Raw genomic sequence first — 60,948 nt, 5'->3', positions numbered from 1 at the left:
TGTAGATGTCAGCCTGATTGACAGTCATCCTCATGTGGCATTTCACTTTACTACATTATTCAGCGTGAAAGTGACAAGCGAGTCGGTTCTTCCGTCTCTAACTTCAGCAGAACAGAGGGAATTCATTATTCAACAAAAACTTTAGATTTCTGGATTTTCATTGAGATCGAGGCTGGTGTATCATTGCAAACATGAATAAATTACTACTTTTCTTAAAACAATTCCAATTTTTTTAAACTAAATTGCTGTTGCATCAAAGAAAGGCAAAGACAAACTATATAAAATTAAAGATTAAATGATGCTTGATCTGTTATTTATGAAAAGTGGCCTGAAAAGAAGCAATTTTTTTTTTTCAAAAGTCATGTAACTGTTAAACACCTAACCTGGTTTTCTGACGGTCCCTCAGGTGGTGCAGCCCTGCAGCAGCACAGTCCCTTCAATATTCAGGCTTCCCACCAGCAGGTTGAACCAGTTCAAACATCAGTTTCTGCCCGTGTCTGTGAACGTAGATGTTGTTGGTGCCATCCATCCATCTTCTTATGCTGTTAAGGGTTTTGTGTGTGTGTGTGTGTGTGGGGGGGGGGGGGGGGCTGGAGCCTATCCCAGCAGCTTTCAGGGGTGAGGCAGGGTGTCTTCTGTGCCAATCGCGCAAAAATAGTGGCATTTTTCATAGCGCGTCAGCGTGGAGAGTTGTAAAGTTTGCTACCATTCCCACAATATGGGTTGTGCAATAGGAAGCCATTTTGTGCAACAAGTCAGCCAGGCGCATTTTGCAATTAGTTGGAATTGGTGCAGTTGCGCGATACCATTCCATTTGCGCAATGTGGGTTGTGCAACTTGTTTGTGCCAAATTTTGTAACATGCCAGCCAGGATCATTGGTGGATTTGTGCAATACGTATAAGGGTTGTAAAATATGTTGCCAGTTTTGAACTATAGCCTTGAACAATGTTACCATCAAGCTGGTGCGATCGTCTGCATGTGAGCGGTTGTGTTGAAGGGTCTGTCTCCATGGGGACGATGAAAGTAAATCTTAATTCATGTACTTTTACTCCACCGTTGCCATACTTCAGAGAGCCAGGAAGCAGAACTCGTCTTTGTCTAGCTTAGTTATTCCACTGCAGTAAGAGGAAAAGACAACACGCTGCTCTGCTCCATCCACTTGTTGATGATGAAAATCCATTACACAGTAGAAACTGCACAATCATTTCATTTAATGACCATCACAGTGAGTCTTCAATGACCCATGCTGCAATGATGACACGTTCGAACTGGCGAAAGCCGGCGTGCTATCATGAATTTATCTGCCTGATGCTCCCCCACCTGCTTCCACTTCCTCCAAGTGGTGATTTCTCTTCTAATTAACCATTAGCGCCTACGGAGTCCCTCTCGCACTCAAAAGCTGATTTGGTACAGTACAATTCAGCCACAATTAGAATTTGACACTTTGACTTTGTTGATTAAAATAACTGAATTATCATCTAGTTGTGTTTTTTTTTTTTCTTTTTAAACTGAATTAGAAAGTCTGAATTTGCTGCCACTGAGTGGAGACAATGGGTGGTCCAAGAGATGCCGACAGGATATCCTGCCTATGTAGTAGAGGTTATCTTAGTACGTCTGAATACTGCAATACAATTTGACATTCTGCAAGGCCTTTGCCTATAATAAAATAGTAAATTTAAACTATATTAAAAGTTAGCATATGCGCATTGCTTCATCAGGAACATCTCCAGACCTTGTGAACATGTTTTCTTGTTGATGCGTGTGGAATATTAATGCAGCAACCTAAAAAGCAAAAAGGGGATTTTGGGAAACCTGCACCATGAAGCGCTGTGACAGTTTATCCCAGTGTGAGAACAAATGCACAAGCCTTTTGAAATACGGAGGACGTAAAGTGCAAAAACAGACATCAGAAGTGTTTTTCCTGGGATTAAAAAAAATGTTTGTGTAAGACACGAACAAAAACCTGCAGGTACTTAACGGGGATGTATATGTTGCTATTGCACTCACAGTCTTTGATGTGACGACAAGAAGAGCAACCCGCACATCTGACGGCACTGACATTTGATTATTTATTCCACGGATAAGAAAACCCTCTCACAGCGGAGGATATCCATCTATATTCTGGGGAGGATAGTAAATTAGCATATTTCTCAAAAAGTTGACTTGTTTCTTTAATTAACAAGATTCCCTGGGAAACAGTGAACTGATCTGCTCAAAAACTACGCTACTACACCGAATCCATGGATGAACGTATCAGTGGGACTTAAATGTCAAACAAGTTCAGCCTGTGTGTGAGTGTGTGTGTGTGTGTGTGTGTGTGTGTGTTTCTTGTACGCTTGGATATGTGTGGGCTTACTGTATTTAGTCAGTAATCTGTATTCTTCTCCTTCTCCATCTTTAGGGTCCAGATGAGAAAGCAGTGTCCAGCTCTTAGCACTTAGTGGAATTGGATACACACACACACACACACTCACTCTTTGTTCCTGCCTACGGTACTTTATCCCTTCATCCACACTCCTTCTCCCTTGTCTTACTGCACCACTTCAATCTCTCTTCACTTTCCTCTACACAATTCTGTTTTTCCTCTCCTCCCTTCTATACATTATGTTTATGAACACCTTTTTTTTTTTTTTTTAAACCATGGATCTTTTAATCCCTGTGATGGTGGCTGCTGATTCACTTGGGGCGATGCTCCAAAAGCCTGTTGCGTAAGTGCGCATTCTTGTTACGGACATTTACACATTACATTTTGGGAAATGTGTGAATGGTAAATCTGCACAGGTCCCTCTCTCTTTTGTGGTATACAAATGTGTCCACAGGGTGTGTGTGTGTGTGTGTGTGTGAGGGCCTTCAACTGGCAGCTTCTCCTGTGGTGCTATCGTATCTCAAATTTGGCCTATAAACCCGTGAGAAAGACGAGACATTTTCTTTTTATCCCGTGCTTCTTTTTATGATGAATATGAATACAATGTAGCTGTACTTAGTGCTATTTAACAAAGATCAGTATATTATATTTAATATCAGAATAGTTTGCGTGATACCTGGTAAATGTCTATGCCAGTAGTGGCACGACTAGCTGCATTTTCATAAAATAAGTAGTGCAAACTGCTGTCAGAAGATGGCGCCAGAAGGCAGAAAACGCTCAAATTCAACAGGTTGTCTCATTGTTACGGCCGCAGCTGTTTACCGATGAAAAGTTGAGAGCAGACTCGGGGAATGACTGCCTCTCTGGGGACAAAGCAAAGTTTGAGAGTAGCTAGGAAGAACACACTGGCTGGTCAGTCACGCGAGTTATTGACCTGCTTCGTCGGACTTTATTTCAATCCGGCTTTTCGTCGCCTGCCTTGCTCATTTACCCTTTTTTTTTTTTTAAGACGAGGCAAAACAACTTCAAGTGAAGATAAAAAAAACTTGTTTTTGCACATTACGCTGTTTCCATAAGTAGTAAAAAGGTCAAAATGTGCATTGCAGTTCTGGAAACATGGCTACTGTGAGCCTGCTTTACTCCAAGCTTCTTCAACGGTCCCTTTCACAGAAGAACTCTGGCTGCAGCCACTTAATCTTGTTGACAGACATCAGATCGATATGACATGTTTTACTTTCCATAATTTATGCACTTTAAGACAAGCATTACCATTAAGGTGACCCCTCATTTACCAAGATGGCCATCTGGGGTTTAATCATTTTCCAACACTCATACCGAACCAGAGTCCAGCTCAGACTAGACTGGCTGTCATGGGGGTTCTCCTCACTCCCCTCAACTCTGCTCCTTCATCACTCCTTCCTGTTTTCTTTCCTTAATCAGTTCCAGTCAGTTGGCAGACCTCAACTCCTGAGACTGCAGCAGACTGAAAGAAGAGAGTTGGGAAATCAGAAACAACTGTTACATAGAGACATTTCCCACTGACACTGGTCGACCTTGTTCCATCTGTTCTCACCAAATAATTATTTGTTCTTTACCCCCAATGAACCAAAACCGATGACGGGTGCAGCCCCAAGCCTGGTTGCATTGCATCACCTGCGTATAAGCCAACGAAATTAATTTCTCGTTTGTATTTTTTTAACTGGGATCCACATGTACACTACAGGGGAACGTGATTCAGCTTCACTCTTTTTTCATACCACTGCAGCCCTGCTTGGGACGAAGGTGGAGAGACGGCTCTTCAAAGTATGAGATCCGTTAGACATTGATCAACGCCTAGAGCGGTAACTCAACGGTTCTGCCCCAAAACCAGTGAGAACGCTGGCCAGTTAGACAGAACCAAGGTTCACAAAATCAGGAAGGGCAATGGTTCAAGAACCTGCACCAATTAAATGTAATCGATGGGCCAGTGACCAAGCTGAGAATGTGATTATGGTGACAGTATTCAACAAGCAGTCACACCAACAACTTCTCGATTTAGGATTCATGGAGTTTCTATACAGGATGAATCGTAATCGAATCTTAAAGGACAATACTGGCGCAAAACGAACCTAAGTCGTGATTGTATATTATCCATTCATCCATCCATTTTCTACCACTTATCCTGTTAAGGGTCGCAGCTGGAGCCTATCCCAGCAGCCTTCAGGTGAGAGGCGGGGTTCACCCTGGACGGGTCACCAGTCCATGGCAGGGCCAACACATAGAGAGACAACCATTGGCTCTCACAGCCACGCCTACGGTCAATTTAGAGTCTGGATTAACCTGGTCCCTCTTGATGTCTTTGGACTGTGGAGGAAGCTGGAGTACCAGAGAGAACCCACACAGGAACAGGGAGAACATGCACTCACACAGAAAGACCCCGTGCTGCAACTGGGACTCAAACCTGGAACCTTCTTGCTGTGAGGCCTAGTATTAGTCCCAAGTCCCCTGTAGTCTGACGCTTAAAGTATGAATGTACTCAATGTAAAAAACTGGAGATGTTTAGGTTTTCTGAAATATTACCCCCCCCCCCCTTAACAAAACAGCCAGCTTTTACTGTAGCGTAGCTCAAAATAAAACCAAAAAAAAGATCTAATCTCACTGGCTCTGTCCAAAATGGTAGCCCAGTTCACCTGCTGCCAATTCCTCTAAAAAGAAAGCCATTATATCTCTTTCATCCTTACAGAAGCCAAAGTGTTAAAACAAGGTTGAGGTTTTATAGTTGTTAATGTGCCTTCTTGAGCAGCACAGCAGCACCACTTTCCAGCCAGGAAACTTAAGCTGGGCTTGAATTTATAAGTTAATGATATTAGAATCATTTTCCAAGAGGCTTTGGACTTATTTTGGTGAGTTAAATTTTTAGTGAAAATAATAAAATAATGTAGACTCCATCACCAACTCTTTTCCTTCTGGCACAGACTGACATCATTAGACCCGACGAAATAAAGAGAGTCAACATATTCAGAAAAATGTATGAAACATTCCTTTTGCAGCAAATAAAATGGTGTGTTTTTTTTTTTATTTTGATCTTTGCAGAATTGTGGGATGGGATGCAAAACTGATGAGACAAGCAGCGCTGCCTTAATGAAACATGGGCAGACACAAAAAGGACCAAACAAGCAAACAAAGCAGCTTGTGTCATTGTTTACGCCCTATGAAACGAGCGCTAATGATCGACACATTAGCTGCAGGTTGCTGGCTCAGAGCCCCCCATGTAATCCATTAATCACCGTGATCATTACCAATATGGCTTGGGAGGGATCAATGCGCTGATGCTAAAGGGTCAAATGGTTAAAAAGAGGATAAATGTAAGCCCAGGTTGCACCAGCAGCATTTATTTCCTCGAGAGCTACACGTCCACAGAGGGGCCGCAGTTACACACCGTTAACTATTTCAACAGCGCATTCATGAGAGGCTGATTCTGTCAGAGCACCGACATACAAGAACTACGGGTGAAAATTAGAGGGCGGACCAGGGAGGAGATGTCCACCCTAATGGAAAATAGCGGAATGTCGAGGAAAAACGGCAGGAATTCATCAGAGGTTAGGAAAAACCGTGAGGATCCAACTGCATTTCCACCAGCTAATAAATAATGAAGAGGGTGATTCTAGCTATTTCCCTGCCATTGATAAGATTTTCTGTATTATCACCATCTGTAGAGGGCGCTGTTTCTCACCTTGTGAAGGAATTTTGCCTGTCCCGGTACACAAACAAGCAAACGAGAAGCTCCAGATGTTGATGTTACAGCACAAGGTTTAAATCACAAAAGTGAAATGAAACATTAGTGGATTTTTTTTTTCGTAATTGCAGAAATTGAGTACATGGGAGCAAGTTAAAATCACCTGAAAATAAAATGTAACTGCAACCCTCTAAAGTTTCCAGCCTTTGCCAAAAAGCAATACCTCCAAAATGTAGCCTGTCAGCTCTGAGACTTTCCCTCTGATTTGTGTGTGAATTTCTTCTTTGTCAAGGTAATCAGTTCCTCACACAGGTGCAGATCATCAAGCGCCTGCTCACTCAACAGGTGTTCCTGATTACAGGGTCACTAACAGGTCACCCGATCCCTCACACAACGCCACAGACGTGTCAGGTCAACAGGGAGCGGGCAGGCGGCCTGTAAATTCAGCAAATTGCTGTAAGTTAATTTTCCAGCAATCATTGCGGTAACAGATCACCTCACACTGGTGACACATCGCTGTTTTCACTCAGCTGGAACACATCTTCTCTACTCAGGACAGTGTGTGCTGATGGTTGAAAATATTAACCATAAATACACAAAATTAGGGATGCACAATGCACATTATCAGCTGGGCTGGTTTTACTCAAATCTCTTTTTGCTGTTCGTGATGAGGAAAGAAGGCTGGATGCAAACAGATGAGCTTTTCTAAAGAAACTATTCATTCAAATTCACAACGTCAACACATTTTTTTTTCTTTAGTTTACACAAAGTAAATATCATAAAATTGACATCTGCAACCAGCCAAAATCAGTTGTAAAAAAAACAACAGCCCAGTGCTGTGCCTTTGTATATAAAATGTTCATAATTCTTAAGTGATTTTATATTTTAGAGTTTCCTGATCATTTCCATGTTCTACTTGTGCAGCATTTATCTCCGAGATCTTTAAAAGGCTAAATATAATGACATGGTGGAGTAATGGTGGAGTCACCAACATTATCAGATGTAGCAGGAGGACTGTGGCTCAGAGGGCTGATGGATGGATGGAGCCTCAGTGAGAGAGCGGGCATCAGCTGTGACAAGCCTTAAAAGCCTATTTTCCCTGAGCATCAGGCTCATTTTCTTATGAGGGCTGGGACACTTTTTTTTTTTTTTTAAATGTGCGATCAAATAGAGATTTTTATTCATTTATTCCTATTTTTGTTGCTGAACTTTCTCAGTCTGACCTCAGTTTTGATGTGACCTCAAGTTCACCTTTGCTGTTGTTGTTGTGGTTGTTTGTGTTTGCAGTGAGGTGAAATTTCTAGGTCTGCATGACAACCAGAATGTATAAGTCATGCGAAAAATGTGTGTGGTCGAGACTGTTAACTTTCAGTTTCGGCAACTTACGTGTTTTTATTTTATTTTTTTCACATTAATGTGCCTCGTTTTATGTTGGTGAAAACCTGTTTTGTTAGTTCCTGCTTTATTTTGAAATCACTTCCCGATGGTGTCTTTGCTTGCTTGACTTCCTGCTTTGTCTGGTTCCCTCCTTCTGTGCGTGATCACCTGGGTCCTGTCAGCTAATCGACCCTCATCAGTCCTGCTCCAGTTTCCTCTTAAGCACTCAGCTCCTAACCTGCCTCCACGTTCCCCACCTGGTCCTCTTGTATTAAATGTTTCATGTCTGAACTCAGAACTTTCAGAACTGCAGCTGAACATTATGAAGGGGATCACTCTTTGTGGGCCACCTGCTCCACCTTGATGTATGGATTTCCAGGACTGTCAGGTACATAAGCCACTATAAATTAGCTGTATGCTAATAGTTTCCAAAAAACCCATCACTGGCAGCCATTGTTTTTGCAAACGCCATAACAAGAATGTGAGGGAAACTATGTAAGTTAGCTTTGAAACCTGATGAGGTGATATAAAAGAGCATAAACTACCTCCCACAGAGAGTGTTGCACAAACAAACCCCTAAATACAAGGTGATAAAGACAGTCAAATTTTTTTTTGGGGGGGGGGGGGTGGGTAAAGTGCTGCAGGTTTTTTTTCTGTCTGCAGCAGAAGTCTATATACAGGAAGCTTGTTCATCTTCCACAGCACCAAAGGCTCAATCTGCAAACCTGGTTTATCCTCTTGACCTTTTAAAAAGAGAATTGCAGGGCTTAAACAAAGACCACTGACACCATCTGATCATTTGTTTAGCATTTTCCAAAACAACAGCGAGACAAAGGCATGTGACCCAGCCGCTAACCTCATTACCCCGACACTCGCCGAGGAGACGCAGGGAGAAGGTGAACATGCAGAATTATAGAAAACAGAACCGACAAATGGAGGGAATAAATCAGATTGGCAGAGGCACACAATTAAGGGGAGAGCATAAAATGATTCCAAATGAGGGTTAGTGGGGTGGACTGGAAGAGAGGTGGACTACAAGAGCATATGAATATTCATATCACGCTTTTTTTCTTAGTTTTAGAATCCTTTAAAATAAAACTGGATTTTCTGCTTTGCAGAAAAAAAACAAAAGAGGAAAAACAAAAAGAGAAAAACAAAAGAGAAACTAGCAGTCAAGACTCTGTCTCCCATCATGGTCATCTTAACATAACGCATGAGAAGGCGTTCACTTCACGTTAACAGTTAGTAATAGCAGGTTTTACAATGAGGCACGTGGCGCTAACATGATAGGCAGAGTTCGTAGGTTAGTTACCTGCAGTATTAACAGCACAGGACATGCTAACGTTGCCACTGCTGCTGGGTTGAGATTCACTCTGGAGCAGATCGAAAACGTGTCATTCATTCAAAGTAATCGCATGCTGTGTTCGCAAATGTTTCTGCATATTTGTAATATTTCCTCCCTTAAATGAAATATCCACTTTGCAAGTTGCCCTGTTATCCTTTTTTGTGAAATGTCGCTTGGGCGCAATGTTTCCTTCTGGCTTCACTGCTGAATGACGTCGCCATGCCGTTGTGTAGCTTGCGTAAGCAACGCAACGTGCGCAGTGATGTTATTTGTGCCAACTGGAATCGATAAGGGACTCGTTTGTAAAAGTGGCAAATGATTCCAAGTAATTGAAACCGGAGAACTGGTTCTCAACACAAACCGGTTTTTGATTCCCGTCCCTACTCGCTGTTACATGCCTCAACCAAACAGTCCGGCTGTCGAACACGTCCATTTTTGCCCGTTAATCCAGAAAACATACTGGATGTAATGCAGATGACATGGAACTCATCATTATTTTGACGTGCATGATTACAGTGAGTTGTTTTAGTGAGAAAGATGCTGTCGTCTCCTCAGACGCACTAATTACAGCAGAGGGCTGATGGAGAGATTTGCAGCTGGATTCAGAGTCAACCATCAGAGGAGTAAAGCCCATGAGCTTGTGATGGACAGTCCCCCTCACACACACCATCCACCCTGCTGTTTTCATCATTAACTTTTTCCCCGCTGGGCTTCCACCAGCGTTTTTGAACATTGTCAGTAATCCCTTAGGATCAGATATGATCAGGAAAAAAACAACAACAAACGTATCAGAAGAGAGAGCAAAGCCTCTTTTTTGTGAGGGCCGGTCTCATGAAAAAAAAAAGTCATTTTCTAACAAAAAGATGGAGTGCATTTTTGTTAGATGAAGAAATGACAGAACCGGCGCCTCCATCCACCTCCTCTACCTCCACTAAAGTGCTCCTTGTTTGGCCTGGTGCAGCACCACAAGCCCCCTGGAGAACCATAACATCCTCAGAATCAAAATCTGAAAAAAAAACTCCTTTTTTCATCCCTGAGGGAATAAGCAGGGCAAAGAGCGGCACATTAAAAGAGCAAGAGAAGACATTGCAATAAGTTGGGTGGGCAAAAGCAGCAGGTTGTGTGCAATGGCAGACCTGCTGCCAGTAACAGTATGAATAGTTGCTGTGGAGGTAATAAGGCAGAAGTGTCATATAAGTGTTGAGCCGTATAGTAAAAAATATACAATAAATATAACAAAAAAAAGACCTAGACATAGGTTTTCTTCCACAAGTTCCACAATAGCACCTTCTAGTTGGTGCTAACGCGCTGGGACTTGCATGGTCAGACGGTTCCATCACATCCAAGACATCATCAGCTGGATTTATTAAGGCCCGAGTTGGGTTCAACCCTGCAGACTTCAGTACTGTAGCCACAGCTCTGTTGAAGCAAGTATTCCTGTTTCCCTGGGTAGCAAAGATTTCATGGACTTCTTCAATGACAAAATTCCAGTAATTAGAGAGAAAATTACTCTCCTCCTGCCATCAGCTGACAACACGACACCTATAATCCCAGAAAGCTTATAGGCAGCTGTAGGACCAGACATACACTTTGATAGTTTTTCTCCCATTAAATTTCCTCCTCTAAACCATCCACCTGGAGTCTAGACCCCATCCCAACTAAGCTGCTCACAGACTCTCTACCCCTCGTTAGCGCCTCTCTCTGAGACCTGATCAATGTGTCGCTGTTATCTGGTTACGTCCCACAGTCCTTTAAAGTAGCAGTAATTAAACCCCATCTCAATAAAACAACCCTGGATCCAGAGGTTTTGGCCAACTACAGACCAACATCAAACCTTCCTTTTCTCTCCAAGGTTCTGGAGGAAGCAGTTGCTCAACAACTCTGACTTTCTCCGCAGCGACAGCCTATTAGAGGATTTCCAGTCAGGGTTCAGGATTCATCATAGCACAGAAACGGCACGAGTCAAAGTTACCAATGACCTCTTACTGTCATCAGATGAGGGACTGGTCTTACTAGATCTTAGTGCAGCTTTTGATACCATTGACCACCAGACAGAGACTGGAACATGTCACTGGCATTAAAGGAACCGCACTAAATTGGTTTAGGTCATATTTACTGGGTTCATCTCAGTTCGTACTCACTAATAAAAACCCTCTGAAACCACTGTAGTCAGTTATGGTGTTCCACAAGGGTCTGTGCTTGGACCAGTCCTCTTCACACTAGACCTGCTTCCTCTCGGTCACATGATAAGGAAACACTCAATTAATTTTCGCGGCTATGCAGACGATATGCAGCTGTACTTACCAATGTATCCACATGAAATAAATCAGCTTTACTAAACTGGACGCCTGTCTAAAGGACGTAAAGACATGGATGACCCATAATTGCCTTTTATTAAACTCTGATAAAACTGAAGTTATTGTGCTGGGACCAAGACACCTTAGAAACACCCTATCTAATGAGACAGGTACCCTGGATCGCATCACTCTGGCCCCCAGCACTACCATAAGGAACCTAGGAGTTCTCTTTGATCAGGATCTGTCCTTTAACACCACATTAAGCAAATCTCAGGACTGCTTTCTTTCATTTTCGTAACATTGCTAAGATCACTTCTAACATACAAAGTCCTCAACAATCAGGTGCCTTCATACCTGACAGAGCTCATAGTCCCTTATTACCCAGCTAGAACCCTTTGCTCCCAGGATGCAGGGTTACTTGTGGTTCCTAGAGTTTCTAAAAATAGAATGGGAGCCAGAGCCCTCAGCTATCAGGCTCCCCTCCAGTGGAACCGTCTCTCAGTTTTGTTCCGTGTGGCAGACAACCTCTCTACCTTTAAGAGCAGACTTAAGACCTTCCTTTTTGATCAGGCTTATAGTCAGGGCTGCTTTGGCTGGTCCTTAGATATGCTGCTATAGGCTTAGACTGCCGGGGGATCTCCCATGGTGCACTGGGCTTCTCTCTCCTCCTCTCTGTCCTCCTGTATGTGTTATACATAAATCATACTCGTATGCGTTACCAACTCATCTTCTTCTCCGGAGCCTTCTTCTTCGGGCTTCCTACATCCCAGATCCCGAGTGCTGCTGGAGGAGGCCCGCCCTCCTGCTCTCCTTACCCCCAACCGGTCAAAACAGAAGGCCGTCCCCGCTGAGCCTGGATCTGCTCGACGTTCCTGCCTGTTAAAAGGAAGGTTTTCGTCGCTGCTGTTGCAGGATGTGCTTGCTGATGGAGAACTGTTGGGTGTAAATTTATTGAAGGAGTGTGGTACTGGACCTGCTCTGCTAGTAAAATGTCATGAGAGAACTTTTGTTGTGATTTGGCGCCATACAAATAAAATTGACTTGACTTCCAGGATTTGTCAAAAGGACTCATGACAGTTATACCCTTACACTGAGGTATTATGAGAAAATTCCTTGAAACTGAGGTAGCTTTCTCTGGTAGGGGAGGGTTCATAATATAGAAATACACAATAAAAACCTTCATGTGTATCAGAAGGCACCTGTTGTATTTCTACCGGCGACCCACTGTGAATGTTTTGTTTCACCACAATTGCAGTTGTTTGTGTCCTGCGTTCAGTTCTTGAAAGAGTTCTGAGACATTAAATTCCCATCCTGAGACATTAAGGTTCTTGTTTAAGTGTGTTTTTCTTGGTTTCTTTACTTCTAGCAAGCCCAAACTGCAGAGATGGCCTGTCTTTGTAGTAATCTGCTCTTTGGACACAGTTCCAACGGTCATTGCCCAAACGGAAAATTAAATGCAAGCATGCCAGAAAATATTATTTTAAGACTTGGAGCCTTTTGAACTGGAATTCTTCCACGGGTTATTGGCTGTCATTGCCACAATGATGCTCTTTGTAGTCTTCAGCATTTGTAAAGTTGATCATCTGGAATGATGGAATACTACGAGTTATAATGGACGGAGGATGTGAGCATGCATGAGCGAGTCAAACAGTAACCCTCAGCAAATTCCCTCCCTAACAATGAAAAATGGATAATGCTATTATCCATTCTGCATGTATTATTCCACTTTCTGAAATGAAAATGAAATTGGCTCACCAAACGACAGTGGGTCTTGATGACACAGCAGATTTAGAGTTTACAAAGGGAAGGAAAGCAGCAGAAATGTTGACAGGATACATAAATACACACATCCAGCTGATGTGACGTGTGGCAGGCAGTACACCTGGCGCCTTATTGGGATTCTAACGCTGATATTTCTATGGTTTTACTGGGCAATTATGTCTCCCCCCCTGAAAAAAAAACACGAGCTGTAATGAAAAAAAGAAACACGTAATGGTTGAAGGAGTCCATAGGGTGAAAGTGATGGACAGGGGGGGAACCATTATTAAAGTCTGCTATTGGCTGAGGTGCATAAAAAAGATTGACTCAATGAGACAAACTACAGTACACACTCGAGGCTGCACCACTCAGTGGCACTTCAGCAGAGAATCATAAAACCACTGACGAGTGCACTGCAGACAATTTTAGCTGTGTGATACTGCACACAAATCAGGCTTCAGCAAATTAAAAAGATGGGCTTATAACTATGAATCAATACACTAATGCACACTAATCTAGCTCCCCATATTAGTTAAAATTCTAAGATTTATACATGCAGCACTGCGGGAGGATACTGACTGCAAGATTTTACAAAGGTGTATGATTCCCGCACGGGAACATATGCAACCTGGACATAATCATTTGAGTGTGTGTGTGTGTGTGTGTGTGTGTGTGTGTGTGTGTGTGTGTGTGTGTGTGTGTGAGAGCAGAGGTTCATTGACCTCTACTTGCACCAAGATGCTATCACTGCACAATCTTATTACTAATCCTACAACACCGTGGGAAAATCATTACTTTGTGGTTTTCTGTCTCGTGCGTGCTTGTTTATCCATTTGTCTTTCCATTATGAAGGTCTTGTTTTGTGTGTGTGTGTGTGTGTGTGTGTGTTTACACCCAAAACAGTTTTCTCTCATTAATACTGTGTTTGCAGATCTCACACCAGTCCCTCTGGCTAACCCTGTCATATAATCTTCCCAGGAAATGAAGCTTCGGTGTTAATGGATAACACACACACACACACACACATACACAAGCACACACACACAGGCGCATTAATGTCTTCACATACCAGATCAGAGCTGTCTAACTGCAACTTCCTTCACGCTGTGAAACTGCTTTGATATAATAACCAAACAGATGTGAAGCTTAATTTCAGCTGGCAAATGACAACAATAAGGCCAACGAGCAATTCAACACTTTTTGTGGCTTTTATGGTGAAGCAAAAACCTGTGGAATGGCAGGCAGATGTCTGCCATTGCCATCTCTCTCCCCAAATCTCCCAAGCGTAAACATTTTCAGCTTTTAGGGAAATTACAGCTTTTATTCATGCATGCTCAAAATACAGAAAGCAAATGGATGTTACACGGTTCCTATTTTGATGGTCTGAATAAAAGGGTTGTAGATTGGATCAAATCTTTAAAATCTTCTGTACAGTGTGAGTTATTGGTTTGAGCTGCAACGTCTGAATGCCAGCCAAGTTGTGTTTCACTCACTGTACACTCACACCATTTTTTCTGCCAGAATCAGACTCAGCAAATCAGCCAGATATCTATTAGGCTCCATGTTTGTTGCAAAAACCTGTTGCTGTTCTGACCCTGAATCTGTTCTGCTGCTTTGTCAGTGTATAACTCAATATGTAGGTCTTAATTATCACCTTTCTCTTCAGAATCTACAGTATGAATCGGATTTTAACAGTTGCAGGTCCATCTTCCACTGTGAGTGAAGGAGAAAGGCTGAATGAAAGCCAGCATAGACAGATAAAAGATTCAAAAGATTTTCTCTCCATGTAGTTTTCTGGCTTTTTCTAACTTCCATCATTGTCAATGGGCGTGTCTCTGCTGCTCTGATGCTGACACCATGGAGGTGTGTGTGGTCATATCTGGAGGAGGGGGCTGTTGCCTGGAGACGTGAAACTTATCTTGCCCTTGGCTTGAGTCTGTTACTTCCAGCAGCTGGACTGTGCTTCATTTACAATTCAGCTGCCATCCTAATGAACATGAGGGTGAATACATGCACCCCAGTTGGCCGTATAGTTGCTCTTTTGCATATTATTAACAGTCCACGTAGCTGTGTGCTTTTGCGAATAAAGCCGATTCAGTTGCAAGCTAAATGCATAATTGATTCAAGTGTACAGCAGTCGTGTATTCATCAGTGTGTCTTTTGTTGTTGGGGGTTTTTTTGTGCGTTGCTTTGTAGCTTGCGTCCTCGTGTACTCGTGGGAGTATGTGTTGGTGACATTGCAGTCGTTATCAAGGTTGCAAGTGTATTTTTTTTTTCCTGCCTGGGCATTCATCATGCCTGCCCTGTCTCTTCTTCCACACCCTCCCACACACACACACACACACACACACACACACACACACTCACTTTGTCCCACTTCCCATTTGCTGTGTGGCCCTGGCTTTGGACATGCCATGCTAGCAATTGTGTAGCTTCTGTGGAGCAAAAAGCATAAATTATAGTATGCAAAGCTTTGTGTAAGTAATTAGCTTCAGCAGCAACTTTTGCTTGCTTACTGAACGCAATGTCAAAACTATTCCCTCTGCCTATGATGACAGATGTTGTTGTTTTTTTCCAAAGCTTTATAATAGAGATAAGGATGACAGCAAGATCAGAGAGAAGATCATAGCAGAGATGATGAGAGGAGAGGAAAGGGCAGAAAGGACACGAGACGAGAGCAGAGAGGGAGGAGGAGAAAAATGTGGATTATTAGTAGAACCAGGAGTATTTTTCTGTCTGGACTTCAGCATTGGAGCGCTGCAATTTTTACTCCTGGTCCATTATGCTAAGAGGATTAATGCTATGACCTTGGACATTGCCCTCTAGAGCCAGTTTTCAATTTTTGCATCTACCACCATGAAATGTGCATGACATTCGATTCGGCCCGGCACTGTTGTTATATTTTTAATCTCTGTCTATTAGTTTTCTCTGTGGTTAAATTACAGCTGCTGGTGTGGCTATTCTCTCTTCTTAGGCCTCCCTCCTTATGAAGAACAAAAACCAAATCTGAAACGCTTTCCTCAAGAGACATTACCACAACAAGAATAAACTCACCACCAAGTTGTCAAGGATACAACCGGAGACACGAAACGTGACTGAACATTTGACAACTTGATAGTTTCTCCTTGTCATACATGTGTATTCTGCATGTTTTTTTTTTTTACCGCCCGCGTGTCTGTACGTTGGAGTGTTTTCCTCTCTTTGTGTCTATCTTAAGCTCTGCATGCGTCTGTTATTCGTTATTGTCACAGCCTTCATTTCCTGATGCTTCTACATTCACTATCAACCTCAACAACCGTCTGCGTCTGACAGCTCAAACATTAGCCTCTTCCCTCACACCTTCAATCTCTCCACATGGTGACATGCTACTGTAAGAAAAAAAAAAGAAATCCTGGGAATTACCGTGCGGTATCATTACAGCCGTCTACGTACATGAAAAGTGAGTTCTTCCTCTCACCTCACAGGCCTTGAAATCCACTATCTGGTGGCATTATGAGCAAAGCCAGGACACGGGCGTGACCCCCTGTGCACCCCTACATCTAGACTGCCAAAGTGACCCCTGTCTTCCTGAAGCTGTGCCCTTTATTCTTCCTGAAAATGTCAACTTTTTCACGACAGTGTAAAGTACCAGTGTTGAGTGCTGTGTATATATACTGGAATAAACAGAACAATTCCACTATAATTTTGTTGTCTAGGAAACAAGGGTTCCTTTTATTTATTTATTAATTTTGTTGCCCTCTTATGCAATTATATGAAAATGTCTTGAATGTTAGATTTAATATTGTATATTCATATTGTACCCAGTGAGGCTGTTGTTGCTTTTACAGTGTTATGACCCAGCTCGTGGGCTGCAACAAAAAGTGAAGACTGGTGCTAAAAAGTAAGGTTTTTATTGCAGTAAGAAATCCAAAGCAAGTGGATAAAACATCAGAGAGTCGCTGCCTGTGCAGGAGCCCCAGGTGGGGACTTTTGGAGACAATTAAACCCGTGCACCATCCGCAGACTCTAGCGCTGCTCCTGCAAGGCCAGCAGGGATGAAGAAGCAAAGCCTCCTACAGACAGCAGCCCCATTTTCAGAGGGAATTTTGCTGTTATTGCTCACCTTTTTATGAAAGCAGCATGATGAGTAGCTCTAATTTGCACACCCAAATTTGTCAATAAAGATTTTCGTTTTTGTAGAGGGCTGAAAAAAACGGGCCGACCTGCCCTTTACCATCACCTTCTGACAGAAGTACGCACCACTTCACCTGCTTCATTGGCTTCATCAACTACATGATGTGATTCCAATTTGCTCTATTGCGACATTTTAAAAATTCCCTTAATATTCATTTGCCATTTTATTGAACCAGGCTTGTGAGATTATCTTTGTGGCCTTATGTCACACTATAACAGGGTTCTAAGAATTTCAGCTGCAACCAGGAATCCCGAGCGCTGCATCACTGTGTGTGTCAGGTGACCACAGCGGTGATAAACAACAGCAACAGTGGTAAGCGAAAAGCAAACTCTGTGCTTTCATGTTCATGCCACTTTCCTGTGCTTTAACTCCTGTTTGTAGACATACATCGTAGCAACCGTCGCATTGGGAGAAGATCATCCTCAACTTCTGACGTGAGTCATCCTCGGCCCTCTCTCACAGTGCGACGTTTGCAGCCAGGGCGACGGATATTACTACATCAGCCTTAACAACCGTCTCTGTTGCAGACACATACTCTCACTTGTCAGAGGCAAAAAAAAAAAAAAAAAGTAAAAAAGGCTTTAACTGGGATTATGTGACCTTTCCAGCTCTGTCAGACTGGCCCGAAGTCTGCTTTTCTATCTTACTTCTATCCCAGGATTTAGGGAGTAAGAGATGACAGTTTGATGCCCCCCAACTGGTTATAAGCGTAAATCTCCTCCGGCTTTTTCCTCGACAGACGTTAAATGTAGCAAATGTAACAAGTACACAGCAAACCACTTTTTTAATACTCAGTGTTCAGCTTTGGGTCTCTAAACAAGCCCTTCGTAGCCTCTTTCCACTGACTCAGCGAGACGTGTGCCTGGAAACATCAACAGCCTCACGTATGAAGACTTTACTGGCGGTTCTTTATACGCATGATACAGAAACTTGCACACTTGGCTCTGTACACAGAGGTGGATAGTTTTGATTACTCCGATACATTTACTTGAGTAAATTTTGGCAAAGCTTGTACTTCTGTAAGCAGTTTTAAAGCAACATGCTGTTACTTTTATTAGTTGTACTGTGTTACATTTGGCAGCGCTCCAGTTGATACTTTTATTTTTAATCATTTTGCATTGCAGCGCAGAAGAGGAGAGACAGAATGACATGTCTTCATAACAACAGGACTGCGGGTCATGAATGTAGCTCCATTCCGACTCCTCATCCATTATTTAGAGAAGGCGATAGCAAGCTGGCAAAGAGTTGCAGATAAAACACAGCGGAGGAGCCGACATGCCGCTGGTGTTGCTTGTCTGACAAACATGATAAACATGAAACTTACTATATACAAGAATAAAAGAGATGTAAACATCCCTGCGTGTCCACATGCAGCCAGGAACATCTCCTACAAGTAGAAAACCTTCCACTGACTTCATACTTCTCCAAAGAGTCGCAGGTTCATGTCATCTAGGATTAATTGCTTGTCTGGCCCTTTGCTGAAATTCCTCCTGAGGACAATATTCATTAATTCTTTAAGTGCAGTTTTTGGAAGACGTTTTTAACAGTAGAATCTCCTCTGCTTGTTCCACTACCTAGCTGTACGGTCGGATAAGTTTAGTTGCATCGATCCCTTCTGTTCTTTATATGCTGTGTAATTAATTGCTCCCCAGCATATTCGCATTCTTAGCAGACATTGCCTTATTTTAGCACAACCTCCCGATGTGCCCGTTTCGCTACTTAAGCCCCTTTTTGAGTTCCTCAGGAACCTTTTCAGAGGAACCACCTTTGATTTAACTTCAGGAACAAGGATTTGTTGGTTGTTGTCAGTAGTCACAGTGTCTTAGTTCATCCAACATGTTTAATTGCAAATTGTCTGTGTTTATTGCTGCTATGCTACAGATACATCCCGGAGCAGAATTACAAGAAAGTTACGACCCACGGATCAATGATGAGGAACAGGCTGAGAAACAAGCTGTTTATGCTGAAAAAAAAAAAGAATCAGAGGGAGTCTAAAGCTTGGTCATATGTCTGAGAACTAATTAGAATCTTAACCAGACCTTGGCTGAAGCACAGAACACAAGGCAACTTTTTAGTTCCAGGACAAATAGATCCTGCGGCTAAAGTCTATGAAGGAAATAATTCAGACTTTTGATTAATGGTTCTTTGAGATTGTTGGATAGGAGAGAGTGCCTGGGCTTCGACCCCTACCGACATCCCAGGGGCCTATAAACTGATGTTACAACAAGGATGAGTAAGTTTGCCAGCCATGATGATTATAACCCCCTGCCCCCCAACCTGTTCTCTTTCTGGGTTACACCCACAGTGAATCCTACAGAACATGAGCAGAACGGCAGGCTGACTGGGACACTGAAGCATCGTGATGGAGTGATTGGACTTCCAGGTGTGTTGGTCCAACTTTGAGAAATGTGCCTGAGTACGTCCAGTACTGTCCATGGATTTTAGAAGTCCTACATTCCTGACACACAAAAAAATCAACTTCTTCCAACATGTAAAGTGACTGTTGTACATAAATGAGTGTCTTCTTGCCAGACAGAAAATACTGCCTACCCCCCCCCCCACACACACACACACCTGTATTATAAAACCTTCACAGCTACCATGCCAGCCTTTTCGTGCAAACGTGTGTGTGTATTATGCATTTGCGCGAGTGACAAATGTATTCTGTACTTGTTGGAGAATATATGAATGTTTGTCACTATAGATGTGTTGCCTCCCACTCAAACCTAATCACCATCCTTTTCTCTTGTCAGGGTTTTTCACCCTCTGCATGGTAATGAAAACGTAAGCATTACATTACTCACACACACACACGCACACAAAAGCTAAAGCTGTTGAGTTGGCTAACTTTGGCTCATCACAGTTGCTAAGGCAGAGGAGCATGCACACACTGACTATAGATTGTGTGATAGTGAGTGTGTGCGTGCGTGTGTGTGTGTGCCCGCATTTGTCACTACTGTGACATGGTATTTGAGTGTATGTGCCTTTTCCATTGGTAGGATATGCAAGATGATATCTGCTATCAGCATGGTTGTACATACACACACACACACACACACTTCCATATCGCCTAACCGTGGATGGAGTCCAGTAAATATGGGCGGTGTGCCCTTGAGCTGAAATGATGTCACTGGATACTACCATGTAGTTTGTGTGTGTGTGTGTGTGTGTGTGCGCGTGTGTGTGTGTGTGTGTGTGTGTAATGGAGGTCATAAATGGCTTGGTTTGGACGAACGCACATCTCAGGTGATCCAGTGACAAGTGAACAACCGCATCAGTTCACACCTGCCGTCAGAATGCACCTCAAGGGTCTCGAGTGATCAACCGTCCTCTTGCTAACTCGCTGGTTACGTGATGCAAAAGGTCAAATGGAGGAAATTCTGATTGCAGCCAGCTGTAAGAGGGCAAACAGCCACCGACTGTTTCAGATGAGACAACGGTGATACAGACAGTACAGAAACAGATACGCAAGGAAAGTGACTTTCAAAATAAAACAGGAATTGACAAAGGCTACAACATGAAAGACAAGAAAACAAAACTTAAAAACAAAACTAGACTCCAAAACCAAACTCAGCAGGGTCCAGGTGGGACCCCGGTCAAATCAGGGTCAAATGATTGATTCCCCCAAATAATTTCTCCTCCTGTCTGACAGATGCAGATTTGAACCTCATCCCCTCATCCCCTTTTCCTCCTGAGAGTTTTTGTAACTGATTAATTTCCTCTTTCCTGCAAATGAATATGAAAAAATCCTTGCACCAATAACAAAAACCTAGAGGAAATTAGTTCCCCTTGCTTATTTTTCTACTTGAATATAAGATTTTCACTGAAGTGACAGGTTTCCAGTGTAACACTCTCATCTTCGTACTCCACTGCTTCTTCTCGTGACTTAAGCCAATCACTTTCTGTTGCTTTCTCAATTTATCAATCTCTTTCTCTCCCTACTTTCCCTGTAGGTTTTTCCTCATTTCCTGTCACCCTCAGACTTTCGTTGCCTCTCCTGCTCCACCTTTCATCCCTCTCTCTTTATCCCATCATCACTCCCTCCCCATAGAAGGTCAACAGTGCACTGCTGGACTGTGCACTGTAAATCAGCGTGTCATATATGGCATATCTTTTAAAAAAAACTTTCTATCTTAACATTTAAAATGGCATTTTCAGTGTTATGCTTTTAAGGTTAATAAAATCTAAATGTGGCCTCTTTCATCCAAACTTTCCGGGGAGATTAAACGTCACTGTGTCAAGGCAGCGTCTTTCTGATTGGAGTTGAAGCGTTAATGAGACAATAATGATGAAGCATTTTACCATATCTCATTAATCTGCGGCTGACTGGAAGCACATACAGATGGCTTTTATGAGGCTTGTTATTTCCCTGAGGTCTCGGTCATATCGACTGGCACAGGATATGACATTCCTTTTATCATAGCATGTGTGTGTGTGTGTGTGTGTGTGTGTGAGAGAGAGACATCTGCAGTGAAGAGTAACACTAATACTTCCAGCTCTCACTAATAGATGCAACAAGCGATGTCACCTCTCTCTCTGAATCCAAGTTTATTCAAAGACACAGAGGGGCTGATGTAGTTAGAGCTTGGTTGGTTCCATGTATGACGGAGGTTCTCTGTGCGAAGAGACTCTCCTTCCACCCGACTACTTGCTCCATGTATGGGGACTGGCACCCATGGGCCAGTTACCACCGTAACACAATAGAGAATTCAGTGCAAACTGCTCATCGTATATTACCTTTGACAGGATCACGTCCTCGTACCATCACCCGTGGCTCCAAGAACTTAACCGAATCATGTGACTGCTCATCCAACATTAATGTTTGTACAGGAAGTATGATGAACCATAGCAAGGAAGGAAGCAGCAATCAGTTTCTCCGCCATTAAACAAGTAGATGATACAACGAGATATTTGCATAACCAATTAACGGGCAAAACTAATTGACAAGTTTTGTTTGGTTTCAGTTGCATTGGATAGAAAACAGTTGCAAACTCCAAACTGTCATCTGCATGTGTTTGGTGAGGTGAAAATATATAAGATAATTAGTCAGAGTAAACAACAGGTTGCTTTTAACAAGGTGCTATGAGCAAAACTGCTGCTCATTCTGCGAACAATGCAGGAGATTCTCCTGTTCCTGCATAAAAAACTGCACTTGCTTTTAGCAAGTAGAAATGTCATCACCCCCCCCCCCCCCCGTTTTAAAACACCATCTTCTCCCATGTTTTTGCACAAAACTTTTGCTTTGATCCTCAGGCAGAAAGCAGAATGCAGTTTCAGCTGGTGCGACTGAATGAGCCATTGCATGTTTTTAGATGCAAATAGTGATGAAGTAACACCTGAACTCTGAGAGGTTGGTCATCGCTGCAGTACTGTGATCAGAAGCTGCAGGTGAAGTATCAACCAGATTTCAAAAACACAGGACAAGAAGTAAACAATCCCTTAAGTGCCAGCACGTACCAAGAGAATGACGACATATAGTCGGCACAGCAGAATTTGGTGGGCACTCTCCTTCGGAGGGTGATCAAGGGTTCACATCTTCTGTAGTACACCCCAGGTGTCCAGCAGGAGACTTGCCTCTTTATCCATAGCCATCGGCTGCTTCGCTCAGCTGCCTCTGACATCGCTTTAATGGTTTGGCGCAGGCTCTTGCCTCTGATTCCCAGATCTTTCAGCGGCCTGGAGGTAAATGCGGCCACAAACTGTCTGCACCCCACTTCTACCGGTTGGACTTCGGCATTCCAGCCGCGACGTTGTGCCTCAGCAGCTAGCTCGGCATAGCTTAAGTGTTTCTGCTCGTAAGCTTCATCCACTGAGTCCTCGCAGGCGACTGTGAGTTCGATGATGAAGACTGTCTTCAGAGAAGGGGACCACAGTACCATGTCAGGTCCAAGGGTAGTGGTTGCGATGTCCAGAGGGAAAACAAGCTGCCGGCCAACATCCACTAACATCTTTCGGTCACAGGCTGCTCCAAGTTGGTTGTGGAGTTTCGACGGTGTGAGGCTGCTACTGGCAACTTTTGCCCCCTCATGGAAAAATGTGACCTGCGGGGGGGTTGAGCACTCGTGGTCGTAAGGTGTTGGTAACAGTTTTTCTGTTTTCCAGGGTGGTGGCAAGGCTTTTAAGGACTTGGTTATGACGCCAGGTGTAACAAGGTTAATTTGGACAACAGCAACCAACTTGAGTACCATAACGTTTCAGAATTCTGTCAATCAAAAGAAGGTCATGTCCCTGCCTAACTTGGTCCTTCCTGCCAAGAAAGCACAGATGTTTGCTGTATTAAATGCTGCTTCCAACAATGCTTTGAGACTGCAGGGTTTGTATGTATTCAAGGCCAGGATGTGCTGCATACTGGGAGGGGGACTCATTGCTGGGCTGTGTCTTGTTACGGCAGTGCTGGCTGTTCTCAAAGAATCCTTGTCTCTGGTTCCCCCCCTGCACGCCAGCTCTGATGTCGCTCCAGCAGAGGATCTTCCAGAGAGACCAGATTGTCCCAGAGGTTGCCCCAGGCTCACTGATGACAACTGGGCAACTCTGCCAGCCAACCGTCACCACCACCCCCCCCCCCCTCTTCCTGGCAACTAAGACACACACACACACACACACACTTACACACACTGAAAACACAGACACAGAGAAATATGACACTGCTGGGCTCGATCACATGCAGCTGAAGGTGACATTCCCCTCACAGCAGTGTGACATGTTGAAATATCTCTCTCTACATCAGTACAAGCCAGGAAACACAGCTAGATAATTAAATCACACTCTTTTATTGTTGCTGTGAGGAGTCTTTCTTTGACATGTGATATTACACCATGTATTGATCGTTTTTCTGTAGCGATGCAGATGATGAGGCCCACTGACCCCCACATCCCCAACGTTTCCTCAATGACGCTGTCATTTGTGTTTCAAACTGAAATTCCTTGATGGTGGTTTGTGAGGGTGAAGTCCAAACGGCCAACAGAAACCAGCAAGGTATTTCAATAATCTGAAATAAATCTTCAGTTCAAAGGAGTTGTTTTTGTGAAGTAGCACTGATTCTGGTTTTGGGGAGGGCATGGTCTGCGTCCAGGGTCCGGGTTGGCCTGCAGGCTGAATCCTATCCTCTCTCTTTTCTCTCGTGTCACTGCTTGTGGACCATGAGCTGTTGTCCGATTGTTGTTTACAGGCTGACTTGCATGCAGTGTGTGATGGCTGACTCGAGTGCAGGACAAGGAAGCGGTGACAAGCAAGTCATCTTCTTTACCACGGCAACGTGGTGGCTATGAGATCGGCATTGCTGATTATTTCGGTTTGGAATTCTTCACCCTGCTGCTTTGCCACAGCCAAGCTAGTTAGGTAGCCACATGCTAACAATGACAAGCTTTGATTCAGATTATACAATAAGGCAGGTCTGCTTGGTTGATTTGGTGTCTTATAAAATATTACCCAAATAGAACATGTTTTCTCTTGGATGATGATTAACAAGGCCACCAATGCAGCATCCTGGACTCGGCATCGACCGTGACGGTTATGATTGGCTTACAGGAATACAAACAAGCCAGGGGGCTTTTTTTCCCCCCTGGGAATACAGTGGGTTGAGCCAGATGTTTCTGGTGTGCTGGCACATGCAGTGCAATGGAAGGTTGTCCGGCTACAAGACCAACAAGCAGGTAGATGGTGAACGGACAAAGAAACAATCTCTAGCTCTGGCAAGATGGACTCAAATTTTGGCTGCAGTATAAATACCACTTGGTCTCATCTGGTGACAAACTCAGCCAGGCAGCAATTGAGGTGGCAGGACTGGAGATCACCTGCAGCTGCGCAGGTAGAGATGAGAAACATACACACTCTCTCTCTCACACACACACACACACACACACACACACACACACACAAACAAGGCACAAGAAACACAGCAGCGCTCGGGGAGTAAACAAAGGCATAATCCAAATGCCCTGAGATCTACGCCATGACTTTTGCTTCAGAAAGCTCTTTGAAGAATACAGTGTTATGACTTTGATCATGTAGTACATATGCAGTGGAGCATTCCAACATACAGTCATCGGGGGGTTCTGGAACGTTGAGGACTGTTGTCTTTGTGTGCGTGTCAGCCAGTGTGACATCATTACAGCTGCAGAGATTTCAAATAGCATATAGCATACTGTAGCATTTCTCCCTGTAAGTTCTATGCAGCACAGAGTAAACTGAGGTCAGAGGTCATATCTTTGTCAAACCTTAAACTGGATGTACACAATGAGAGCAGTTTCTCTTTACTGTCTTTAACGTCTCGCCTCCGGTGTGGCTGCAGGCTTTGATGTCAGCTGGAAGCAAAGTGACATCACAAGAACACTGAAACAGAAACGTCCTCATGCAGCCGTCTGATCTCACAGTGGGATGCAGACTTTTAAAACCTGCAAAGCATCAAAACTAAATCTTGGCATGAACAGGGATTAAAACTCCGTTTAAAAGCACACCAACGTAAAATGAATCTGCAGTTACAGCTCGTGAGGGCAAACTGTCCAAACTGGGACACGGGCGTGACCGCAGCAGTGGCAATGACATCCATAATACAAGGAAAATGTCATCATGTCTTATTTCAACTCACTATAATAAAAAAGTCAATTCTGCTCTGACGCCAGGCAGCTGCTCTATGGTCACTGACCTTATTTGTGATCTTTGGAGCGTCGGAGGAATATTGTGAAGGTGCTGCGCCTCTGACCCTCCAGCGCGTCACTGATGGCATCAGCAGAGGAACTGATGTCTGATCCACTTTCTCTTGTCTCAGTTCAACTGAAAAGAGAACAAATGCAGCGGAACATTTAAGTCTTTAGAGTCATGGGAGTAAGTTTAGCTAATTTACGTGACACTTTATTGACCTTTTAACGGTAACAACTTCAGAAAACATGTTCCAGAGCGAACAGCTTCGATCATGTCAACAACGGAACTAAATCACATGAGATTTGGTTCAATATGCATGTGAACCATCAGTTATGTTGGGCCACTAGTATCTGCTGCACACACACACACACACACACACACGGACGGACACGGCTCATTAATGCTGATACAAACTTTGGGTTTTGTGAATATCCTGATGGTCCTGGTGGTATTTAGATAAAGATCCAAGAGAGAGTGAAACCCTTGGGATGTTCTAACGGTTGGGAAATCTCTTTGTTGCTCTTGCCGTTTGTCTGCAGCTCCAGACTTTCTGACGCTGACTCATCCCACAGATGAAGGGAGTCAGACAATGCTGAAGAATGGAAACATGCTCTTCCAGTACATACAAACACATCGCAGAATAACCTTGCTTTTAGTGCGAAGAACTAGAACTGACCAACCTCGCTGTCCGCCTCTGTAGCTCCAGATGAAGTGTTTGTATGAACATTTAATTAACCGGTGTGTTGCTGCAGAGTTGTCATGTAATTCTGTTAATACGGAGCTTCATGGCTGCTCTAAAAACGGCCAAAGTTGCCGCTGCAGGGCTCAGATCGCCTGACTTCCTCGGTGCTCATCCTGCTTGGAGTGAGCAGAAAATATTTTTATGAAGTGAACTGCTAAGAGCTCAAAGAAAACAGACACGTATGATGGGAAAGACGTGAGGTTATTTAATCTCATGTTAATTCTGAGGTCTTTCATGAGCACGCAAGAGGACTGCTGGTCTCACCACAGCAGGAGAAGATGAACCGAATTAACGGTGGCAATTCAGCCAGCAACAAAGAATTTGACTCAGGATATTGGAAAGTTCTGCAAACTGCCAGTTTAAATTCATTAGCATTTTGTGTTTTTGTTGTTCTGTTCAACGTCCCAGCATGACGAGACTGATTAAGGCAAGATTGTGCTGATGTTAACAGGCAGTGCGGAGGACAGCTAACTAGAGGTAGCTGTTTGCAGGCGCTAGCATTGTTTAATGTCCCCGATGAATTAAGTGGCAACATGCTGCCATTAACTTGGTTTACTTGGTTGAAAACCTTTTTCTTTTCAGAAAGGCGCTGGCGTTATCTGTCTCTCTTTTTATTTGACAGTCATCACCATGGTAACCAACTCAAAAGAGGAGAAGCTTGATCTTGAATCTGCTTTTCCTTCCATACATGTCTGATAGAATCTGTTATAAAAGAGAAAGAAAAAGCAGTTTGTGAGAGCAGAAAATAAGATTTTTTTTCTTTAGTTAAACTGCTTCAGGCAGCAGTTTCTCTTCACTAACTTTTTCTACTCCCTTCATATTTCTTCTTCCTGTTGTGTCAATTGTTCTTCTCCATAAAAACACACGACTTTCTCAGCTGATGTGTTTGCTCTCAACCATCTGTCCCCATATTCTACACCAGCCTCTGCAGCTTTTTGTCACTCAAATGATGAAGACATTGATTATGTGGCAGTTAAAAATCATTGTGAGGTGCACATCCTCTCTTAAAACTGACGAAAGCAAAACTGATAAAAACGTATTGTAGACTTTGTCCTCATTTATCACACCATCTCTGCAGTTTTTTTCCCCTTTTTTTTTTACATAACCAATGTGTAATGTGCTTCTCTTTTTCTTTATAAAACTCCATCCGAGCTCTGGAAGCTGTGATAGAACAGATCTGTCACTTCCAATGGCGCAAATGAGAATCATGTCCATCACAACACCTGCTTGCACATGTGAACGCAGTCCTTCTGCCATAAGAGAGACCGACAAGCCTGCACCTGCCACTTCAACCATCAGCTGCAAAGAAACAAGGGAACAACATCAGAAAACCTCCAGCTGGGAGAAGCAGGCGTCGCACAACAAAACAGGACATGAACGCCACAGACGCACGTAGACAGAAACTCCTCACAGCGGACGCGGGGTTGTTAAGCCTGTGATGCAACGGAGTGCAAAGATGCTGGAATGAATATGGAATCATGAAGATGTTATATGAAAGATGGAGGGGAGAAAGATGCTGCTGAATGTGTCATCCTCTAATCTTTCTGCCCTGTAGGCAAATAGCAGGGGGTCCACGCAGGGGGGGCCAACACCACCCAGAAGGAGGAGATATCCACATCTACAAAAGTACATTTTCTTTTTAAAATTCATTACTTTGTTACATTTCTGCATTTATGAGGACCGTCTTACACTGACACCCCCCGATTGGATCTTACCAGTGGTGACGTCAGAGAACTTGGGTTTCCATGAAGCTAACACATCGCTCCACTGCAACATGGTATGTGAGAACTTGTTAAGGAGCCTAATGACACCACTTTTTGCTCCAGGCTGTCTTGTAAGAGGCCACTCTTCCATAAAATAAGATTAAGCTGTGTGCTTCACCTGCGCTGCCCTGCCCGGCTGCCTGCTGCTGCACACCTGAGTCAAATGAAAGGCTCATTATCACACGACTACTGCTTCAAAACCAAACGGTTCATTTAATAATCAGAGCTAATTCTTTTTTTTTTCTTTTCTTTTCTTTTCTTTTTTTTTTTTTACAAGGTACCTCCAAGTCATTAAAATTCAGTATGGAGTTTATATTGCAGCGGGGAGCATTCATTTCCCCTGTGGCTAGGATTAAAAATGAAATGAGAGCAAGGGCGAGTTAATAAAGCTTGAACTCTATCAGTAGTGGCATGGAGTCGACTCCGCAAGAGACCGAACTTAAATGATTTTGAGCGCAAAGGTAAGAAACAAATCATGTTGTTATTCAAAATCCTTTATATTTGTCTGTTTATTTGTTTTATTTTACAGTTTGGTTTGTCAATGCACATGGTTGTACATATTTTCCAGGAACATGCACGTCAGCCGTGAGTGCTTTTCTACTAATGCAGACATTTTTTGCAAAGCTGCGGCAGCGGCGGCAGCGGCGGCGTGTGCTGAGCTGAGCAGATCTGACTCCGCACAGCAGATCAATGGCCTTCTGTGCTGCACGCCTCCTTGTTTTAATCTGTCACTGTCAGAGCTGACTGACAACAAACACTTCAAAGTAATGTCTATTGATAACTGAGAGAAAGAGGGAGAGTGAGAAAGAGAGCGAGGAAACAAAGTAAATACTGTTGGAAAGAGAGCATCAGTACGGGGGGGGGGGCAGTAATGATCTCGGGAGAGCGAAGCTGGTGAGAGAGCATCACATGTGAGAATGAAGGAAAAAAACAATCAAGCCAGAGAAAGGGATTCAGCGCCTGAGGAGAGGATTAAGTCGACGTTGGGTTTGTGTTTGTTGAGGTGAAAAAGGAGGCAACTTCAATGAGAGGAGGCAACACGGAGGACGAGGGTGAAAAAAATACGATCATTAGTCAAATATCGATACCACACAAGGATGCGTTCTTTGACTTTTCTTTCAGCTGCCGTCTCCTCCCGTCTGCCAAACGCTGATCATTGCGGTGTGATGTTGGGAGACGTGTCTGGGTGTCCACAGTTGGCCTAAAAATGTCATTTACTCTCCCAGAGTGGGATTTTTCTAAATCTGTGCCCTTATTACTTTCCTCCCACTCCTTCCCCTTTTGTCTCTTTTGAATAGCTAATGTGCAGTTTGACTGGCTGGCATCCTCACTAAGTAGAGTTTAAGAGTTTTAGTCATTGTGCGTCAGATCTGCAGGGGATAATAGATACCATTGTTCTTACAAAAGATGCTCGTCTAAAATAAGTGTAAAAAGAAGAGTGGACCATTTGAGCCATAGGTCGTTGAAATATGTAAATTGCATTTTACATGCGTATCACCTCCATTATCCTCTTTAATCAGGACATCTCAGGTCTGACCTGAGTGCAGCAAAGAGACAGAAAACAGGCAGGAATAGCTAACTTTAGCAAGCAGTTCCCAGTCTGTTAAACTAAGGTTTAAACTACGCGACCAAACACCCACATTACATCCCTGCCTTCAGTATCAGACCGTCCTGAAACCATCCCTGACGCCATCTTTGTGACTGGCATTGTTTGTGAAGAAAAACACAAAATGCACACCACAAACTTGGTGTTTAGAGTTTGTAATAATTGGCCACGTGTTGTAAAGCAGTCTGATTGCCTTTAGTGCTGCAAAAATACTGCAAAAACCTTTTTTAACCAACTCTCTACTCCTACAATTGGAATATTCCACCTGTCCTAAGTTGATAGTTGCTTTCTCCAGCTATGATAGGCTATTCTCATCAGGAAATAATCAGGCTTCTCTTGGAATATTGCTGTCGGTGTCACTGTAGCTGTTGGACCAGGCCGGTGTTTTTCTGTCTTACCTGTATTTATTCAGGGCTGACTCCCTAAGAGTGATACTCTCGACTGCTGGACACTGCCAAGCACAACAACAGTCTAAGCTGCTGGATCCACGGGAGCGGCCGGGGTTAAGGACCTTGGCCAAGGGCATCACAGTGGTGGTAACGAGGAGCCAGCGCCGCTTCATCACTTTCACCACCCAGATTTGTCCTGCAGCCCCTGGGGGATTGAACCGGGGACCCTCACGTTTCAAGCTCGCTTCTCATACAGTGAAGAGAAAATTCAACCCAACATGGAAACACTAGATTTCTTCAACAAACAAATGAACAAGAACAAACACACGCGACCGATTTGTCGGGTTCCAAAAATACAAAGAAGCTGTGCAGGTTCATGCTGTATGGCGACGTTCAAACTGAAGGACATAATGATTTAAAAGAATCTAAATACCATGTTTTTTTAAGGAAGATAACAGTTTTTATTGTGTCAGTACAAAAATATGTCAGTGTGTCAGTACAAAAATATGTCAGTGTGTATGTTTTTTTGAATGTGAAGAGAGAATATTTTTTAAATTCTACGCAGCCTGTGCAGAGTGCGGCAAAAGGTCGCTGAGTCCCTGTGAATTTAGATGCTTCCCCAAATGTGCCGCTTGATCTAAAGATGAACATGAAATATAAAATATGACCGGAGGCAATAACAAGAGGCTGCTGAGCTGCAGATAGCTTTGCAGCCACAACAGATCTCACTGAAGTTGTGAACCTGTATGTCAAATGTTCCATGACGTGCCCCGATGTGAATCCAGGTGGAAAACTGCGCAGCCACCTGACTTCTCTTATCCATTCGTACTGATCTGAGGATACGGAGGCTGTGAGGAGGAGGTGTGCAGGCAGTGGGGATGTGGGGTTTACTGAGGGAGGGGCCTCTGGTCTTTTTGCTTCATTTTAGACTTAAGGTGCTTCTCAATTTCTCTCTGGAGGCAGGAAAAAAATTAGTTCTTTAGCTGCCTAGTCCAGTAGAACCCCTTGAAAACGTTGGTAAACCACAGCACTTTTTGGGGGAGATTATACATCAACGGCTGTGAAGGCTGGCGAGGTGAGGGGGCCTCACGTTGGCCCTAAACGCGCTCACTGTCAGATTTAGGGGCACAAACACCGTCCTCTGCGGCAGATTTTCCTCCTTGTTTTTGCAGTTTCAAAGGAAACGCTCCGGTGCAGGCTCCACAACAGATGCCGCCACCTTTAAAGCCTTACACATAAATGAGCTAGAACGTTGCTCACGCATCCTGAATCGAAAGTTCAGTCCTTCACTGTGTAGTGTGTGTGTGTGTGTGTGTTCCTGTGACTGCTCGTGCATAAGATGTATCTGTCGATTTTTACATGTATGACCCTGAGCAGTTAAAAAAAGGAATATTCCATCCTATATCCACTACGTGTGTACCTCAGTGAGGACGATTCTATCTGCTGATGTGACAACATACGGGTCACTCCACCCATGAGGCGTAACAAGCCACTCCACCCATGAGGCGTAACAAGCAGTAAACGTGTCTCTGAACTACCAAGCGGGTAATAAAAGTGATAAATATCTTCCTTGTGTGGTTATGGAATTATCCCAACAGAGAGAAAGAAAGATGCAGACACACAGCTCCGTCTTCCCAATTACACTGAGTAGTGTTGCCCACATCCCCCCCTCGACGCACACACACACACACACACACACACACACACACACAAAAGACCTTTTCTCAACCTGACACTTAAATTGGTCCAGAGTTACAGTGAGCAGAAGGGCTGACAGGACACTTTCGCTACTCTTGAGTAGACATGAACACACACACACACACACACACTAATGAGGAACTAGATTCACAGGTCAGTCTCTAAGCGCTTCACTCATAGAGACTAAGAACAAACTCCCAGGTGTTTCTGTTGGTGGTGGGTGGAACCATTTAGAGTTTAGAGACAACAACAACAACAAAAAAGTCTGCATCGCTGAACCAATCCAAATTCCTCTGGCCGGTAATTCGGCGATGGACTGGAGTCGTGCAACACAGCCTGAGTCACAGGAGCAAACTCCTTCAAAGTTTGTTAGCTGTGTTTGTGCTTCCAAACTGCAAAAACCCAAAATGATTTTCCAACGTTCCTGGTTGGTTTGAGGACAGGGGACAATTAGGGGTGAGCAAGGTGGTTGTGTGGCAGCTGCGCGTAAGAACACGGACGTTGTCAGGTTGAGGAATGTAGACCCCAAGCAAAACGGCAGTCTGATGAGAATGCAGTGCCACACAAATATTAAAGTTTGAAAATGTGGCAAGCAGGTAAAGAGATACTTCAGATGGGGGACTTTTAGTGGGGGGGCCATATTTGTGCAACTACCTGTGCCTCCTGCTGCTGCTGCATCGAGCTGATTCTCTGGACGGAGGTTTAGCTGACCAGAATCTACAGTTTTTAAATACTCGACTTCTGTTTATCTACTGTAAGAAACAGGAGAAGCTGTGATGAAGTTTGCAGGATGCGAAACCTCATTTGAAAGATTCAAACATTATCAAGTTACCACTGGATCTAAATCTGTTAGTGGACTTTGTGTCTGAGTGCCTGTAATGCAAATCATTTTGGACCGGCACCATATTTCCATTTTCTGTCCCTGGAGGATCCGGCCTCATCGGAGTCGTTATGACAGGAGTCTGAACACCAGAGCCAGTTGAGCAAATGCATCCTGATATTCACTTATTAGTAACAGGCGAAAAGTCATAGTGACCTTTCTTCTATAATCTGTCGTACTGAAATGACACAAAGCCTCCTTTTGAGCTGCTCCGGTTTGCCCTGTGAAAGTTTTGTTCATGCAAAAGCCCACAAATCACTCGGCCTGCGTGAAATCACATGAATGCGGCTTTTAGTGCCTTACAACCCCCAAAAAAAGAACAAAGAGGATGTAAATGCAGGCTGGATAATATGGCGGCATCCACCACAATGGCAGGTTGTCATTACAAGCCTGTTTTGTTTGGGGACATCTGGAAGCAAACCCCTTGCCTTTGCTTATCGTGTATTTGCTCAGACTGAAGCGTCCTCGCGTTCCCTCACCATCTCGAAATGTCCTTGAGCAAGATACTGCACCTCTAATTGCAGCTGACGCATCTACCGTCACCGCGAGCGTGTTGCTACCTTGTTTATGTCCCTCTGCCAACAATGTGTTAATGGGGTGTGTTGTAAAAGTTCTTCAAGTAGAAAAGTACTACATAAATCCAGTCCATTTTCTGTGTATTGGTGTTCTCGGCGGTGCTTTGACTCAACCTTCAGATCTCAACCTTATGAATACTCATAACTCAGAAGATATTGATATTCTTGGGGAACACCATGTCTTTCCTTGGTCCACTGTCCCTGCCACCAGGCGTGGGGCTCCATGCATAATTATTTCCATTGATTTGAGGGCAATTCATAATTCTTTCACAGTTTTTGATTTACTGTCCCACTTATCTTATTTAACTCATTTCAAACTTACCGGTAAAATTCCACACCAGCGTATCCATATTCCTGGAAGAGGCCCAGCCATCACCACTCCTGCTTTTCCAAGAGCTAGAATTCTTCTTTTAAATCCTCTTTTAGCGTAAGTCGTCAAGAAACAGCAAACAGCATCATGGGAGAGAATTTCTTACCCGATCCATGTTGTTGGCCATGAATTCAGGGCGAAATTATTTGTGTGTGTGCGTGTGTGTGAGTGTGTGTGTGCGCGTGTGTGTAAAACCCAAATGTAGCTTGAGTGCTGCAGCTTTTTCATTATAATAAAGCACCTAAAGCTACTTATTGAAATATTTTAACGTCACTCTGGACACCTTCTGCATCTCAGTACCTTGCAGCCTCAATCCCTTCCTATATCCTCCACCTCAGCACTGCCAGATGAAACCATAAATCATTTATACCTTCACTTTTTCCTTTGATACTGTTTTTATATATATCTATATATGGGGAGGGTAATCGTTTCTGTAATAAATAAATCCTCATAGACATACATCTTCGCAGGTTCTTCATATATACAAAACAGTAATGGTCCTTTCAGTTCCACCAACAGCCAGGAACTAAAGGAGAATCTCCTTGATCATCCAATATTTCTCCCTCCTGTGTGCATACAGTCATTCGTTTCCTTTTCCCCATTGAATTTTTGTGGCTTCACTGCTTTCTCAACTGCTCATTCTCTCCCTGGAGGGCATCAAACCCATTCAACCAGAGAGGGTATATGTTCCTTCAAACTGGTCGGACTGGGTGGCTTCAGAGGTTGTTCAATTCTACTTTCACAATCCATGTTTTAATAAGACGTTGTAATGTATGTTAAAAACCACAAAATCATTTCTCTGTATGTTTTATTTGCACTGAACTGTACCTGGTGCAAACCGACCCCCCCCCCTCCCCCCTCTTTCTTCAGGATACTTGGTTCCTTCCAGATAGAGAGCTCTACATAGTAACAGAGATAGCGGAGCTGCCCAGTTGCTGGTGTGGAGATCTTGTAGACTCACTGCAAACTGCAGTTGTGCGACTGTGCGCTGTTGTTTTCACCGCTAGTTTGTGTCCAGACAGCACACACTCTGCTTGTTGCACACACGGGGATGTGCAGCATGCAAAAATAAGAAATAAATAAATCAGAATTTAACAAGTAGTACTACTTATGTAGCTCACAAATGAATGTATTATATATTCTGGCATGATGAGTGAAAATGTTGTAAAATGCCAGTGGGGAAGGAGCTAAGAGAGACGCTCATTTACTGCACAGCAACGTCATTGATTTTTAAAATGTGCGCCCGCGTCGGTGTGTTCGGAACCCCTCCCATAATAACGTTCCTGCACGCAGCAATCATCCTTGTGAACTGATCTGAATTGGCTGGAGTTTTCCCGCAAGGAAGTTGTTCTCTACATCCCCTTGCGGACTCCTTGCCTGTAAAAATCCAGTTAAATAATGGATGCTTCACGTGTTCCGAATCAGAGGGAATCTATTGAATAAATGTCTTGTATCGTGCAAGGGAAGTTGCGTAATGGAGTTCAACTGCTCATGACAACTGAGAATATCTGTCCCCTCAAAGAACTGAATCATGCCTCAACATAGACGTGGATATTTTGCTCTGTTTCCCTGATTATTCCTTATCCTCATTTCCTTCCCTCTTTCTCTCCTTCCAGCTCTCTCTCTCTCTCCACCTTTGAATTCATTCACTGTTCTTCCATGACTCACACCCTGCCAGTCGGATTTCACTCCACTCAGCAAGGCGTGTGTGTGTGTGTGTGTGTGTGTGTGTGTGTGTGTGTGTATGTGTGTGTGTGTGCGCGGGCATGTGTGCGTGCGTGTGTGCATTCATTCACAAATCTTATGCTTCTCCAGTACGTGACATAAATACAGAGTAGTTGCTCTCAACCGGAGTCACATCAGAGTCCACTCTGAAGATAACAAGCTGACGAATTACTTTACCTGTGATTTCTCTCTCTCTCTCGCTCTCTCTTTGCTCTCCTCATCCACTGAAACACACATATGCTGAATAAATTATGAACTCTAGCTACACATTCACATTTTCACCTCTTTAATTTTTCATTTCACTGCTCACACTCATTTAATTCTGCTAAGTTGCAGCAGCTTCTTCAGCAGATCTCACTGCAGCGCCGCTTTTACGCTATTGTTCAAATCAATGTGGCCATTAGTTCACTTCAAATAAAAAGGAAGTAACTTATCTTACGCTCACACCCTCTTCTCTCTCGCTGTCTGCTGTAGCACCGGAGACGGCCTCCCTCCCTCCCCCCTTCCTTCCCTCCCTCCCCGATGGGAGTCACACATTCACCATTAAAAGGGCTTTAACGTTCAGGAGGGTTAACTGCTGGAACAGGAGCTGAGCGAAATCAATAATGAAGTGACCATTATTCACTTTTACACTGGAGGTCACTCAAGGACATAAAGGTCTCTACGAGCGCAACGCAACGGTTTCCCTTGACACAAATAAGCACATTACAGGAAGTTAATACGCCGAGAGTCTCCAGGAAGTGAGATAGCCTTCTACACATTCAGCTTTTGGAGGTTTTTGGTGTAAGCGAGCGGCGGTAAAGTGACACCTGTAAAGATTTGGTTTGCGTGATTGGCTTTGCGGGAAGTTTATTCGATAATGTGCAGCAAAGTACTGATAATGAATTGCAGCTGCTTCGTCACATTATGTCACTTGGCAGAATTTTTTCTCCTTTCCCAAAAGAGACTTACAAGAACACACAACAGCCATGCTCTTCATCAGCTCAGGACCTCAGGGAGGAACGAGGGATACTAAGAGGTTAAAGAAGGCTGAAGATGAGGTGTGAACAGATGTGCGTTCAGTCTCAGCCAGAAGCTGCACAGGCAGTGACTCGGACGCTCTGACAGAAGCCTCAGATGGATGACTCGTCTTCATGAGTGTACAGAGACAAAAGGGAAAAGAAGAGCAGTCTGGATGAGTCTCTCTCTCTCTCTCTCTCTCTATCACACACACACACACACACACATTCTCTCAATCATCATTCCAATTGTGTTCCTCTTATCACTCTTCTCTGTTTTTCCCCTCTTGCAAACATCCATGTTGAAATATGACTGGGACATTTTTAAACACGGCATTCGTGACACAAAGGGATTTCCCTCGGAAGCGTAAGGAGAGCTCATTTTATTCCCAGGTCTATTCCTCCAGTAACGGTAATCCTCCTTGTATGAAATGTGAATGTGTGAATATTTTTAGAGACAAAAAAAAGCTTTACATGTGTGCACCCATACGTGATTGTTGAACATCCCATTTCAAAATCATGAGCTTGCTTTTACAGCAGCCTCCACTCTTCATGGATGGCTTTACACGAGGTTTTGGGACCTGTCTGTGGGGATTTGCTCACATTCAGCCTTAAGAGCATTAGTGAGGTCAGGATGAAAAGCCCTGGTTCGCTGTAAAAATCATCAAATGGATGTGGAGGTCAGGACGGAGCTGGCAGCAAAGTTCTCCTGCACCAAAGTCATCCAACTATTCCTTTGTGCAACTGAGGCAAGGGAATGGTTGCGTTGAGGCTTTTGCTTTGGAATATCAGTGCGAAGGCTGTTCTCAGTTAGGTTTCATACTTACAGATACAAAATTCATGTTTTATAGTTCGTGTAAACTTCACGATTGTGATCCGGAAGTAAAAACCTCTATTGCAGGGGCAAAATCGAAATGCAGTGCTTGGTGGAAACGCGGCTGTATCGTCGCAGATGTAGCCTCTGATGATGAAGATGACATCACACACCCTTTACAGACTCCTGCCGACCCGACAAAACAAACACATCTCCGCCTAGAACAGTCAAATGCTCGTATGCATTCATCTGTTCTTACACGGCAAACTTTGTCATCCCTCTATTTAATCCTACAGACAGGACGCAACGCCTGATGGTTGATATTAGGCTTTTCTGTTCCCGACATCGATTGTGTCCCTCCCATAACTGTCAATCACGCCAGCCTCCAAAGACTTAAACGTTACACGATGAGAGGGTGGTCATTGGACGGCTAGGAACAAACACTGGTTCTGTCTCTTTCTTTATGTCTTTCTTTCTTTTTGATCAGTCAGAGCGGTGGAGTGAAAATGACAGAAAGACGGAAAGTGACAGGATGATAGAGACTGAGGTAGACAAAGGGTGTCTGAGAATGAGTGAAGCCCATTACAGTGAGAAGAGATTCGATGTCGAGCAGAATTTATCACAGACGGAAAGCAGATGAACAAAACGGTGGCTGAGAGAAAGCCATGCATTATTCATCAGATTCTTCACAGCTTTCAGACTCCTTTCTTCCAACTTTTACTTAATTTTTCTCTTAGATTTATTGTACTTCGTTCATTTCTGCCCTTTCTATCTTGTCCTCTATCCTCATTTACCCTGCTAAGAAGCCCTTCACCCTCATCTGGACACACAGCCACACCCACAGATTTGTCAGACAGTCCCTGGGGATACTCAGCGTGCAGCCATGATACAGATGTCCCAGAGCCAACTAAACACACACATGCACACACACACTCACATCCTGGATATCTGAGGACATTCCATAAAGAGTGATTTCATTTTGGATTCACAGGAACATCACACCCACACCCTGAAGCCGATCTCTCTGTCCTCAGAGTAAATACCACATTTTACACAGATGTCTCGAAAAGTTTCCTCTTCTCTCTGCTGCGGCCGCAGTAAACAAGGAGAGAAATAATTCAAAAAAAAATACACATCGCAACCTTCGTCAACCTGAGGCTTTCACTTTTGACCACAGTGTTTGTAATGACAGGGTATGTTTCATGGCTGACGGCGGCGAGAGCACCACACGGTGATGACATCATCAACCATTTACAGGGTGTGAGCCTCAAGGCCACCATTGCGTAAGAGGCTTTTTATGAAATCAACGACACTTTTCTGCTGGATCAAATGATGGCTAAATCAAAAAAAGGAATATTTAACTTTTATTTTTTGTCCTCTACTTACTTTAACTTTTTAAACTCTTCCATTCCCCGCTTGGATCAGATTTTTTGTTTTGTTTCCAGCTAAGCTTCCCGTCTCCTCTTCAGTATCAGCGTCTGCATTTTCCCGGGGGCTGACCATGGATGACATCATAATCGAGATTTAACCTCTGAGGCTGTTAAAATCCCAGCAACTGCAGTTCCTAAAGTAGCCACTGGAGGCTGAGTTTTGATCACTTATCGGACGTTTTGCCTCTCAATTTTTCTTCTATCATTGACTCTTCCCCCTAATTGGAGCCTGGAGTTGAGTCAACAGCTGTTCAGCAGCAGTCCGGCGGCGAGAAATTGAATCATTTTGATATTTTTCAGTTTAAGCAGCTCAGTTAAGAGTTTAACGCAAAATAATTTTGGAGCTGCTTGCGCGTGTTTGCAGTATCATTCACTTTCAGTGTCCCGTCAGTCGGCGTGACTGGTTTGCACGGAAAACGTGGCAGAAAGAATTATTTGAGCGAGCAGATTTTAAGTGTGGGTGCATCAGTGCATGTATGCAAAGGGTGGGCTGGAGGAGAACGTGCACAGGCTAAGAAAATCTGTCGGGTTGCATATTCCAGTGTAAATAATGCTGAAGAGTTGAATGGTTTCCATGATGGAAACCGCAGGTCTTGTGCTGATTGTGGCGTGTGTGGGGTCACTTACCACAATTGCTGTGTCAGCGGTGGCTGCCAGGGAGTGTGTGACACAATGAACTCACCGCTATCGTCAAAGTCAAGTGGCGTTGACATGCTGAATGTAGTCAGAGCGCAAGTGCCTCAGTTAGCTACAGTACTGTTAAAATAGATACATATGTGCCATACTTGATGTCAGTTTAATGAACTGGTCATTTGTCACCGGGTAAATTACTTCGCCCCTGCTAGACCTGCTTCGTGGAAATAACAGATTCAGAAAATGTTCCTGTGCAGTTTCAACCCTTCCTGTCCTTTCATTTGCTCTGCTGTTGATCCGTCTTGGCATTTCTCTGCAGGCGTTCATGAGGCCAGCTGTCACTGACAAACCAAGACCCTTCAGCCAAAATATTCCGGAGACAATGGACCAAAAAGAAGGCTGTTTCCACTCCTCTCTGTCTGTGTGTCCAGGCGCTCATTCAAGGTCACAGGGTGCACGTCACCAGGAGAGATAATATAGTGTAGGTCCAGACTTGTTGCCAGTGTCTGAAAATAGATTGATTCACAAAAGCTCTTCATACATTTTTCTAATTCTTTTTTTTCCCCCTCCTGAGATTAACATTACAAGATTTTAATCTTATAAAAACTTACGCAATAGAATTTCCCCCACGTGACATTTCCTTCCTCAGGTCTGCAGATGAGACGATCGATTAAATCGATCGGTCATTTAAACCTCTTTTCTCATCATCAGTCCCCAAATAATCCAGATTATTCACTTTATAATTTGTCAATTGTGTACTGCTGTGAGGTCAAAAGGTCACAGATGCTCCCCGGTCACTAAATCAGCTTCCAGGAGTGACTGATCTGTTTGGGTAAAGCACAGCTGATTTTGCTCACTTCCAATATGTAAAACGGCCCATTTTGGACACCAGACAGACTGTATTTTTTTAAGTGATGCAAGAGTTGCTTTAAAGTTGTAAATTTTTAGAATTAAGTGGCGCGAACAGAAGAGGCACAAACAATCTTCATGTGACAGGCAGAACTCAACTCAGAATTCAACAGAAAAATATTTACTCGAAAGTAAATTTTTTTCATATGATGGTGAAACTTCTGACAACATTTAGCTCACATGACAGATAAACTCCATGAGCTAAACTGATACGAGGGATGATGGTTGTAATAAAACACCTGGGCAGGTGTGTCAGTGGGCGAAGTAGCGCAGCAGGGAGTCATTTGGATGAGCGATTGTTGTGGCCTAAAGTTGATTTTGCCTCCACCAAGGTCATGATTTTTGCGGCAGGTTAGTCATAGCGCCACCTAGCTTCTCCAGGGAATGACGTGTTTTCTGTCCTAACTTTGGCGCATGCGAGGATCTCTTCAGATCAGGTCTTTTCTGAAAGTTAGACGAGATCAACAAGTTTGATGAAAGCCATAGTTACAGCGCCACCTCGTAGCGACAGGAAGTAAACCTGACTTGAAAGCATCAGAATTACACTATGATGATCAACACATTCATGTGTTATTCAGCGCCCCCCTCTGGTGGACGCAGGAAGTGAATGCAACAGAAGACATAACCTTGGTTGCAGAGCAGGATGTGACAATTAGTTTGCTCCTTTGTTGAAAATGCAAACCAGGTTACAGGGCTCTCTCACTCCATGGAACATCCACACATGCTGTGTGTGTGTGTGTGTGTGTGTGTGTGTGTGTGGGGGGGGGGGGGTGTTCATCACTGCCTGCAGCTTTAATTAGTGCCAGAAGTTTACCCTGGCTGAGTTTTGCTCTCTATGTCTCTGTGTCTCTGTATCTCTGTGTCTGCTTTCTAGTTTCTGTTGCACTTTTACATCTCCGGCCTCTGAAGGTCAGACTTTAGGCGCGCTGCAAATTTGGGGGGCTGCTGGTTTGACAACGGCGGTCACTGAGCCTGCCAGTAACACCTGCGAGCACCACTCAGCCCATTCCAGACGCGAGGACTTTAAATAGAGACTGCAGTGTAAACAATAAGGTCGATTTCAAGCCCCAGGATTTCCTATTGACCTCAGTCAGACTGAATGCGGTTACCAAACGCTGCATCAAACTTCTCTTGTTTGGTCTGTAACTCTTTCAGCATTTCACATGTCCCAAATTTAGAATATCACATTTGATTCTAAATAGCTGTTGTAAATTCTGTTGGTGTGTCATAAATACATGTCGTCTTCATCATGATTAGAAGCTCACTAAGACTGTGGACATGCAGTTTCACACGATCCGCTATTTAAGTGTGGTACAACTATTTTATTTCATATGAATCTCGGTGATATGCACACATGTTTCTTTTCATTCAGAGATACAGACAAACAACATCACCAGAAACACAAAGCTGCACACACACACACACACACACACACATACACACACACACACACACATACACACACACACACACACACACACGCAGACACTGGCTGTGCTAATTTATTCATCATTTTCACACTCTTCCAGGAGGAGAGAAGGAGGCTGAGAAGGAGAATATTGACACAGAATTAAAAAAAAAAGAAACAAAACAAAACAAGAGTTTGCAGTCATGCCAGGGGCTTGAGATTAATTCTAATATCATCTGGGGAAAGGGTGCATCCGGAACAAACCAAAGTGTTTTGCATCCTTGAAACCCCACACATATCAGCTCTCAGAAAAGTTCCCTGGCCAAAAAAACCCGCCAGCATCTTTGCTTTTGTCTGCTCTGGGAGCAGGTTTATGCTGAAGTTCCATTTTATCAGAACAGCCACGCAAGTTGGGATTCTAACTCAGGCGAGATCCATGTAGACCGAGTTGTTCAAATTATGGCAACATGGTGGCGTGCATGGTGAACAGGAGCCGTAAGAGTAATGGAAAGTGCAGACCAACGTTGTGGCTTTCATACACAAATTTGATCAGCGTGGTTTCTGTGAGTGCGTGAGACAGAAACTTACCGCTTACATTGTTTCTCCTGACTTCTGCTGCTGTGCTAGCTCGTGCTGATCCTGTTTACATGCGTCTGATGTGCCGTTGCAGACCAAATGCACCGGAAAACCAACAGAGAAATATCGACTTTCAACTAGCATTGGAACGCAGCATGAATGAGCCTGCGATCCGGTTGGAATCATGCCGCAGCTCCTGCTCTGACCGGCATAATCTGAAAACAATTAACCGGGTGACACGGTAGTTCGTCGGTGCTCCACACCATCAGCAACATATGGAGGTAATGAGAACTTTCCCCAACCTTCTGACATCTCAGCAACAAATTCCACCCGTCTGCATCGGAGCGGCACTCTCTCAACACCAAGTCATTGTGGAGTTTAAACAGGCTGGAGAAAAAGATCCACTCACCACAGAGACTGCCTCTATGCTGCTTTCTATATCACAAACAAACAAACAGACAAATGGAGGCGGCTCTTCTCACCGTGGCAACAATGGGTGGGGACCTATCAGCTCTTCTGAGCAGGTTTATGGGTGTAAAAACGGTGGGGATGTGTGTGAGCAAAGTGGCCTATGTGTCGGTGGAGGGATCTCTGGATGTGCTGGCTGACCTCCAGGAGGTTCTCAGTTTCAACCACTTAATACAATGAAACATCTTCACAAGAACAACCAGCCTGCTTTTCATTTGTTACCGCGTGGTTTAATCTCGTGTGTCATCTGGCTTCTCCTCTTCGGGATTGTGGATCATCTCATCAAAATTTGATTGCGCACTTAAATCAGATTTTAGTTTTGTGGCGTTTGCACGCAGTGTCACGGCGGTTCTGCGGCTCTTCTTCTTCTTTAGGACAAAAGTTATAAAACATTCAGCTGACCAACCAACTGTACCGTAATGTGGTTAAAAAGAAATTACACATTTTACCTGCAAAATAAACTGTTAATGCACTTCCAGTGTATAGAAGAGTAAATGCTACAGCTCTCATGGTGGGGGTGGGGGGGGGGGGTTGAATCACTATTATGTTTAGTTTGATAAGAAATACATTTTAAAAATGTCACAAATAATCTCATTGAGCAAATTACTGGTAATGGAGATAAGGGGACATCCTCCCTGCTGGATCTCCTACCAGAGGAAAGTGAGTGAATGAATTAAAGAAAGGGAAGATAAACACCTCGAGAGTGTTTGCTGGCAAGGGCTTCCCTGTTAAGTTTCAGTAACTTTAGTGTGTGAATGTCCCGCTCCTAATCCAGCTCTCCATCTTGGCCCTCCTATCTCTCCAGCCTCTCTGTATCTCCGCCTGCAGACGGCTGCAGCACATTGTTTATCTGTTCTATGAGGCACTTTGCCACTCTGTTCTAATGTGTGTGTGTGTGTGTGTGTGTGTGTGTGTGTGTGTGTGTGTGTGTGTGTGAGTGAAATGATTGCATAATAGCTCTCCAGAAGCAGTAGGGGTTTGGAAAGGGCTTGAGGATTAAACAGGCTTCTCCACAGACATATGGGAGGGGTGTTTATTTTTACCTCCGCCAGAGGGGTGACCACCAGCAGAGGAGCCACTGTTTTTGGTGGCGTTTGTTTGTCTTTCAGTTTGCAGAATTACATACAAAACTTGAATCCTCATTCCTCCAAACTGGGCGGAAGGCTGTGGGATTCATGCGGAGCAGTTTAGTGAAATGGTCTTTTTATTTGTGTCTGCCTGTTATTAAAAGTAGCTTGTTCCTCTGATTGAAGTCATTAAAACCTGGATGGGTGCTACATCAGAAAATGGGGATATAAAGTGTGTGTGTAGTTACTGTATGTTCAGATCTGTACGTTTAATAGGCTAATAGAACTGAGTGATGGTGGTACCCATGGTGCCACAGTGATTTGGAGAATTGTGGATGTTTGAATGCGGTGGGTGTGTATATTCAGAGGCACGGTTCCAAACATTGCGTTGGTAAAATAATCAAAAGCCTTTATGCTGTATATGTGAGCGGATCTCACCGCTCAGCCCTCAGTATGTCAGTTCATTTGTGCATTTATCACTTCACATGAAGGTTTATTTTTCTACCCCATCAGTTGTCCATCTATCTCCTCGTCCATCCCGGTGTCGAGCAGGTACCGGCTTAACCCTCCCTCTTTGTTCCATCTTCGTCTTGCCTGTAGTCCAGGTCCAAATCTCTATGCTTGGATCTTTATTCACATGGATTTCAGGGTGAAAGATTTCTTTTAATGTCCAGTAATTCCCTGCTGTTTCAAGCTTAACCTAGAAAACCTCCCAGGTTTTCACCTGTCAGACTGCACTGGACCGACTTCCACTTCTAGAACTGCTTGAGCCAGCATGCGCCTGCAATCACATCACACCTGCGTTTGATTTCGGGGGCTTTTGTCAGGGCTGCTAGCTGATGCAACAAATCAGGGATTAATCAAAGTAAATGGCCTTTTCACACACACAGGTGCTATTAGCATCCAGCTGTTTGGGATTAGTCTGGTTTAGCTGGTTCTGCTTTACTTATCCAGTACTAATGCTAACCTGGGGCTGGGCAGCGTTGGAGGGGCAGGACTTACAGTATTTGTAGATGGACCTTTTGGAAGAGGGGCAAGAAACGACTGAGCGGTGGGTCAGATTGCAGAAGTCTGTCAGGATTAGTACAGTAGAACTCAGAAGCAGACAGAAAGAGAGAGAGAGAGAAAGCAAAAGCAAACATTAAGAATAGAAAAATGAGGATTAGGAGCAGAGAAGAGGACAGTGAATGAAGGACATGTGAAAGCCAAGGCCTCCTTGTCACATTTCCTCTGATTGGCTTTCGTGACTCATTAACACGTCCTGAATCTGCTCAGGTGTTTATCGCATAACGACTAGCAATGAATCCTTTGTCTTATGGATCGATTTTATGGAGAGATCCAGGCTGGAACCTACTTTTTGTTCCAACTAAACAGGTTTATAGAATGTGCTTTATATCAGCGGGATTTAATTTTGCTTCATTCTGTCCAGTGGCACAAATTAGTTTGGTATAATTCACAGAAACAGTGGAATATTAAGATCGAATAAAACGATCCTCACTGGATTCTCGCTCCCACTGCAAAACGTGACTACCATGACAATGATCTTTGATTTAACCTTTTCAAGGAAGGGATGTATCAAACCCCCTTTCATTCCTACCTAGAAGCATCTGTGGGTTTTTGTCTGCATCAATGCTCTTAAATCAGATCAAATTTAAACACGCCAGCCCTATCAACCGTGTTAACATGACTCTTACATTTCAGATGTGTCTTCCCAGTGAAAATGAGGGAATTTACAGGCGAAGGTTCTGAAATGCTCCCAGCTGTTCCAGCAGTTTCAGCAGACCTGGGCAGGTTGCTGCATCACTGATTCTGTTTGAAGCTTTTTGCTGAAGTCCCACTGCAGAACTTGTGCTCTCATTTGAATACATGAACATCCAACAGTAGAATCTGTACATCAATGATGTAAACATGCTCTGCGATATTTTTCTGGTGGATGTGCAGAAGTGGACACATGCACGCAAACAAACGAGAGTGGAAAGTGCTTTTGAAATCCATTAAAAGGGCTCGTCGGGGTTCTTTGTGCTTGTACTGCACGTCACGCACATTCAATTACGCATTCACACACACATTTATCACTCTAATTGCTTTGTGGTGTTACTAATACAAACGTGCTGTTTCTGTCATGGTCACACTCACCCATCCCACAAGCACTTACAACCATACATTTTAATGCAGGGATATTACAAACAAGCGCATCCATCCAGTGAATTTACAACAGGTCCTATTCTGTGTTTATTTTATTCAAACATTCTGGACAGAGTGATAAATGTTTCAGATGTACATTCTACAGAATGTTATATCAGTCATGTGACTGTGCAACCAACTTTTTGCCTTTTTTTTTTTTTGTGAAATCATAAACAACTGACTCGACCGTTCCCAATTGATCCTCTGAGGTAGTGAGAAGCGCTGCCTTTGTATTGTATTTTTTCCTGTCAGTTATGTGATTTATTAAGTAAACAATGGGCCTTATTCATAAGATGTTCATCCCAATAAGGTCTTGCCTCTTGCATTCGAACAAATTTATATTTAATGAGGATTTATTATGTGACGGCAATCCAGGAACTCCAAAATACACAAGAAAACAATACTGACAACAAGAGAGAGATCATTAAAAAGCTATTGCTGTAGAAGCTAAATAGGTCTGCATGTTTGAACCTTCTTCGGTCTTCATCAGGGCTTTAAGCCACCTCTGCTGAAAGGTAACCACATGACCCGGAATAATATGAAAGGTGAACTCAAGGAAAGCTTGAAATACCAAGAGATCAGATAACACACGTCATTATGTAGGTTTCTTTTCAGCGCCTGCTGATTATTCAGGTCATGTGATTATTCTGTTACTAGAACCCCAAAACCCAGAAATAAGAAGAATTGTTGCTCCTTTGGCTCAAAGTCATTGGGATTTTGGAGTGAGTTTTCAATTTTAAAGTAGATATTTAAGGATTTTGTTCCACGCCATAAAAGGCATCTGTAAATATCACGCTTGTGAGTTTTGAAGTGCTTGTGTCTTGCTACAGAGTCCAAATGAGACTAGAGCTCGAAGCTACTTGAGCTGAGCTGCCTCTTCTCCTCGCCTCCTCAGCTCGCGTCCCAGGTGGGCAGGACTACGACGCAGGGAGAGGAGGCTAGTAGAGTCTAAGATGTGCATATTGGGGGATTGAGAAGGAGCCAGATCTCAGCGGCAAAGTTCAGGAGTGAGGCTTCTACAAAATCTAAACACAAGGACAGTGCATGGTGGAGGTGTAGCGGGAGACTGATGAGGAACAAGGATCAGGTGGGTAACCAGCGAAGCCTAATCAGATGATTGGGGATGGCTGCTAACTGCAGGCCCGGTGGGACTGGCACCTTCTGACATGACAAAACATGTAACGAAGCTGGCACAAGCAGGTAGAGCATGAATGAGTGATTAAACATGCGGAGGATCAGTCAGGAAAAAGATCAGCATGATAGTAGCATCATTACTACTCACATTACACACATGGACCTCAGCTTATTCTTCTGATTTGAAACACCTGCTATATATAAAATATGAAAATTTAAATATTCTGGCTTCACAGTTTGCTCATAGATACATGCCCCCCCCCCACACACACACACACTGCCTGTTTCTGTTCGTAGTGACCTTGAATTCTACTTGATGTTCCTCGCTAATCTTCTGTTGTCGCCTCTCTTTGCCCCTGAACATCCCACTGTTAAGCCTGCCTGTGTGTGCGTGTGCGTGTGCACGTGTGCGTGTGTGTGTGTGTGTGTTCCATGGATAAATACAGAGCATGAAAGACTGTGTGTTTTGTGTCTGTTTACTGATATTTCAACAAAGAAGGGGAAATGAGGGAAAGGGGAGAAAACAGGAGGTGATAAGGTGATCTTGCTCACTCATGGTAACGGTTGCCGTGACAGCAGGAGCGATGGAAAAGATAGCATGGAAGCTGGGAGATTCCTGAAAGGACTGGAGGTAAACCCTCCCTCTGGTAATGTCTTTCTGTCTCTGTGGCTCTCCCCTCAGGGTAATAAAGACTCCAGGGGAGTGAGGATTGCTGTAGTCTAACCCCCGCCCCTCCTTCTGAGAGAGAGCTGGATAATGGGTAGTTGCCAAGGTCACCAATCCCGCCATCCAATCAGGATACCGCTGTGTCCTCTAAATTGTCCGGGGCAGCCAGCTTACATCGGTACTTGTACAATCTCCTGTGACATAAAAGTCTGGTCACGAATTGAAATTGGCCATTAGTAAGAGCTGAAGTCATGTACAGTAGGTGGTCCCTATAGGTGCTGTTAGCATCCATCTTCACCCCACAAATACACAATCAGGGATTGAACACACACACACACACACACACACACACACACACACACACACACACACACACGTGCGCACGCAGCCTCCACAGCAGGACATCAAATCACATCATACCTGGTGCTGTATCATCATGACTGCATGTTTTTTTTTTACTTGACAAGCTGGTCCGGATATCTACTTTGCATTTTTATCGCTATGTTAGCTTTGTCAACATCAACGTGTCAGATACTTTTAGTGCATTTAATTAGCAAAGGTCATTATCTGACTTAACGGACGCAGGACCTCATTGACGCAATCCAAATGTCAGACCAGGCTCATGCATACAAATAGCTCCGAAAAAAAAGAAACAACTTGTCAGCAGCTCAGCCGCAGCTTAGTGACCCAGAGACAAATCAAACTAGTTTTGAACTAAATTTTCAACACCTGCTCCTTTGACACGGCTCTGATGGTTGTCGCGTTGGCTTTTGTCAGCTGGGCTGAGCTCAGGTGTGTCTTTGTGTGTTTTTCTTAAGCACTTAATTGTCGGGAGTCCATCATTTCTTAGACGGTTCTAAAAAGCCGTGCAAGTTATTGTAGATATCCACCATTTCATCCCCTTTGACCTACTCTGCTAACAAACACACACCCATGATCACAGCACATCCCTGGCGGTTAATCTCATTAGATGTTATTACAGATTAGAATATTTATTCTATGTAGTATTTAACATACAGGTGCAGGTATACAACATAAACTTTGGGGTGTAAAAAGAAAGAAATGACCCACAAACTGGTGTAGCTCCCTGAACTTTATCAGTACAAGTATTTTCATCCACTTCCTGGTCATTTGAGGTCGATATGTTCACATCCTCTCTTTTCATATTCACCATAGAATGTCCCTGCAATACCAATGATTGACAGCAGCAGCACAGGTAGAACGGGGAAAAAAAACAACCCAGATCTGCAGGAAAAATAGTTTTAGTCCTATAGATTGATATTCTGAAAGGACTTAGTCACGGTTTTACGCCGTCATTTGCCACTGGAAGGTGTTCGTCCTCAGCGTGTACTTGTGTACTCCATATCAGCCAACTGTAGCAGGCATGCAACAAGAGGAAGCATAGTGATGTGTTCCTGCATCTGTCGAGCCTGAGGTTTAAATCTGCCTCCTTTCTCTTTCATTTGCATCCTTGCTCTGTTGTTTGCCAGGCAATTAAACCAAATTATCTTGAAAAATAATCCAAATCAAGTGTAAGGAATGGAGACCATTCATTTGCCCTCTGTTGATTAAACTCCTCCAATCAAACTGAATGGATAATCTTGCAGACATGAGTGCTTTGATTTAATTGCAATATCCTGGCATCTCCCTGTGATGCTCTTGTATTAGCGGTGCATGAGCACCTTCATTCATTGTCACGCTCCTGATCCCAGGAGGGGAAGCACAAGCTTGACCTTGGGAATGTGCACTTTAGTTCAGTGGATTAGGGTGTGCCACCTGTGCCGTGTTATGATGCCAGCGTGTCTCCAGCCTGGTTCGCTGTTTGTGGTGTCAGGCGACACTGTTGGATGTAATTGTGGTCAGCGAATGGCAAACACACCACTGGCGAACAGGTCCGGGTCTTACGGACGAGAACATCCGTTGGGAATCTGCTAGCTCGTGCAAAAATCCGAATTAACTTCCACCGTAAAAAAAACAAAACAAAAAAAACAACAACAACACTGTGTTTCTTGTTGCCACTAGGCGGCGCTGTGACTAATCTTTGCTGACCCGTTCTACACCCCTCCGACAAGCTTCGTGAAAATCAGCTCGATGTGTTTTATGTTTTCGTGAATTCTGCCTTTTTTTTGGAGTGAGCTGGTTTATTCGGCTCAGATCAGCAAGAAGATCTTGTTTTTTCAGCTCATCGTGTAGTTAAGAGCATGTCAGACTCGTTTATTTTTGCCCAAATTTGACATTTTTTGCGCCAGTCACTCATCTTTTCACACAGAATTTCCCTTGGGGATGAATAAAGTATTCTGATTCTGATTCACAACGCATCGACACAACAGTGCTCCCATCAGTGCATGAATGTGCAGCTGAGCAGTTGGTTGTAAAGATCATCTTATTATCCTGTGATTTAACAACAAACAAAACAAAAGTTCTAAGATGAGAGCGAAGATAAGACTCACTTCAAAGAGCCGACGCCTTGATCTGAAACATCATTAGAGAGCATTTGCTCCTCGGTGGAGCTATTCACTAATAAAGCCTCCCTCCTTATAGGACTCCCTGCCAGCATTCTCTACAGTGAGAGGGACCAAGATTCAAGTGCACACAGATGAACATACAAACTGACACACGTTTATTTAGAGACAAAGTTACACTGGGAAACCTGATCACGATCACGCTTCAGACCCGCCGAGGTGGGTGGAGGAGCAACGTGGGCTGAAAGAAGTGCACCCATAAATCATGCAGATAATTGTGACAAAGTGGAGAGAGAACACACCATTTATCCCACTGCTTTATTTGTCAGTGTGTGTGTGTGTGTGTGTGTGTGCTATTTGTTTTAGCTCGTACAAGTAACCAGGGGCCACTAAGCCCCCCCCCCCCACAATGTTTAGTGTCATGTTTTGTATTAAAATCACTATCATTATGTGTTGATTTGAGTTTATTGATGAAGCTTCTTTTGACTGGTTTCCAGGAGTTGAACCAGTACAAGGCAGCTAAAACTCTGGTTGCAATCGCCAGCATACAAGTGGGAGGATGTTGGGTTGAATGTTTTGTTTCTGTCAGAGTCAGAAAATGTATTCTTTCGATGAATAATGCGTAGTGGTACAGGCGGAGGACTGAGGAGGCACGACCGCTGTAGATCGGAGGACCTGTTTAACTGGAAGTGGTTGGCTGGTGGGAGGAGAGATGATGTCTGTGTTGCTGCATGGAAGGAAAGAATGGAGGAGACAAATTAAGGAGCTTAATATTGTCTTCATGGGACATTTGTCAAAGGAGACAGGAGGATCCTATCTGGACACACTCTTGTTGGAATGTAACAACACACACACACACACACACACACACACACACACACACACACACACACAGACCCTTGTACTTGTATCTTTGTGAGTCTTTTCATTGATATAATGCATTCCCTAGCCCCTCCCCCTAACCCTACCCATCTCAACTGACAGCCTGACCCTAACCTTGACCCTAAACCTAACCTGGACATGATTCTAACCTCGACCCTAAAACCAAGTCTTGACCTTCAAACAGCCCTTTGAAGATGTGAGGACCAGCTAAGATGTCCTCACTCTGTTGGTTAAATACATATTCTGGTCCTCACTATGTAGCAAGTACAAGAACAAACACACACACACACACACACACACACACACACACACACACACGCACACACACTTCAACTTACAGATCAGCAACAAAAGCAAGTCGCTTTCCTCAAATGTTAATAGAACATAACAGTCGTTTGCAAAATTGACAACTGTTGAGGGATTCGAAAGGACTGTGGATGATCTAACGTGATGCAAAAGATTGTTTTTGAAAAAGTACCCTTCTATGTGTTTTGTTTTTTCAGAGTAACAACCGCTATCTGATGCATTTCCTCTCCGAGCGTCGGTGTTCTCAGAATGCCGTGTGTCCCTCTGTGATATGTAATCTATGTCTAAATGGCAAATCTAAACCTTCACTTAGGAGAAGGTTCTATCTATGTGTTCCTGGATGATGAGGAAATCTCACAGACCGCCTCTTGTGATTTTCACTGGGATAGAGCCCACACACACACACACACACACACACACACACACACACACACACACACACACACACACACACACACACACACACACACACACAGCAGAGTCAGTGCCTGAGATAATGAGCTCCACCTTCTTTCTGTCATGCTCACTTATATCTCTCATCACTGTACCAGTCCCCATCAGAGTGAGTTTGAGAGAAACGTGAAGACAACTTGAATCTGGAATCAAGCACCTGCTTCGTCACCTCAAATACCACCGCGCTCGTCCTCCATTGTAAACGGTGCAGTTTGTAGCCGATCTCGACAAGCTACTGCACCTCGTAATGCACAAACTCGCCTATAGGGGGCAGCATATTAGCTTAAATTGAGGTGTCCACCCCTATTTTAAGAAAGGAAACGCTCACTTCTCCAGCATCAGCTGAGGATGAAAATAACGATGTCTGCACTCGTAGGATGACAAGCTTGGAGATTGTAGCGTTCCGGTGGCTGGTCTGGGCTGATGTTCTCTCCCAGTACCACGCCTGAAACACACCACCATTCATGTGGCGTCCCCATACTGACTCCAGTACAGCCTCGGCCGTATGGTGCAGAAGCTGAATTTCCTGTCTTTTCTGGACCGAAACTCTTAGAGATGATTTCATTTGAAGACAACCATTTAAAATGAATTTTACTGTTTATGAACAATGTCCCAGTTATTGCCTTCACGTGTTACGTTGCTGCATATTTTTTCAATTTTTGTTTTTGTGTTTATTCTTTTATCAGACGTCCTCTAGCGGGTTTTAGTGATTATGACAGCAGATGAAGGTGTCAGCTGTGTTGATGTAGAAGAGAAACCCTTGTGGAGGGAGGGCGGCATTTGCTAACGCACAACTTTGCGAAACCCGAGAGACCGCCGATTGAGTTCCGACCACAGTTTCCACATTTCCAACATCCTGTAAATTCACAACATTTTTCAAAATCAGGACCAGTGAAATGAACCTGCTATTCAGATACAATCCACTCTGCAGGCCTGAAACAAAGACGACCAAGCCAGTGAATTTATAACCGAGATTGGTTCTATGAAAGACCAAAGAAGGACATGTCCACTCACCAATGAAAGATAGATGCCCCCTTGTGGCCAAAGTAATTATGACAAGTGCAAAAGTGGAAATCCAACCGACCTTAAAGGCCTTGAATGTCCCTCAACCTTCAGTAAATCTCAGCGGACCAGAAATGCCTCACAACACATTCCGTTGTTTAATTTGGATGTAGGATAATAAACTGAACTCTCAACAGACTGCATGAGTCCATCTTCTACTGTTGCCGTGGAAATGAAATCTCCCACACAACATAAAACATTGAGTCTTGTATGAGAAAGGAGGGGGGGGGGGAGAAGTTCAAGCTTTCAGAAGCTTTTATAAGCACTTAGCTCTGCCTAAGCAGCTGCGCGGCTCAGTGCTTGTTAGAGAGCAGCTTCCCTCTGCGGCTGCTTCCACGGGCAGTAAATAAGAACGGTGGCAGTTGAAGAAAGATCTGTGTTCAAACAGATCGGACAGAGTTTGCTTAACCGGATAAAAAAAAGATCACGGGAACATACAATTTATGATGGAAAATTAAGCCTTCTTGAAGACGAAATCTGGAACATTAAGATGAAATACTGATAGATCTGAACACAAAGCTCTTTATTTTAAATCCCAGAGAGTGAGAGGTTTTTTTATGTTTCTTTTTTCACAAAATGTTTTCAACAACAACAGTAACAAATGTGTTTTCTAACTTTGGTGGATATTTTAAGGTACTTAAAAGTACTAGCATCATGAGAAGCCACCAAATGTTTACATTTTTCCAGTGATATCATCTGCTTGCAGAAAAACGCTGGAGTTTGTCCTGGTCGGCGTCCGTTTTGAGCCCTTTCATTTTGCTTGAAAGCCACATTCTGTCGTCCCCAACTTTCTCTTTCATCACTTTTTTAAAAATGGCACTGTAACAAATGATTAATAACGTGTGTTTCTGGTGATTTTGATGTTTCTCGCTGCCGTCAGATGACTTTACATGTGTTTTATAGAGATTTCTGCACTATTCTGGACTCGGCTGACAACTAGAATTAGAGAGGCCATTTAGTCGTGTCAGCGCGGAGGACAAGTACGTTGAAACCCTGTTTAACATGTCAACAGCCCTTTTCACATTGACGCATTAGCATTCTAGATGTCCTGAGTGCAGTGGTGAAATGTGATGAAGTACATTTACTGCACTTGAGATAAAGCTGTAATACAGGAAAGGGGACAGCAGAATTGATGCGGCAGAACCACTTATTTAAAACCGACCTTTTAGTGTCATATCGGTCTCTACCAGTCAGGGTTTCTTCCATCTTTTTTTATGAAAAATGCACAAATGCACCTATAAATCAGTTAGTGAGAGAAAGCGAGAGAGACAGAGACAGAGAGAGACACAGAGATGGAGAAGCTACATTGTGTGTACAGATGGATAAAGAGTACATACATAAAGTAAATGCAAAATAAGTAGTATTCCGGCATCTTGGCACCAATGAAATGTTGTGTTAGCATTAAAAATTAGCGGTCTTCAGAGCTGAATTCTCTGCCGTTCAGCACAGATTCAGACCCCCTAACAATACCCGAATAGCCACTGATACTGAACCTTCCCTGAACTCTCAGATACCAACAACTTCTCTCCAGATGTGCAAAAGTTGGCCGGTGTTTCAACTTGGAGAAATCTGTCTGGTTGTGTGTCGGCCTCTCAGCTGGCCTGGTTGGATGGTGGTTTGTCTGGCAACTGGACGGCAGATTCCTTTGGAGCCGACCTGCCAACATCTTCCTGTGCCTGCCCACCCAACATCTGCCATCCTCCATAAACAAAAAAAAAAAGACGTGGAAGAACTAGCAAACATGCCGCTCTGTTCCAAAAACTGTAAAACTCACCACTTTCCATTGTTCTACCACAAAAGTGATGCTTTAAATTACCAAACAACCGAATGCTTCAGTAACTTTAACATAAACGGATAAATCCTCATTTTTCTGTGGTTGGAGGCTCTCCAGGTCATCCTCTCAGTTCACCTTGTGTCAGGCAAGCAGTTTTAGTTCCTGTCGCTGGTAAATAATAGAAAGTAAACAGCATCATAACAATCATTATTATATATATATATATATATATAAATTCCATTTGGTGTGTAGTTTCCTGGGATCTATGGTATGAGACCAAAGAACTGACAACCTTTGTTACACATCTGCTTCATGCAAAACATGCACAGGCATATGAATAAACACTGTTTTTAGAAAATGCCAAAGATGCCATAGTATGGGTGGTTTTTTTTCCACGTCTCTGTCTTTTAATCAACTCCAAATTGCTGTGGCCCCGGGTCGAGGTTACCGGGGGCCAGACAACTAATCTGACTTGCAAATGTTTATGTTGTTTTTCCTCTCGTGTTCTACTGGGTGGATTTTTGATGCTTTGGGAGGAAAAGAATTCGGCATTTCTCCTCACAGTCTCTCAGGTCTACTTTCTGCTCACCTCTTGCTCTCTGCAGCCTCGAGTAACATTTTCTATCTTCTCTACAACTCCCATCACCTCATCTTTTTACAAGGGAGGACAGAGTGTGCACGCCAAGAGTTTCACAATAGAAAGCAAGGGAGAGAGAGAGAGACAGAGAGAGAGAGAGAGAGGGAGGGAGGGAGAGAGAGATGCCTTCTGGATCTTCTTGTTTTTCATGAAAATGTGTTTATTCAGGTAGACCTACCAGGGAGAGTAGATGATGAAAAAGATGTGTATTTATAACCACGCGTACCTGTTCAGCTGAGCCGGTCAGCAGGTGGGTTTGGAGGATGATCGTCTCCCGCGTGAACCTCAGCTACTGTTGCTATGGAGAGGAAGCTGCTCCTATCAGAGTTCTAAGTGGTAAGAAGTCACAGAGCTACAAGATCACCCTCCACCAACTCAGAAATACAGCATTTACTGATATTAAGAGGAGGCTGCAAATTCTGCTCTTCCTGCAAATTGGCAGTACATTTTCTCAGTGCTGCACTCTCGACCACCTGAAGCCAGCCGGGAATTTTGAAACCTTTATTTGACTCAGTTATCGACTAAATTAGACAATTTAGCCTGTTTTGAAGGTTTTATCTGATTCCCCCTCCCCCTCCCTACAAAATATGATCAAAAATATTAAGAGGCCACTTAAAAAAAGGCCATTGATGTAGAAAAAAATGAAGTTTTTTAAAAAATAGAACAGAATTATGTATGTATAAACAATACAAAGGGATTTCTGTCAGGTCCATTCACGTCAAGAAACACAAGAGATGATAATGAGCTTGATTTGTTTATTATAGAACAAATTGGCGGTATGGCTCTGTTCAGAGGAGTCCCCTGATGATTCTTCATGAGCACCATGAAACAGGGGACCAGCAGCGTGAGGGAAGGTTCTCCCAGTTTAAGACTGGAAGAGCAAACATACCCCCGTGAACAGAGCAGCAACATGACATGGAACGAACTATGCCATGTATACACGACAAGGTGGAGCTGGGGAGGTGGAGGGTAGCAAGTTGCGAGCAGGAGCAACTGTACAGCAAATAGCAGCAGCAGCAGATAGCAGATAGCAGTGATAGCAGCGATAGCAGCGATAGCAGCGATGACAGCGGGCAGAGCAGCCTAGCCAGAGCTAGCAGAACGGGAGTTGAGGCCGGGTGACATTTAAGTTGAGAGGGGCCAATCAGAAGCAAGGGATTTGCTCAGCTGATGCGGGGCAGCTGTAGATCAGCTGATTGGTCAGTTTGATTGATAGACGGGAAGCCAATAGCGCTTGACTACCACGGCTTGACAGAACTAACCCTAACGCTCGATTTTTATCCAGTGCAGTTTTCTTTCCTTGTTTCTGATTTTATTCACTTCATCACATCTGACTTTTCATATTTTTTTAATGTAATTATCTAATTTTTTTGTTGATATAAGTCTCCTTTGATTGCTTTCATATATATTGTATTCTTTTTTCTCTTTTTGTACATTATTGCGCTGAATTTTTATGAACAGTATTTACTGTTTTTTTTGGAGGGGGGGGGGTTTCTTCATTGCACGAAGCACCTTATGTTTCATTGTGTTTGTATGAAAAGTGTCTTACACAAACAATGCATGATTGACTGATGCGTGCAACTGTATTTTGGAGATTTTTTTTTTTTTTGTCTCGGAACAGGAAGAAACCAAAATAGTTCCCACCCACTCAGGAAGGGCAGTGTTGCACACTCGTCAAATGTTTCCTTGTAAACTGTGTCCTTACACGTATAAATGAACAGAAACAAAATAAATGAAGCAAAAACAGAACGACCGATGAAGAAACACAGATATTTAACACAAGGGTCGTGGTCATTTCCTGCAGTAATTCTACTCCTGGTGACAGTGTTCGCCTGCTCTCACTCTGACAGCCAGATCATGAAGAGTCATCGCTGCTGTCCTCATAACTTTAGACCGGTCGTTTCACCAGACTGTCTCGGCTGATGTCACCCCTCTTACAATGTAATGACATTGAGGACTTTGTCTTCCAGCAGCCTTGTAAATTAACTGGCCTGCATCTTAATTCTGGGGAGATTAAGGAGTCTAATCAGCCAGAGTGAATGGTGTAGTGGTCAAACTGTGATTAGATACAAAGTGAGATGAATAACCAAATTCCTTAATGGGTTCAAGGTGCGACTTGGTCCAATAATTAACTCCAAACCCAGGAGGGGATGCATGAAGGAAGGTTAGACGGGCAAAAAAATATCCATCTTGTAGAGTTTAGAGATCAAGTTTCAGCGTGAGTGTGAGTGAGAGAGAGAGATTTTATTAACGAGTCTTTCCTCGTGCATCAAATCCGAGCATGGCGGCGAGTCAACAGAGCTTCTTGTGTAGGGAGAGCAGTGTGAGAGATGCCAGAGTCAGCTGAATTATGAATGGCTGGTGTTATCCATGATAAGTCATGTGTGGCTCACGCACACAGTTGGCACACATGTGAACATGCACACACGCATGTGCAGAGAAGTGCGGCGGAGCACATCGGTGACAGCTTAGCACCGACGGACACACACACACACACACACACACACACGTCACTTTCAGCTACTAATAAAGTGGATTCCTGCTTTTACTGGAACAACAATACTTTTTTTTCCAGTTTCTGTGACTATAACAGATTATTATCTTACTCTTACTCGTCGGCGCCCTGCTACCAGCTGCCCAGTAACAACCAATCATATTCATGCAGGCCTGCTGTCACTCCCCCATCTTGTTGCATAGCGACATGGAGTGAATATAGAGAAATAAACCCTAAATTGTATTGTTATATTTTTTTGTAATCATTATTTCTTCCGGATGTATCGATTTGATTCAGACACAAAGAAGCATGTGAATACCCGACTTTATTGTGATGTGCATGAACTAAATAAACTCCACTCATAAAGTCTGTTTACTTTCTCTTAAAAAACAGGAGGGAAAGAGAGAGGGAGAGAGAGAGAGAGAGCGGGAGATCATACAATTTATCTTCTATTTCCACTGAGATATGCAGGGAGAGGAAACAAGGAGTGCTGCAGAAGAGCACCAGGGAGCTCTTGAAAACTTTCCCCAGCGTGGAGGTGGAAGGAAACAAAGAGATGACTAAGAGTGGAGGTGAGAAGACGACCTGAGGAGGTGAACGTGCTGTCTACAGAGAGAAACGGGAGACGGGTGGACACCTGAGAGACAAGCAGGCCTTCGGGGATTTCCTCTCATCAGCCGTGAAGAACAATACCTCCAACATATGGACAAATACCAGTGGGTCAGATCACTGCTCTGTGTGTGTGTGTGTGTGTGTGTGTGTGTGTGTGTGTGTGTGTGTGTGTGTGTGTGTGTGTTAGCACATCTTAACCCATGCTTATATGCTTCCATGTTTGTCCGTCTCACTCTGCCTCGTCCTCTGAGCAGATTAATTTGTCCATCCATCTTCTTCCGTTTATTCCTGTTAAGGGACGCGGGGGGGGGGGGGGGTGGAGCCTATCCCAGCAGCCTTCCCCCTGGACAGGTCACCAGTCCATGGCAGGGCCAACACATATAGACAGACAACCATTGTCTCTCCCAGCCACGCCTACGGTCAATTTAGAGTCTGGATTAACCTGGTCCCCTCTTGATGTCTTTGGACTGTGGAGGAAGCTGGAGTACCAGAGAGAACCCACGCAGGAACAGGGAGAACATGCAGACTCACACACAAAGACCCCGTGATGGAGCCGGGACTGGAACCTGGAACCTTCTTGCTTCCACTGCACCACCGTGCCGCCATCATTTGTCATATGATGAAAAACACGGGCCTCAGTGGACGCCTGCGTTCCCGAAGTGTGCTTCATCGCTGACACTCATGATTCTCGATGTGACTCCGTGTGTTTGTGTCTCTTCATTCGGTATCCTCAACAGCTATGTGCATGTAATTAGCATGTATTTGTGCTTATGGTAAAACACAGGCCATCCATGACAGCTGTTGGCTAGCCATGTATTTGTGTGCGTCTGTGCATGCTATTTGTTTAGCCTGTGTGATTATTTGAGACTTTCATAGCGAGTTTGAATCATAATGTGTCCGTCAGACTCTGAGACTGTTTGTGTGTGTTCATTCCCAGTGTGTGCGACCTTGTTGGTGTCTGTTTGCACGTGGATGGATGCATGTAAATACGGAGCAGAGGGCGAGCGGAGGTCATGAAGTTGAGCTCGGCGAACGACCGCGATGTATCACCTGACCGCCAGCTGCCCAGTTAAAACTTGTCAGGACTGAAACCCGTCGTGCTGCGGCGGCACAGGCGAATGCACACGACCGTAATGAACATCATTTCCGCTGCTCTAACCGTCATCATAACCTCAGCACTCGTCTGCGACTGCAGCTCCAGCAGTGCATTCACCCTCTCCTGGCGGCGCACCTTCCTTCTCCTGCTTTTTATACCTCGCTGAGGCAAACCGTCCTCCAGAGTGTTTGCAGGTCGATAATTTGTGTCGGTGTGATACTTGATTGTTATGCCACATTAAGCTGGAAAGCTATCCTGATATTGAGCGCTGCAATCTTTGTGTCTGGAGACTTAAGGCCCCTGAAGCTCAATTACTTTCTGGACGGATAAAGCCAGATATCAACACGACAGATCGCTTGTCGTTTAAAACATCACAATCACATTGCCTCCCACACTGATTCTCTGGATATGTTTGATAAACTTTTATAAAACAACAGCAACAACAAACGGTAAATATAACCAGGATAAATCAGACCGGACACATTTTTATGCAAGGAGCAAAGTGCATTGATGAGGAAATCTTGTCAAAGTATAAGAAACGTCCCAGAGCCACCAAGGTGGAAGAGAAGTTGGCTGTTTTTTCACTTCGCTGTCTTCTTGCACGTCTCACAACATCTGTGCTTGATAGGAAAAAGACAGCCGCCCTCCTTCTGCTTCATACCAAGCTGTCCGACCAGCAGCAGCAACGGCGACATCCATCTCCCTGTTCTCGTTTGCGGTAAGTTGAATGAATGTTACTGGTCTCATCTGGCGGCGGCGCCACGTTGATAGAAAGACGTGATGAACCAACACATATTCCAAATGACACCTTACACCTGCCCGAGAGGCAATCTCCTCTTCACTTCCACTCTTCACTTTCTGTCATCTCTCTCTCTCTGTTGTTGAAGGACCTTCTGTCATCTCTACCATCCTTCTCTCTGTTGTTGAAGGACCTTCTGTCATCTCTACCATCCTTCTCTCTGTTGTTGAAGGACCTTCTGTCATCTCTACCATCCTTCTCTCTGTTGTCGAAGGACCTTCTGTCATCTCTACCATCCTTCTCTCTGTTGTCGAAGGACCTTCTGTCATCTCTACCATCCTTCTCTCTGTTGTTGAAGGACCTTCTGTCATCTCTACCATCCTTCTCTCTGTTGTCGAAGGACCTTCTGTCATCTCTACCATCCTTCTCTCTGTTGTCGAAGGACCTTCTGTCATCTCTACCATCCTTCTCTCTGTTGTTGAAGGACTCTGGTGATCAGCAGCTCAGCACAGAGGTGACAGGAGCAGGCGGTCAGCTGCAAACATGGATCAATCACCAAAGTAATCACCTGAAATAATGTTGGAATATGACTGTCTGTTTCTGTATTGATGCATGCAAAAGTGCTGCACCATGATTATTTTAAACAGAGCTGCACAACTATTTGGAATTGGAATCTTTCTGGGTGAGTCTCCATGTTCTCCCTGTTCCTGCTGGGTTCTCTCT

The 60,948-nt window shown here is 43.8% G+C and overlaps 1 long non-coding RNA gene across 2 annotated transcripts; it reads right to left on the bottom strand.

Annotated features, from left to right (window-relative positions):
* Positions 1–23,815: 23,815 nt before the first annotated feature.
* Positions 23,816–28,266, bottom strand: LOC147247233 (uncharacterized). 2 transcript variants are annotated; one of them, XR_015109459.1, is made up of 3 exons: positions 28,130–28,266; positions 25,677–25,804; positions 23,816–25,425 (listed from the first exon to the last, which is right to left on the bottom strand). It is a non-coding gene; the product is annotated as an uncharacterized LOC147247233 (long non-coding RNA). The 2 variants fall into 2 exon arrangements; XR_015109460.1 differs by having other exon boundaries at positions 23,816–25,335.
* Positions 28,267–60,948: the final 32,682 nt, after the last annotated feature.

The sequence above is a fragment of the Aulostomus chinensis genome, chromosome 16, assembly GCF_037954235.1.
Source record: "Aulostomus chinensis isolate RoL2024-O1b breed Wild chromosome 16, RoL_Achi_v1.0, whole genome shotgun sequence".
Classification (NCBI taxonomy): Eukaryota; Metazoa; Chordata; class Actinopteri; order Syngnathiformes; family Aulostomidae; genus Aulostomus; species Aulostomus chinensis.
The sequence above is the reverse complement of the archived record's forward strand: the minus strand, read 5'-3'. Positions and strand labels throughout refer to the sequence as shown.